Source organism: Setaria viridis, chromosome 9, assembly GCF_005286985.2.
Source record: "Setaria viridis chromosome 9, Setaria_viridis_v4.0, whole genome shotgun sequence".
NCBI classification, from domain to species: Eukaryota; Viridiplantae; Streptophyta; class Magnoliopsida; order Poales; family Poaceae; genus Setaria; species Setaria viridis.
The window spans coordinates 32,261,368-32,333,456 of record NC_048271.2 but is presented as its reverse complement, the minus strand read 5'-3'; the positions used below and the strand labels follow the sequence as shown (position 1 = coordinate 32,333,456).

Sequence of the window (72,089 nt, the reverse complement as noted above, 5' to 3'; positions counted from 1 at the left end):
GTCAGCGGGAGGATATGATGTGGTTCTAGAAAAATCATTCATAGCATGCGAAGGTGCGGCATTGAATTGGTATTGGTTGCTGCTACCTCAGTTAGTGTTCAAGTCAGAGATCCTCAGAATGAAGCTGGTTCAAATATTTCAAGGCTTTCATATTGGGTGTGATCAACATCTGGGGATCTTTTCAATTGTATCCAAGGAGATACAGAGCTTGTGTTTAGCTACTTCCGAAGATTTGTGCAGCTCAAGGCGAAAGCTTCAGATATACCAGTTGGCATTGGAGGGGTTATACTTTGAGTTGGAAAAATACTGCAAGTCTGATGACGACCATCGCTGAAGGAACCGCTATACATCATGAAATAGCAGACACAATTTTCTTTGTGTTTTTCACCTATTTCTAACACTTCTCCACCCCTCCCTGACGTGAACAGTGGTCCAATGCGAGGGGTAGAGGAAATCTATCTAGGTGAGAAACGTTTTCAAAAGAACTCGTTCTTTATAGTATATATAGACATAGATATAAGGATATAGATATGGAGATAGAAAAAAGATAGAAAGCATCCTTAAACACATACAATTCAGGATAAGCAAATTAGCTCATTTAAACGAATAAGTTTGTCCTAAGCGAGGTAGTATATGCCATTAGATACACTGAGTATTAGTTCAGGTTGGAAGGGTGCAAATCTCCCGAAAAACCATCCAGGATAATACCAACCGAGACTAAATGGGCTGCCACGCCAGGCGCGGTATAAGCCCCCTTTTATCTGGTTAGTAATACCAACCGGGATAAATGGTTTTGCAAAAAAAATGCAAAATAAATAAATAAATCCCCGAGGATCCCATGGAGGCCCCCACACTATGTAAAAAATGCAAAAAATGCAAAATAAGTCAGAAGTCAAGCGATTTTCATGAGAAATATGTGCGTGCGCGGTTCGTGGGATTCAAACCCACGACCTCAAGCCTCGTGGCGTAGCTTCCTTGCCATCCCACCTACACACCACATCTAACTATATAGGGGGATCCAATCCTTTTATACTAACTCGTGGAGGACCCATTTATCCTTGTTATTACAAACCGGGATAAAAGGGTCTGAAGGATTTAGTCTTTTCCCAGCCACACGTGGGGGATCTTTTTTATCCCGGTTGGAAACACCAACTGAGAAAAAAGACTCCTTTTTAAAAAGGGTTCGAATGCTTTACTTCTTTTACAGCCACCCGTGAGGGACATTTTTATCCCGATTGAAGTTTCCAACCGGGATAAAAGACCCCATTTTGTCCCAGCTGGTGTCATGAGGTTTAGTCCCGGGTGGTAACACCAATCGGGATTAAAAGGGTGACTTTTAGTCCCGGTTATTCTTACCACCCGGGACAAAAGAGTCCCCCACGGGTAGCTGATTTTTTCACCCACGACTAAAGGGTCCCCGACGGGTGGCTGATTTTTGAACCGGAACAAAATGTGACTTTTAGTTCCAGTTGCAAATACCAACCGGGAGTAAGCTCCGCGCACCCTCTTTTTACCGGGCCTACTTTAAACTGGGATTAAAAGGGAGCGCATCGAAAGTCAGTTCTCTACTGGTGTTTAGTGTCGATCGACCTTATATATCCTGCCTTCCTACTCATTCATATGAAGGTTTCATATCAAAACTAAGGAGCATGGCTTCCAGAAGCTGTGTGGTGCTTGAGAGGAACACCATGGCAGCTATAGCTTGCTTCGTGCTGCTGGCCTCCTTGATTGCCGGTCAGCTACTTCCGATAGCCGTGGCAGACGATAGTCAGAAGAAGCCACGAAAAGGACATCGTCGCCGGTGGGAAGCTGGATACATCTACTTATCTGATTTCTGCTTGTTCTGCTCTCTTTATAGATGCCCCCATAAGGCATGCCAGGATATTTGCGCTTGCACCGGATGAAGGGCAGCGTCAACCCCTCAATGCGATGCTAGGCTGAAAAATAAACAACCCGTAGATCCAGTGCACTAGAGGTCCAGTTTGTATTCTGCCGTGTGGTGCATGCCTAAATACAATTTACCGCCCTAGTATTCCTTTGGAAACTAAAATGCATGGTTGTGTTGCTCAAATTGGGTAAATTATTGTGTGACCTGTGTTTCCATCAGAAGCCAGAGGACGGCGAGCGGATAGCTCCAGCACCGTGTCGCTTCCCGTTGTAAAAGATGTGTGCCGTGGCACTTTGCGGCCGCGGCCCTCCCGGAATTCAAAGTAAAGTGAAGACCTAAGTATCTAACAAGCTAAATAAACGATTAATGAAATAAGTCAATAGCTCATGGATGACGATTCGGCAATCTACTTGATGTTCACGGTTTGAACTTTGACATTGCTTTAGATCTATGATGCTACGCTGCTGCACTGGAGCCACTGGACGGCTGGATACGAGCTGGTCGAGGACGTCGTGCGGCGTTGCCGGTGTGAGTCGAGGATGAGGCTGATCGCTGGAGCCGCGCAGGGAATCCGGATCACAGATTTGCTACTCCCTCCAACCCAAAAGAAACACAACTCTCGCTCCCAAGAAGTCAACTAATTTTACTTGACCAAATTTATACAAAATAGTACTATAGTACAAAATAAATATCCAGAAATTAATCATGTAATATATTTTTATACTAAATCCACTTGGATTTGTGAATATTAGAATTTTTTATAAATTTAGTCAACCTTGAAAGTGTTTGACTCCTCGAGAAGGGAGAGTTGCATTCTTTTTGGGATAGAGAGTATTTCACTATGCGGAGAGTTGTATTCTTTTTGGACAGAGGGAGTATTTCGGTATGCGGAGAATTACATTTTTTTTGGATAGAGGGAGTATTTTGCTATGCGGCAGTAGATGGATCTCCTCGGATTCTCTTTCACTAGTAGAGAATTGGCTTTCCATGCGCCCCCTTTTGTCCCGATTTAAAGTTGGCCCGGGACAAAAGGTTCACCAACCGGGACTAAAACTCGGTCACTGATGGGGGGCTCACCAACCGGGACCTTTTATCCCGGTTGCAAAGGCTAGTGGGAAAAAAAGACTCTGAGAGGCCTTTTATCCCCGTTTGAAACACCAACCGGGATAAATGACCCCCTTTTATCCCGGTTGGTATTACAAACCGGGATAAAAGGCTCTTGACCCACCAACCGGGATAAAAGGGGGTCATTTATCCCGGTTGGTGTTTCAAACCGGGATAAAAGGGTCCCCAACGAAGTGACTGGAAGGTGACTGGAAGAGGATTAAATCCTCGAACCCTTTTATCCCGGTTTGTAATACCAACCGGGATAAAAGGGAGTCTTTTATCCCGGTTGGTGTTTCCAACCGGGATAAAAGGGTCCCCCACGAGTTAATACAAAAGAATAGCATCCCCTACATAGTCAGATGTGGTGTGTAGGTGGGATGGCAAGGAAGCTACGCGCGAGGCTGGAGGTTGTGGGTTCGAATCCCACGAACCGCGCACGCGCATATTTCGCGTGACTTGTGCCTTGCGACGTGCGCGTGTGGGGGGCCTCCTGGGAGCTCGGGATTTTTTTTTTGCAGCGCCGGCTGTGGGTGACCCCATTTATCCCGGTTGGTAATCCCGGTTGGTATTACCAACCGGGATAAAATGGGGGTCTTTTGTCCCGGTTGAGTGACCCGGGATAAAAGACCCCCCCTTTTGTCCCGGTTGGTTTATCCCGGATGGATTTTCGAGATATTTGCACCCTACCATCCGAGACTAAAGCCCAATTCTCTACTAGTGTTTCTTCGAGACATCGACCTACAGCCTTTAGCGTGGAGGCCTGCTTGAGCAGAGGACTTTGCTACACAGCTTACCTCTTGGGCCCCTCTTAGCGTGACCCCCCGGCCGTCGCCTCTGGTGCATAGGGCCAAAGCGAGCCCTGGCCCTCCACGCTCTTTCCACTTGCAATCGTCTCCGGCCGATCATGTGGCGGCATGGTAGGTAGTGGAGGAACTTTATCGATGGATGGTGAGGGGACCGTGAAATTCTAAGAAGGACATGTCCAAACATATTTTAATTTTTATCTAGATTTGCACTAGATTTTCTATGTGTTGCTATCTCTACCATAAAAGAGTTTTGCAACCTAGGTTCCAATCTTATAAACTACACATGGTAATTCTAGGAAAGCTAAACGTGGAACTTAAAGTGTAATAGGAAATGTAGAATGTAATGAGGTAGCGAATGAAAACTACCAATACGATGATTTTTACCAATGTATTAGAAAGCAGAGCTTTCAAATAGTTGTCGTTGTCGGAGCCCCTCACAAGGGAATGACCGCGCTAGGGCATTAGTAACTGTAAGGAATGCCGACAGGCCTTCCCCATGTGCAATTAGGTCTCCACCTAGCCTCTCCCGAATGCTCCTCAACACTCTTCACTTGGTAAAGCGTCGGCAAAATGCCACATGCACCGGCTGCCACTCCGCATATGCGGTTGGAGGGTCTCGCAGGACTTACATGTCCTAGATTTACAACCCTTGGTGTGCGCAAGCCCTAATAACAAAAGGTGTGTAAACATCGTCTAACCACCTTCATCATCTCTTAAGCACTTTTGTGCCTAGAGCAGTTATGTGAATGTGGAAACCAAGTATATAGCTTCTTCATGCTCTAACACGCTTCAAATGGTCGGAGAATGGGGTATAAATAGCCACAAGTCCTATAACTAGTCGTTGTTCCAACAGTCACAAAATTTATGATCACTAACTGATTTGATGCTCCAAAGATGTACATTACCATATGAATCGGTGGTGGCCTTGATGCAGGTAGCCACTGAGCCATGAACACCTGGACCCCACATGCATCACCCTCCACATGCATCACCGACTAATTCAGTGGTACGCATGCATCACCAACTAATTCAGTGGTACGCATGGGCATCACCAAATGAGTAGGTAAGCCCTGAGAAATAGTTCTTTCACTGCCTCCCTTCACCGACTGATCCGACACCCTGGCAGTATTACTATCGTATGAATCAGTGTGTATATAAACTTCCAGAGCTGAATATTAGCTGATCTTGAGAGCCGAGCTGATCACACTGACTGATTCGGTAGTGATCCACTGTTGACACCGAATGAGAGTCAACGGTTATAATGCACGTGCCTTTCTTGCCATAAAATTTTTTGTAAGTCTTTATTTTTCTTCTGATTTTGATGACTGGGACCTATAAAATACCTACAAAGTTACATCGCACACATTAGCTCCAAAGACTATGTTCTTAGGACCATTTTCCTTATAGATGGAATTAGTGGCTGTGAAAAGAGACCAAAACAGCTGATCCAGTTCCAGGCCTATCACATACCTATCCTTCCAGTTGGCCGCCCGCTCGGACCTTTCAAGGAACATATCCTTGTTGACCTAGGGCCGGCGCACGTTAATGGCAGCCTCAATGGCTTCCACAGCAAAACTTAATGTCGCACTCCGCCACCAGGTGCCTACATCAACTTAGGTCAATCGAATAACATATAACTATTCCAGTTGATAACGGAGCACCCAATGCCTTCAGCAACAGCCCCTCCCGCAGGTATATCCTGATCTACTATGTTCTACATTGCTTATGCTTAAAATGATGTTTAACATGAACACTTGCACACATCATGGTACCACTGAATCACTCAAAATGTTCATGATAATATTTTACATGCTTAATTTTGAAATTAAAATATACCAAAAATTGCCTAGATCTCTAGCAGAGCCATGCTCAAGTGGAGGGAAAAGGATCAAAGCTCAATGATACTGAGTCAACAGTAACTAATAAAGGTCGATTTTCTCAAATTAATATTAAGTCATGAAGTATGGGAATCCGGATGGACAGGTCGCACTACAATAAAATTAATAATCAAACGATTATAAACAGACCGACTGTAACAAAGACCAACCATTTTTAAAATGCTGCTAGTGAGAACTGAAACTTCATCAAACATTCATCTTGGAGTAGGTTAAGAATAATGCAGGGCTGGGCGACTTGGTGTCAACTAGTCAAGGTGGTATGTATTTGGAAACATCAGGCCAGTAAAATACAATTTCGGCAGCTTAGGTTAGTTACACGGCAGGTTAGATTAGTTACCCTGCCAGGAAAGAGATGATACGGATCTAGATGAAAACCACCTGTGTGCGTTAGTTCATGACACCTGGTGTTTTACTCACGCAGTCCAAAAAAATCACAACATGATTTTTTCAGTATCCGGCTGGAGATTTTTTTTATTTTTAACTTTTTAAAAATATTTTTTAAAAAACCCCTCCCCAACTTTATTCCTAGTGCTTGACACACCAGCCCACCTAGCGCGGCAGTGCCTGGCATACAGCCGCGCGCCGGCACCCTCCTCTCTCCCTCCTTTCTTCCTTCCTCCAGAAACCCCCGAGCCCGACTGACTCCCTCGCCGCCGGCCGCCGCCACCCCCAAATCCAGCGATTTGGGTTGGTGAAAGTTGTTGGAATCATTCACCGCTTCGTTTGGAAGGTATCCCCAACTTTTTGCCTTGTCTTACCGTTCCATTTGGTAGATCGGAGGATGTTTAGGTGACCTAGGGTTAGGTTGTTGAATTGAAATTTTGATGAAATGCAATATTGTTATGTGTTAGATGATGCTTAGTTCATAGGCACTAGACTCTCTACCCGCGATATTGACATGTAGAACTTGTTGCATGCTTCAATTTAGGGAGATATTCATGCATTTGTGTAGTGGACCTAGCATTGGTAGGTTTATTTGTGCAATATGTTCAATTAATACATCCAATACGTTTATTTCGTAATATACTGGTTATAGTTGGTATGGTAAATTATTTGTATTTTGTAGATGGATCGGTTAGTTCGTATGTTTGATGGTGGGATTGTGAAAGAGAATGGGGAGTTTGAGAATATGAATGAGGCAGTGGAATTGTTCGATGCTCCTGCAACTTTTAAAGATTTAGTTGATCGTGCAATGAGAAAATATGAATTTAGAGTGGATGAGATGACATTGACAGGACGTTTTGATTGTGAGAAAGCTAGACTTCATTATGTTCTTATGAACTTAGCATCCGAGTCAAATTGGAAGCAATATAAGGAGGTAGTTGAGCATGCAAATGTTGTATGTTTGGAGGTGGTAGTTAAAATTTTTCGTATGCCTGACACAAATGTTGCCTTGAGAGATGAAGTGCAGTTAGTGAATCGTAATGGTACCCAAGAGTCAGAAATTTTGCAGCACGATTTAGGTGAAAGATAATATGATTTTGGTTTGGCCATTGAGAATGATGATTTTCCCAATGATACTTTTTAGCGGGAAGAAGCAAATATAGATGATGATGACATATCTCTATGTTTCGAAGATGGTGACTTTGAGGAGAATGGGGTAGAAGATGTCAAGGAAGAGGAGGAGTCACAATCTAAGAGTGATGGGCCTGAATATGAGGACCATGAGTCACAATCTGAGGAGGATGGGCTGCAGGTCAACACTGCAATTGTGCATGATCTAGACGACATTGGTCGTATGGATGAATATTTTTGTTACACCCATAATGAGTTGTGGCTGTTGAAAGAATATGATGTCGAACTGCCATCCGTTCCCAATGATAAGGACATAAGCATGGTCCACAAAGCCATATGTGAATCTACTATGGTGAATTCCGAAGGGATACCCTTTAGTGAGAGTCCAGTGATTAAGAAGGGAATGATATTCAACAGTCTAGAGGAGCTCAAGTTTTTCTTGGCTGACTATGTAGTGAGGTTACATAGGTCTTTCAGCGTAGTTCACTCTTACGAGAACCTAAGGTACGATGTCATGTGTAAGCAAGAATGCATGTGGCATGTATGGTCTCAGCTAATTAGAAGCACCAGACAATGGAGGATTTCAAAGGTTGTGCAACCGCATACGTGTCGTTCTTCACAGCCGAAGGGAGTGCATGCCAAGTGCACAGCAAAGTACCTTGGGCGGCACATCCTAGGCATTGTTCGTGCCGACAGCGAGACATCAGTGCCATCCCTCGTGGAGTCCATATTCGCCTTTACTGGATACCGTGTCAAGTATTCAAAGGCATGGCAGGAAAAGGAACACGCCATTGCCCTGCTTTGGGGAGACTGGAAGGAGTCCTATGGCATGGTTCCTAGGGTACTAGCTATGGCCTACTACAATCTCGGGATTAAATGGTTCACTCACTCTACCGCCATGATGCAGCCTAACAATGATGTTTTGAAACACGTGCTCCAAAAGCTATTTTGGTGCTTCCCAAAATGTCGTGTGTCTTTTCAACATTGTTGTCCTGCGATACTTGTTCACGGTACATTCTTGACCGGGAAGTATAAGGGTACACTAATGATGGTAGTTGTAGTAGACCTAGAACAACAGCTTGTCCCTTTAGCTTTTGCCTTGGCCGAGAGTGAGAACAACAACAGTTTGTCATGGTTCATGAAACTCATTCGGCAACACGTACTTGGACCGTCACGGCAAATATGTATGATCTCAGATAGGCACCATGGCCTCCTAAATTGTGCGAACGACCACATGGAAGGGTATCCACCGCTTGTGCATAGGTGGTGAACGAGGCACTTTGCCACCAACATGTGGCGTCGGCAAAAGAACAAGGAGGTGATTGGAAAGTTGAAGATTTATGCATGGTACATACGGAGAAAGAATTTTATGAGAAGTTAGAAGATCAAGTGAAGGACCTTAACGATGATGCAAAAGAATGGTTGAAGGTTGAAATGGAGGACAAGGACAAATGGGCGGAGGCTTTTGATGAGGGAGGGATGCGTTGGGGTATTATGACCACAAACTACTCGGAATCCCTAAATGCTGTTTTCAAAGGCATCCGAAGTAGGCTCGTATCCAAAATTATTGAGTACTCGTTCGGAAAATGCAACACCTATTTTGTGGATTGATGGCAAAAGGCACATGATCTATTGAATGGAGGTCATAGGACTGGTAAGGTTGCAGATGAACATATATCAGAGGCTGAGCTTAGGTCTGTTAACCAATTACCAAAACCCTACGGGTCAGAAAGAATGGTATATTCTATAAGAGGTTCCATTACTACTAACGTTGGCTGTGAGAGCCATGGAGGCCGACACTATAGAGTGGATCTCAATGAAGTTTCATGCACCTGCAACGTTCCTCAATTGTGGCACCTTCCATGTTCACACTTCATCACAGCTTGCAAGGCAAGAGGTCTTAATTATGAAAGCCCCTTGTATATGTCACCCTTGTCCTCTAGGGGGCACACCATTAAAATTTGGGAATCAAGCTTTCAACCTTAAATTGATCCGTCACAATGGCCACCATATGAAGGGCTTGAGTACGTCCCAAACCCCAATTTGAAGAGAAACAAAATAGGTAGGAGGCAGAAGAAGTATTTGAGAGGCGACATGGACGAGTTGCAAGGGAGGCTTTCAGCAGATGGACTGGTGATTTTGATGTGGATATGTCGGAAAATCGTTGATCCAAGTGCCACAAGTTCATTAAGAATTGTACATGCCACAAGAAGAAATCTAAGGGCAAGAAATCTAGGATGAAAAATAGAAGCAAGCGTTCTTCCAACCTGAGAGCAGTCACGGAGGTCGTATTTTGCGTGGTTATCATTATAACATTTATTGATAGTAAATTTTCATTATTACTCTAATTATCATGCAAAGAACCTTTTTACTAACGAATATTGTTTATTCTTTTTTAGGATGGCGCCGCCAGTCTACCCGCTCCTTGATGCCACGTATGATGTGCAGCACCGCGACCACCTCCTCGCCGACCTCCATGAGGTGCTACATATTATATGAATGAGATTATGTGTAATTTTTATGTATATTGACCCTCAAATAAAGTTTGTTAATTATTTGTTTACTGATGTATGAGTATGCTTGAGTTTTGTAACTTATAATACCAAATGGCACATAATAGAAATTGTATTGATTAAAAACCAAAACACCTGGAAGTCGGGTATTTATATAGTCTTACTGCACATATTGGAAACCACCTGCAACTTAATATTTTGGCCCATAGTAACATTGACCGTACATATACTTGGCACTTGCATGTATCTTCTATCTCAGTGCACATATGTAGAAAATATGCCATCAGCATTCTTAAAGCCGAATAATAATTTGAAATGTAGTTCAATAATTTCTAGAATCTAGAGTGACCTTCTTAAAAGCTGACAACAACCTCTAAATACCTTTTGTTTAAAAACGACTTCAAACCTTCTTGACATGATATCTGAATCACATGGGCCATTCTTAAATTTTTTTTACAAACTTTTTTACATTCATGATTTTTAGTTGTTCTCCATGAAATATGCTATGGCCGTGAATATGCTTCATGCTGGACTCATGCTTTTTTAAAAACTGACACATGTTTGCACAAAGATACTCATTCAGTTGGGGGTTGCATTGTGGTCCATGGTTGCTTGTTTAGAACCGTCTGCATGATTGCGTAAATCTTATCACTGCCTATTGTTATTTGTAGTTGAATGATAATATATCATTTGATATGATACCATCTATTTCCATTTATTTGCAAAGAAACTTTTTCCATTTATTTTTATTTCCTTGTATGGTAAGAAATAATCTTATTTCCAACTATTAGGTTGTTTCGTAGGAATTGAAGCCATTACGACCGCGAATGCACTCCCCACTTAGGTGTGATGAGTGCTACGTGCTGTTGTTCAGGTTGTTGCGGGCCTCCCTTCGATGGATGGACCCTTGTTGACCACCATGGTCGACCGCTGGCATCCGGAGACTCACACCTTCCACCTTTCACCTTCCGTGCGGCGACATGACCATCAGCATGCAGGACGTAACCATGATCCTTGGTCTTCCACTGGAGGGGCTTCTAGTGATGGGGATCATTCAGAGTGAGAATTGGCATCACATGGTAGAGCTGCACATTGGGATTAGGCCTCCAGAGCCCGAGAAGGGAGACAACTCGAAGAAGACCTCCAGTGTGAGCTCCGCATGTTTGAGGGAGGTGTTCAGGTTGTGCCCACCGGGAGCAGCTGACGAGGTTGTGGAGAGGCATGCTCGTGTTTGGCTCTAGCACTTTGTTAGCACCTTCCTGCTAACTGATGCAGCTGGGAACCACGTGTCCTAGATGTTTCTTCCAATTTTGAGTCAGGATTGGGACAACATCTGTGGCTACAGTTGGGGTTCAACGATGCTTGCCTGGTTGTACAGGCAGCTGTGTGATGCTTGCAGACGCACTACAAGGGATGCAAATCTTGGAAGGTGTGTGTATCTGCTGCAGATTTAGGTTTGGGAGCGAATGTCGGTGGGTCGACCTTGCCATCTTCGCGTCGATGCATAACGCTATGACAACTTTCCCTTTCCACTTTGTAGTTCTCACATCTTTTGTACCTTGCTAACAATCGGATTCCTTTGAATTTTCAGCCTTGGCAACGATAGGATTCGTTTCCCACATTCGCACATGTGTGGAAGCATGCGCAGCCAATTCGTAGCTGTAACGGCCTCGGATGAAAATCCTTCGCGTCAATCTTAATCCGAGCCCTTATCACCTGTCTCAGTTTTCACACCCGAAGTGTTCAACCTCCAGATCTCCCGACCCCTTCGAACCGACCCCTCGCCGTGTTTTCCCCAGTTCCAACCCCGCCGACCCCCAACCCACCGTCGGATCTCTCTAAGTCCTCCCACAACACCTCCCTTCGATCTGAGCCGTGGACCACCAAGACTGATCGGTGGACCCACGAGATCTTTCTCCCAGATCTCCCGCAACATGCGCACTCGACTTGCATGCCCGCTTCAGAGTTCCCCTGACGCGTGGCTCGACTTCTCTGACGCCCGCCGCTCCGCCTCGTCGCCAGCCACGACCGGATGGATTCTCGCGCCCCCTTCCCCAATCGCGGCGGAAGCTCCCCTGCTACCCTATCTGCAGCACCTCGCCGCCCGCGCCCATCATCACATCGCCAGATCCCGACTGCAGAGCCCGATGCCGCCCGTCTTTTCCATCACCTCTCCACAGTCGCGCCGTCCTGGTCCTCACTACGCGACGATTCCTCCTCCGCTAACCCAGACCGCGGCAGCGACAGCTCCTTTTCCGCCTTGTCAGAAGCTCCGCCCCGACAATCTGTTGCTCCGCGCTCGCCCGCGCGACTGCAGCCGCCTGTCCTCTCACCTGTGCGCCCTCGTTTCTAGCCCCGTTTTCCCGGTCACTTCCATCAGATCCACCGGACGACGACGCCCACCTCCGCCAAATCTCAACCACCGGCAAACCCGCGCCTGCGCCGCCCTGACGTCAGTGCCCAATGATCGTCGGTGTCATCCCCGAAGTCCTGCGCCACCGCCCTCGTCGCTCAATCGACGCGGCAGATCACTCCATCCCTTCTTCCCCGGCCTTCGCGCCGCTCCCCCCTTCCCTCCTCCGCGCAGCTATAAAATGGAATGTCGGAGCCCCGCCGGAGTTCCCCTTGCCATCGCTGCCCTCTTGCTTGCTCCCTGTTCATGCTCACAGCGCCACCACCTAAGTCTGAGGAACTCTCCTCTCCGTGCAAACACCACCTTCCTCAATCCACCAGTCACTGCTTTCAGTGCTGCACAAGCACTCGCTTTTGATCCACAAGAAGCACCGCCGCCGCCGGAATACCAACGAACATCCTCGCCGCTGTCCCAAGCCCCTTAGTCCTTCCGCCCAAGCCTCCTCTGTAAAACTAAGGTAAGCTGCCGACCCTCGTTCGCCTCGTACGACCCCTCCTATCCACCCGACCCCGGTTCCATCTCGCCCGACCCTGTCTGTTCCGCCGACCCTTCTCTGCCTCGCCCGAGGGCTCGGCTGTATCTTTTTCCTTGAACCGAGGGTATATATGTAAAACTTGGGGACTTTTCAGCGTTAAGTCTGAGGACCCCTAGCACATCTATTTCTCTAGATTAAGGGTCTAATCATAAGTTCCTCCCCATCCGACCCTTATACCTTGATCTCCATCGACCCCATTGAACCTCCCCACCCTCCTGTAACTTGCCGCAAGTTTCTGGGCTCAAACTTGCAAGTGTTATCACCGTCTAAATGCTAACCAATGCATTGCATTCGTGTAGAGCTGCGTCTCGCCGATGACTTCTACGAGCTGCACCCGGCGCCAGAAGGTGTAGCTGAGCTCCTGCCTCCAGAAGCCGAAGCCGCCCAAGCAGACGAGCAGTTTCCCTCCTCCTTGCTTGAAGGCAAGCCCCGGATGCATGAATCCCCCTATGTTTTACCAAACTTGCGCATGCCTTCTTTAACATGCTTGTGCATTTACGTATAGGAGTTGTTTGGAACCATAGATGCATAACTTAGCTTCCTTGATCTGAACACTAGCTGTTGGACCGGGTAGATGCCTTGCTTAAATAGGAAACGGTAAAAGCCAAGTGATTTCCTGTCACTCGCGAGTTGTAGGAGTTGGTTGTTTCTCCTTCTGCTACAACTATAAGGACGATGGACGGGGCAGGGTTTTGGGTAACTCTTTGGTGGTCGGTTGATCGCCCTGTCTGTCTATGAAACTTGCTAAGGCCCGACAGTGGTGGTGTTCGTGATCAAGTGTTTGAAAGTACTAATCTCATACCTAGTATGGGATGGGGAAGCCTAGTTCCTGATTGAACTAGGGCATGGCCTATACCCCTGCTGTCCCTGGAACGAGGTTCCCATGGTGCATCATGTGGATACAAGTGCGGTCACAGTACAGTAGAGGCTGGGACTATGGAGCATTGCATGCCAAGGGAAGTTTGGACCTGACATGCGCCTGGGAATTGATGGGGACGGCCGACACAGGAAGCGACCCTTGTGGTGCGCTGATGTCATAAGATTAGGTTCACCATGCATGGTTAAGAAACTCGAATCGATTCATCTGCCTCTCACAGTTTGAGACTGCTTGATCGCTATGTCACCCTGAGTAACAAAGGAATCTGGTGATGACATGGTTTTGATGAAGATATTTATACCTTTTGGTTGGTTCCTTGGTTGCTTAGAATAAGTTGCTAACTTAGACTGGATAATGAACTTAGAACCTGAGCTAAAACTTGAAAGTAGGGATACACCTAGTGCTTTTGGCAAGCAAACCCCTCAGCCAAAAAGCTTTGCATGTCTAGAAGGAGTGGAGTAGCGTACTCCATGTCGGTTAGGTCTTGTTGAGCTTAGTAGCTCAGCCTTGTTGTGGCTCTTCTTTTTTCAGGTGAAGTTGCTGCCTCTGAGCCTCCCTCTGCTGGCACTTGGCCGCCCCAACTCCCTCCAGGTTGGACGGTTGAGTGGGATCCCTCCTCGGACAGTGAGGAGCGGGATCACTGATGTCCCGGTTGGCCTCACTAGGGATGTCCGACCCCGACGAGTTAGCTTCCGCTAGTTGTTACCTTCTGTTGTTTTTCTTCTGCACCTTGTAAACTCTGATGTTGTTTTATGGCCAAACTAAATGGTTAATTTGATAACTCGGTGGACTTGTTGTATTCTCTAGAACCGCTCACCTTCGCGTGGGTTTGCTATTCGGTCCTATTCAAGTGGTTAAATCGGATGAAATCCGACGGCACTTCGTGTTTACTCGGTTTAGGCGTGAGCGTCGCGTATCATGCGGTTTAATCATGTTTAACCAAGTAAATCTGAAGTGGATCCGCCACAGCTGGTACCAGAGCCGGTTTAGCAAGACAGAGAACACAACAGGCCCTAACACACTTCTTTAAAAGATAAAAGTTGCAAGAAACTCTTTGAAAAATATCTCGTACGATCGTTAAGGATGACTTTAATACGAGAGGCCCTAGGGGATTTTGGGGTTGTTTTAGGTGGCTAATATTTATTTGGTTATCTTGCTAACCCTTCGAGCACTTCACCACATTTATCATACGTGTGCCGAGTTCCGCATCACGAGTATGCGAGGGTTGATAGGGAGTTCTATTCAAAGGACCCTATCATCGCGGTTGTTTCTCCCACGTGTATCATACGTGCGCAGGTTCCATATGTAATCCATACGAAGGTTGGTATGGTTCGATTCCAACGAGTCTATCACCATGGTTGTTCGCCACGTCTATTATACGTGCGCTGATTCCGCATCACGAGTATGCGAAGGGTTATACGGTTCCATTCAAAGGGGACCTATTTCCACGGTTGAGTGCTGTCCATGCAGCCTTGAACGCATGGGTGCCGTTCCTATAGTGAACGGTAATGTTTGGGAACGCTTTTGTGGGTGCTGGCACAAAAGGTTCATGTGGTTGTGTTTTCTGCAGGTACACTAACCACGATCGCTTAGGAAACGTTGCTAGAACCGACTAGTTATTATAGGGAGAGACGTACGGGTTGCCTTGCCACCGGCACTAACTGCGTAAGACCAAGTTTTGGCAGTTGTTTTGGTTAAGAATGAGGTAGGCCGTGCATGCGACATAAGCCAAAAATCTGTAAAGTCACCCTCCTCAAAAGCAACCTTATTCGGAAAAGCTCTTCTTCGGTTCTAAGGATTTCTAGTTTCTTCCAGCTTGTTTTCGGTTAAAATCCGGATGCTTTTTTCTGTCCGACCCCTGACCTTTAGAGTTCATCTCACGTTGTTTTGGTTCTTGATTCCAGATGGCCGCCCTCGGACATGTCCTGTATGGCGCAGATGGCACCTTCCATTCGACGTGTTTGCACTTTGAGGGTTTTCCCACTATTTTGTGGGACACCTTGAAGTGGTTCGGGTACCAGTCTCCACCTTTGTATGCGGGACGGTTGTACCTGGAGCGAGGCATCCAAATATGCAACGTGCAGGCAGTAGTACCTCCCCCTCCTGTGCGGCCCGACTGGCCCTCGTTCGGAATCTCAGCATACGGCCTTACCCTGGAAGACACCTGGGAGTCAGCTGCTCTCCAACTCCTCACTCAATTCTGTCAGCTGCACCCGCTGGAGGTCACTCTAGACCCCATCGGCCTGTTCCCTGCCAGGAACCGGTTGGACCCAGCATGGCTCGACTGCGTCAGCAATATCGAGGTGTTGGCCACCTCCTACTCAATGGTCACCATCTCCACCAAAATCCGGTGCATGTCAGCCCTATATCGGCTGATTGAGCTCCAAGGACGAGCCATGACTATCCTTGCTCAGATCGCCACGGATACCCAAGGACACCTCCAGGCTGCCAGAAGAGACATGGTGGACCAAACATATCAGGTCATCCAATGAGACGTTCAAGTCCACGACATGCAGGACCGAATCTCTGAGCTTGAGGGAGAAGTAGCCGACTTGGTGGACGGCATGATCGAGCTGTCAGAGGAAAAGATGGAGGTGGAAATGGAGCTGGCAGTTGCCAATGCTCATCTAGACGAGCATCACACCAAGCTCGATGACATGCATGCCCTCCAGATGCAACTGGAAGCTCAAGAAGATCCTGAGGAGGTTGAGGAAGCGTCCAGCATGGACATTGAAGAGGATGACGCCCCTTCTCCCACTCACAGTGTTCCCTCATAGATGGAGAGTTGCAGGGAACCCATTCTTTTGTTGTACTCCTCGGCAGCCTAAATTTTGGATAGCCTTGTAATAGGTTAGCCTTGAGTTGAGTACTCCTCGTGTTTAGAACACCTTTGTTAAAAGATCCCAATGAAATCAGATCCTGAGTTGACCTTTGACTCTTTGCAAAACGTTGGAATGTTAGATCATGTGAGTTTGTGCTGTGACCACACACGCCATTTTCTGTGGGTCTGTTCAAGTTTGGCCGACCCCGAGTAGCGAGATCGGATGCGCCCGACCCTTCAAGGCAGTTCTCTGCCTCGCCCGACCCCTTTTTGTGTGGATCGTTTTGCCGACCCCTTTTCTCGGGATGCTCGCCTAGCCCGACCCCTTGGCTTAAGTTCAGATATAAGGGAATTCCTGGAGTCTGGGTATGGTTCGCCCGAAGACGTGTGCAGGGCTAAGATAAATGCTAACTAGGATGGCAATGGGAAGAATGTATCTCCCTTATGGGGACGTGTGTTGCATTATCGGCAAGAGTTGCATTGGAGAATTTAACTTGTGCGTCCTATCTGTTGGGAGTACTTCTAAGATTGTGAATTTAATGGAACGTTAACTCTTGCAGATGGCGCATCGCACCAGATCTGGCTCTGTGCCCAGCAGCAGCGAGCAAAGACAGGATCTTCCCCCACCCCCACCCCCGTCTCCACTAGAGGCAATCTTAGCGGCTCAGACCGAGCTGCTGAGACATCTGGTACAAGGGCAATAACAACAGCAGCCCCATGGTGGAAGGGCTCAGCAGCAACCTCATGTTGCTCGTTGTGAAGACTTCTTCGGGACGCAGCCTCCATTGTTCCAGAAGACCCAAGATCCGCTTGATGCAGACGCCTGGGTTCACACCATCGAATCCAAGTTCGAGCTTCTCACCGCCCAGTGCCCCGACCACAATAAGGCCCAGTTTGCAGCCCAGCAGTTACGTGGTTCAGCTCGACTATGGTGGGATCACTACCACGCCATGTTGCCAGCAGACCATGTCATCAGCTGGAACGAGTTCAAGACCACGTTCAGAGCGCACCACATTCCGGAGGGTCTCCTGGAGCGCAAGCTCAATGAATTCCTGGCTCTTCACCAGGGAAATAGAGATGTGTTACACTACACTCAAGCCTTCAACGATCTGTGTCGTTATGCTGGATATCACGCGGACACCGACGAGAAAAAGCGGGACAGATTCCGCAGAGGGCTGAGCTTGGAGCTCAGAGAAAGGTTAAACCCGATAAGGGTGGATACGTACAATGAGTTGGTCAACCTGGCCATCTCACAAGAGGACTGCATGAAGGCTCTGGCAGCCGAGAGGAAGAGGAAAGCCCCATTGCCAACGCCCAGCCCACCTGCGCAGCATTTCAGAATGGTTCCACCCCAGGTGCCCAGCCGACCCCAGCAGCCGGGAAGGTGGATTGCCCGACCCCCGCCCGCAGTAGCGCCCCGTTTTCCTGGGTTCCAACCACAAGAGCCCCGGCCGACCCTGCTGCCACCCCCACGCCCTGCAACGAGTAACCGCTGCTTTTCCTGCGGCGATGGGGGGCATTTCGCCAAGGACTGCCCCAGAAATCAGAGCCCGCGCCCAGGGCAGAACAGTGCAACGCTCAACAAAGGGAAGAGGCCCAAGGTGCAAGTTCGCCAGGGTCGACTGAACTTTACCCATGCAGCAGAGCTTCCTGAAGGTGCGCCGATAATGACGGGTACCTTTCTGATTCACAGTTTTTCAACTTTGGTTTTGTTTGACTCACGAGCTTCACATAGTTTTATCGGGAGAAAGACCCGTGACAAGTGTGAGTTACAAGAATGTCAAAGCAGAGGGTCTTTTAGAATATCCACCCCGGGTGGAATGATCACATCTGATAGGATGAGTGTCAATGTGCCTATTCAGCTAGGTCAAAACCTTTTTAAGGAAAATCTTATCATCCTTGACCTGGAAGGAATAGATATCATCCTTGGAATGGATTGGATGACCAGACACCAAGTGGTTCTACACCCAGCTGCCCGAACCCTCCACATCAACTCACCCTTTCATGGCAGTTCTACCCTGTTCTTGAACCCTCCTAAGTCCGCACTCCCCTGTGCGTACCCTCTATCGCAAGCCCGGCTAGAAAGCCTCCCTGTTGTCTCTGAGTACCCTGATGTGTTCCCAGAGGACTTGCCCGGCATGCCACCTGATAGAGACGTGGAGTTTGCCATAGAGTTGATCCCCGGTACCGCCCCCATCTCCAAAAGACCCTATCGGATGCCACCAGCTGAGCTGGTCGAGTTGAAGACCCAGTTGCATGATCTGTTGGAAAAAGGTTTCATCCGACCCAGTGCATCGCCCTGGGGTTACCCGGCCCTGTTTGTGAAGAAGAAGGATGGCAGTCTACGCATGTGTGTAGACTACCGACCTCTCAATGCGGTGACTATCAAGAACAAGTACCCACTCCCCCGCATTGATGTCTTGTTTGATTAGTTAGTTGGAGCTAGAGTGTTCTCCAAAATCGATCTTCATTCAGGTTATCACCAAATCAAGATCCGACCATGTGACATCCCTAAGACTGCCTTCTCCACAAGATATGGACTTTACGAGTACCTGGTCATGTCTTTTGGACTCATCAATGCACCCGCATACTTCATGTACCTCATGAACTCAGTGTTCATACCCGAGTTGGACAAGTTTGTAGTGGTGTTCATTGATGATATCCTGGTGTACTCGAAGAGCGAAGAAGAACACGCCAACCATTTTCGCGTAGTTCTCCAACGGCTGAGAGACCATCAGCTCTATGCCAAGTTCTCCAAGTGTGAATTATGGTTAGATAGTGTCAAGTTTTTGTGACACACTATCTCTAAGAATGGCATAGCCGTCGACCCCAGCAAGGTACAGGAAGTCATGGATTGGAAGCCTCCTGCCTCGGTGCACCAGATCCGAAGTTTCCTTGGACTGGCAGGCTACTATCGGCATTTCATACCGGACTTCTCCAAGATAGCTAAGCCGATGACAGAGTTGTTGAAGAAAGAGGTCAGATTTGTGTGGAACGACAATTGTGAAGAAGCCTTCAAAACCTTAAAGCGCTTGCTGACCACAGCCCCAGTTTTGGCCCAACCCGACCCCTCTAGGTCGTTTGACGTGTACTGTGACGCCTCTGGCACTGGACTTGGGTGTGTTCTTATGCAAGACAACCAAGTCATTGCCTATGCCTCACGGGCATTACGACCACATGAGCTGAACTACCCGACCCACGATCTTGAGTTGGCAGCAGTGATCCATGCCTTAAAGATATGGAGACATTATCTGATGGACACCCGCTGCAACATCTACACCGACCACAAGAGCCTCAAGTATATCTTCACCCAAGCCGACCTCAACATGCGCCAAAGAAGATGGTTAGAGTTGATAAAAGATTATGATTTGGAAGTGCACTATCACCCCGGCAAGGCCAACATGGTGGCCGATGCTCTTAGCCGCAAGCCCTGTTGCAACTGCTTGTTGGCAACAACCTTCACCGAAACCTTGTGTCATGAGATGGGAAAATTCAGTTTGGAAATTGTTTCCCATGGAACCCTCGGCCACATCACCCTTGAGTCTGTTTTAGAAGACCAAATAAGGTCAACACAAGTGGAGGATGAGGAAGTTATGCGGATCACCAGGAAGATTTCCTTGAAAGATGAAGGATATAAGCAGTTTCGGCAGGATGAAACTGGAAAAGTATATTATGGAAACCGACTGGTTGTACCGGCCGACCCCAACTTGAGGAAGCAGATCCTAGATGAAGCTCACCTCTCCAAGTTCTCAATCCACCCAGGCAGTAATAAGATGTACCATGATCTACGCCAAACTTTCTTGTGGAGCGGAATGAAACAGGAAATTGCCCGGTACGTTTCAGAGTGTGACACCTGCCAACGTGTCAAGGCCAGTCATCTAAAGGTAGCAGGTACTTTACAGCCCCTACCTATTCCCTCTTGGAAATGGGAAGACATCAGCATGGATTTCATTGTTGGACTGCCTCTTTCATCGCAGCGACATGATTCCATTTGGGTTATAGTGGACCGTCTGACCAAGACCGCCCACTTCCTTCCTGTCCACACCACCCACACAATCAAGCAGTATGCAGAGCTGTACCTCGACTGCATAGTTTCCCTACACGGTGTGCCTAAGACCATCATCTCTGATCGAGGAATTCAGTTTGTAGCACGCTTTTGGGAACAACTACAAGCATCCATGGGCACCAAACTCATCCGTAGCTCAACCTATCATCCTCAAATCGACGGTCAAACTGAAAGAGTCAATCAGATCCTTGAAGACATGTTAAGAGCTTGTGTCATCCACTATGACAGAAACTGGGACAAGTGCCTGCCATTGGCGGAGTTCTCCTACAACAATAGCTACCAAGCCAGTTTGAAGATGACACCGTTTGAAGCATTGTACAGACGGAGATGCCGGACACCATTGAACTGGTCCCAAGCGGGAGAGAGACAAGTTTATGGCCCTGACTTAGTGGTAGAAGCCGAAGAACAAGTGAAGGTAATTCAAGCAAATCTAAAGGCTGCCCAATCCCGACAGAAGAGTTACTCCGATAGAAGGAGAAGGCCCCTACAGTTTGACATTGGTGATCATGTGTATCTTCGAGTTTCCCCAACCAAAGGAGTGCAACGGTTTGGAGTGAAAGGGAAACTGGCTCCCCGTTACATTGGCCCATATGAAGTGTGGAAATTTGTGGACCCGTTGCCTATCGGATCCAACTACCAGAACAGTTATCGGCCATACACGATGTTTTCTATGTGTCTCAGCTGAAGAAATGTGTCCAAGTCCCACTGAGATCTTAGAACAGGAGTAGCTTCAAATCGAGCCTGACCTAACCTATGCAGAGTATCCGGCCGAGGTCCTTGACCAGAAAGAGAGGCATACCCGACGCCAAGTGATAAAAATGTACGAGATCCTCTTGAGGAACCACACGGAGGATGAAGCAACGTGGGAAACAGAAGAGTACTTGAACAAGCACTTCCCCGGTTTTCTTTCCAGCCAAGGAGGTAAAGGCTACACACCCCCACCGATTACTTCTACATCCGAATCTCGGGACGAGATTTTTCTTAAGAGGGGTAGGTTGTAACGGCCTCGGATGAAAATCCTTCGCGTCAATCTTAATCCGAGCCCTTATCACTTGTCTCAATTTTCCAAGCCTAAGTATTCAACCTCCAGATCTCCCGACCCCTTCGAATCGACCCCTCGCCGTGTTTTCCCCAGTTCCGACCCCGCCAACCCCCAACCCACCGTCGGATCTCTCTAAGTCCTCCCACAACACCTCCCTTCGATCTGTGCCGTGGACCACCAAGACTGATCGGTGGACCCACGAGATCTTTCTCCTAGATCTCCCGCGACAGGCGCACTCGAGTTGCATGCCGGCTTCAGAGTTCCCCTGCCGCGTGGCTCGACTTCTCCGACGCCCGCCGCTCCGCCTCGTCGCCAGCCACGACCGGATGGATTCTCGCGCCCCCTTCCCCAATCGCGGCGGAAGCTCCCCTGCTACCCTTTCTGCAGCACCTTGTCACCCGCGCCCATCATCACATCACCAGATCCCGACTGCAGAGCCCGATGCCGCCCGTCTTTTCCGTCACCTCTCCACAGTCGCGCCGTCCCGGCCCTCGCTACGCGATGATTCCTCCTCCGCCAACCCAGACCGCGGCAGCGACAGCTCCTTTTCTGCCTTGTTAGAAGCTCCACCCCGACAATCTGTTGCTCCGCGCTCGCCCGCGCGACCGCAGCCGCCTGTCCTCTCACCTGTGCGCCCTCGTTTCTAGCGCCGTTTTCCCGGTCACTTCCATCAGATCCACCGAACGACGACGCCCACCTCCGCCAAATCTCAACCATCGACAAACCCGCGCCTGCGCCGCCCTGACGTCAGTTCCCAATGACCGCCGGTGTCATCCCCGAAGTTCTGCGCCACTGCCCTCGTCGCTCAATCGACGCCCCGGCAGAGCACTCCATCGCTTCTTCCCCGGCCTTCGCGCCGCTCCCCCCTTCCCTCCTCCGCGCAGCTATAAAATGGAATGCCGGAGCCTCGCCGGAGTTCCCCTTACCATCGCTGCCCTCTTGCTTGCTCCCTGTTCGTGCTCATAGTGCCACCACCTAAGTTTGAGGAACTCTCCTCTCCGTGCAAACACCACCTTCCTTAATCCACCAGTCACTGCTTTCAGTGCTGCACAAGCACTCGCTTGTGATCCACAAGCAGCACCGCCGCCGCCAGAATACCACCGGACATCCTCGCCGCTGTCCCAAGCCCCTTAGTCCTTCCGCCCAAGCCTCCTCTGTAAAATGAAGGTAAGCTGCCGACCCTCTTCGCCTCGTCCGACCCCTCCTATCCGCCCGACCCCGGTTCCGTCTCGCCCGACCCTGTCTGTTCCGTCGACCCTTCTCCGCCTCGCCCAAGGGCTCAGCTGTATCTTTTTCCTTGAACTGAGGGTATATATGTAAAACTTGGGGACTTTTCAGCGTTAAGTCTGAGGACCCCTAGCACATCTATTTCTCTAGATTAAGGGTCTGATCATAAGTTCCTCCCCATCCGACCCTTATACCTTGATCTCCATCGACCCCATTGAACCTTCCCACCCTCCTGTAACTTGCCGCAAGTTTCTGGGCTCAAACTTGCAAGTGTTATCACCATCTAAATGCTAACCAATGCATTGCATTCGTGTAGAGCTGCGTCTTGCCGACGGCTTCTATGAGCTGCACCCGGCGCCAGAAGGTGTAGCTGAGCTCCTGCCTCCAGAAGCCGAAGCCGCCCAAGCAGACGAGCAGTTTCCCTCCTCCTTGCTTGAAGGCAAGCCCCGGATGCATGAATCCCGCTATGTTTTACCAAACTTGCACATGCCTTCTTTAACATGCTTGTGCATTTACGTATAGGAGTTGTTTGGAACCATAGATGCATAACTTAGCTTCTTTGATCTGAACACTAGCTGTTAGACCGGGTAGATGCCTTGCTTAAATAGGAAACAGTAAAAGCCGAGTGATTTCCTGTCACTCGCGAGTTGTAGGAGTTGGTTGTTTCTCCTTCTGCTACAACTATAAGGACGATAGACGGGGCAGGGTTTTGGGTAACTCTTTAGTGGTCGGTTGATCGCCCCGTCTGTCTATGAAACTTGCTAAGGCCCGACAGTGGTGGTGTTCGTGATCAAGTGTTTGAAAGTACTAATCTCATACCTAGTATGGGATGGGGAAGCCTAGTACCTGATTGAACTAAGGCGTGGCTTATACCCCTGCTGTCCCTGGAACGAGGTTCCCATGGTGCATCATGTGGATGCAAGTGCAGTCACAGTAGGGTAGAGGCCGGGACTGTGGAGCATTGCATGCCAAGGGAAGTTTGGACCTGACACGCGCCTGGGAATTGATGGGGACGGCCGACACAGGAAGTGACCCTTGTGGTGCGCTGATGTCGTGAGATTAGGTTCGCCATGCATGGTTAAGAAAACTCGAATCGATTCGTCTGCCTCTCACAGTTTGAGACTGCTTGATCGCTATGTCACCCTGAGTAACAAAGGAATCTGATGATGACATGGTTTTTATGAAGATATTTATACCTTTTGGTTGGTTCCTTGGTTGCTTAGAATAAGTTGCTAACTTAGACTGGATAATGAACTTAGAACCTGAGCTAAAACTTGAAAGTAGGGATACACCTAGTGCTTTTGGCAAGCAAACCCCTCAGCCAAAAAGCTTTGCATGTCTAGAAGGAGTGGAGTAGCGTACTCCATGTCGGTTAAGTCTTGTTGAGCTTAGTAGCTCAGCCTTGTTGTGACTCTTCTTTTTCAGGTGAAGTTGCTGCCTCTGAGCCTCCCTCTGTTGGCACTTGGCTGCCCCAACTCCCTCCGGGTTGGACGGTTGAGTGGGATCCCTCCTCAGACGGTGAGGAGCGGGATCACTAATGTCCCGGTTGGCCTCACCAGGGATGTCCGACGCCGACGAGTTAGCTTCCGGTAGTTGTTACCTTCTGTTGTTTTCCTTCTGAACCTTGTAAACTTTGATGTTGTTTTATGGCCAAACTAAATGGTTAATTTGAAAACTCGGTGGACTTGTTGTATTCTCTGGAACCGCTCACCTTCGTGTGGGTTTTCTATTCGGTCTTGTTCAAGTGGTTAAATTGGATGAAATCTGACGGCACTTCGTGTTTACTCGGTTTAGGCATGAGCGTCGCGTATCATGCGGCTTAATCATGTTTAACCAAGTAAATCCGAAGTGGATCCGCCACAGTAGCCCTCTGAAAAGGCGCTACAAGTTCCACACCAAAGAGATTGATTGTGTCATGTAGAACTAGGTAATTAGGTCACCATAGTCTTTTTAAGCTCTAGTGCATATAATCACCTATAAAGTAACTATTGTTTTTACCAAATTTTGAAGGTTGAATGGCAACCAGTACACCCGTCAGCAGCTGAGCCAGATCATATTTTCACCTATGTGCTATAGAGACAGGCAGTTGTGGAGGTCCACGACTCCACTGATCTTGTACTATGTCATTGAGATGCACTTGCCGCATAGGGTGATGCAGTAGTTTAATAGGATGAAACAGTGCCCTCCCATGGAGTACTCGACCTCACAGGCATTGCACAAGTATGCAGGAATCATTACCCACTTTGTAATGTAGGATCGACTGCAAGAAGAGGTACAAGGAGAAGTACTGGAGGGTCAAGCATGCTGACTACCTGCATTGGTGGGATAACATGACAAGATGTGATCCCGATGATGAACCGTATTGGTGTGCAGGACCACACAAGGAGTACCTTTGATGGTACTATGCAGCCACCAGAACTAGGATCAAGCCATCTTGGACCATTGAGCCATAGAGAATCCATCATCCGACTCCTCCGATGACATAGTTGATGACTACGACACAATGACATGCTTAGGAACACAGCCTGCGCGTGCACCTCTGCATGACTACATGGTAAGATTCCATTCCGTCTATTTCCCTTGTGAAGGTATGTAATCCCAATACCATAACATTGATAAATCATGAAATCAAAACTATGCGTATAGGGACAGCAGCTTGCAAGGCTTGCCAAAGAGGCGGGTGTGGTCATGGAGCATGCAGTCGGATCTGGTGATGGTGTGCATTGTCAGTTTGCAGAGGTACAAGCACATCCTAGTTCCCATTGATCCCTGTACTATGTTTATAACCCTCTCAATATCATAATGGTGACTCTTTGCTGCTTACATGTTGAAGAGGGTTCAAAGAAGCTGCAGAGGAATGGCCATGAAGATGAATTGCATATCAGCCTCAGATGTGCAGCACGGCGACAATGGCTAGGGCACTTCTTCAGGATCACGGTGTACTCCTATCCACCATGGTAGAGGTGGAATCTCTAGGACTCCCTCCGTGACCACCTCAAGGACTGCATCAGCATCCACTGCTCTAGGTCCTAGCAGTAGGTCACGAGGCAAGGCACCCGTGACCCCTGAGGCATGTGAGGAGTCTGAAGGTAACAAGTCCGAGGATGACGACCCTACCTATGGTGAGCATCTAAAGATGACTGACATTTTTGATGCTCCACCTGTGACTCAGATGTAGGGAGTGTCTAGGTAGATTCACCACTTTCCCATAGTTGTATTCTCAATTGCTAAGTTCAATTCCCAAAGAGTCATACACCTTGATGATTTCCTTTCATTTTTTCGTAGGTACTTGCAGCTCCAGCCTGAAGGCTCCGCTGGCGTCATTCCCGGGACCACACCGACGTTGGCAGCACCAATGTGTTGCCCACGCATCCAAGGAGGGAGCGTCGCCCGAGGGATCCTTTCAGCCCTCCGGATGAGCGGCGTCCACGCCAATGAAATTTGCATGTCTCAAGTGTGGTGCACTAGGTGTTGGAATGTAAGACTATATTGCAATTTGTGCTGCCTGTGTGTGGCTGTTGCAATTTATCGAACCTATGTGTAAAAGTCTGTGTCAAGTGGTGGACTTGTCAAGTGGTGGATTTGTGCACCTGAGATGCTCATTTTCTTTGTCATTTAACCACATGCGTTTTAAACTTGATATGTACCAATGTTTATGTAAAACTCATGTTAACAACTATTCATTCCTAGCATTTGCACTGTCAGCATCTAGATGGAAGGAAGGAGTGGGCAACATGTTGAATATCATCAGAAGCCAGATATTTTCAGGTTTGTTTCTCTGCCATATAATCTGCTTTTCATTTCCTTTAAGTACACTGACCTTATTTTGCCCCTTTCTCAACAGAGGTACAATAAGATATGCTAGTGTCCTTGCCGATTTAGGGCCCCGAGAAGTCCAAATGGTTCCAGGAAAATCTCAGTAGTGAGTTATTGTGTCTTCAGCTCATCTTTTACCAAAGAGCAATCTTCCTCTTCATATATAGTTGTGCTGGCCATTCAGAATTGGATACTTTTCATTTCTTATTATTTTACTAATTCTGCAATATGATCATCAGTGAAGATTCATGTAGTTCTCTTAAGCTGCTATGTAATTAGCACAATACAATGCACTCAGTATAACTTCAGTACTAACCTGAGACAAATCACAAGTACAATGCTAAATTTTAAGGCTGAAGTATGTCCCGTGGACCATGCAAACTTCTTTCTTTTCAAGATCTTTGTTTGTAGTCTCATTTCTCTTCTGAACCAATATGCTAATGTTACTGATTCGCTGTCCAATCCCCTCTTTTCTTGGTGTGGCTTCAGTATTGGAGGGAGGCCTTCCAACTCTGCCTCTTTCCTCCATCGTAGGTGCTGGTGCAAAGCCAGCAGCAGGTCTCTGAGCTGAAGTAGTGAAGTTTTCAGAATGCCGCATCGATGTCCCATTCTTTTGTTGATTGATGTTGATGTTTTCGTGTCCCAACCCCTCAATTTTCCTTGAAGCATTACTAATTTTGGCATGTGCCTAAGGGTACACATCATACATCTGCCACATTACTTTTCGTCCTACTTGTGCTAGAAACTCTGGTTTCTACATGAACACAAAAGGGCTTCGTACTACATCACAGCACAAAGCATACTGTGGCAAACACAGTGCACAGCAGAAAGAGGTAAATCTGAGTATTTTTTAGTAATATATCTCTTGATCTGTATGATGCTTGTTTTTTGCTCCTGGCATGGACCAGAAGGTGCATCGTAATGAAAATGCTAGTCTTATGTTGGTATAAATGTGTAGTGACTTATCTATCTCTTACCATCTTTCTTGATGTTTTCACGCAGGAGGATGCACACCGATACGGACCTGAGGAGCTCAGGAGCATGAAACAAATGAGGGTTAGTGTTTCTGATTTACTTTATATTGTTTTCCTGTGTTTAGTAACTATGCATTTACTCAATTACTAAAAAATATAAGGCCCCGTTTGGGTCCAAGGAATTGGAATCTATTTAATGGAGTAGGCTAATTTATATTGGAATGTGGCATTCCACAACTTTCCAAAGTTTAGATATAAGCCTATCTTAAATTCATGGGGTGGGAGATGGAAATTGATTCTATAGATTATGGTTATTAGATGGAATTCAATTCTTATAGCACGCTCTTAGACTCGCTTCTCTATAGTAGAAGTGCAGCATACAAGTATCTCTCCCATATCACCAACTATAATATACAACTATATTCCACATACAATTATATTAGCTTAATTAATTTGTGTCTAAATTATGATTATTAGGATGGAATTCAATTCTAATGATCCAAACGGGGCCTAATGGAAATGTTACTGTGGAATGTTTTGGATACTCCAAGTCCAAGTGTTTGCACCTATATTTTGCTGATTTCTGCTTTACTTAAATTACTAAACAACATGGTCATTCCTCTCCTCCAACTGTTGGTTGGTGAATATTAAATTTATTTTAACTGTTATATTTGCTCTGAATTGCAGATTAGGCTTGTTGGACGCATGCTTGGTAAGGTTGAGCGGGTCACAGATGTTGCGTTCATTCTTGATGATAGTACCGGCAAGATAGATGTGAATCGCTGGTAGGATGCTTCATACTGCCTTTGATGATCAGCTTCTAAGGGAAAATGAGTCTTCTGACACTAAGGAAATGGCTGATGTCAAGTAAGAATTGCTACTTACTTGTGATGTGTCAATAAATTCAGTTTGCTATGCAGCAAAGCTGATAGCTTTGCTTTGGTTTTGTTTTACAAGCGATGGAAACTATGTCATTGTCAATGATGGCTTGAAAGGTTTTCAAGGAAAGCGTCATGTGGTTGCTTACTCTGTTCGGTGATCTCTCTATACTAATCTCCCTTGCACAATGACTTGGTGATGCTTACTTCCAATGTCTGCTGTTGGTAGCTTGATGTAGGATATTTGATCTCTTCCATTATGCTACTGTACTAAATCCCATTTTGCTTCAGCTACTGACTTGACAATAAATAAAAACCTGATCCTGTGGCAAATTACATCTTTTGTGGGTGCTAAGTTTGCGTCCAGCCATCTAGGTTATTGACTGCAAGGAAATAATCAGAATATACTGTAAGGAAATAATCAAAATATACAAATTTCAGGCGGCGTGGCGCGGCAGAGCACTGCCGCGCCATGCACACCAGAGTTTCAGTACGCTTTCAAAATCTTTTGGGCATACTGAAACTGTGATGTCGATGGCGCGGGAGCTAACCACTGCCGCGCCAGGCCATCTAGCGTGGCAGCGCTTAACCGCCACGCCCTCGACACCACAGTTTCAGTACACCCAAAAGATTTTGAAAGCGTATTGAAACGCGGTTCTTCCAGGCGCGGGAGCTGACCACTGCCGTGCCAAGCCACCTGGCGTGGTACCTACTGCCACGCAAGATGGCCCGACGCGGTAGTGCTTTGCCCAAAATCTGTTCCATTTCCACATATCTGTTGTACTTTTTTTTGGCATGTTTCTTCCATATTAGAAATTTTGTATTACAAATTTCTTTTACATTAGAAATTTAGTTGGACAATGCAAATTTTGTTGGAAGAAATTATATTAGGAAGAGAAACATCACATATTTCTTTTATCAAAGACTCTAATATCTTTTGGTTAGCATAGAAAATGACATAGTTTTGCCATATGCTTCTATTCATACCAAACTATGTGCTGCATTAATATTGATCTTTGTTTGGCATTAATAAGTTTTTAAAATAGTCTTCGGTGCCCAGTTAGGTTCAGATTCATATATTTCATTCCGATCCTAGTATGAAAGGAGTGACTTATTTATCCTTATTCCTTTTTTAAAGAAAAACAACAACCATGTGACAATATGAGTAGGTATACTCCAAGAACGTTTGTCTCAGCTAAGTTGGTTATGAAAGTTAAGGCTGAGCTTGATCAACTTGGTGATCAACTTAACCTTCCGTCCATTAGATACATAGCTGTTTCCAGCGAGATTAAAACGGATACAAACGAAATTCGAGCGGAACATACGAAACAAATCTACAGTAAACAACTAATTATACATTGCAGCGTCATGTGCGGCACGGATGCTATACTAAACTGGTGCCGTTGCTAAACCTAACATGCCTTAGGTAATCAAAATAGCCGGGTAAAGAGCAATGTCTATTCCCTAGTAGAACTAGCTCTGCGAGGACTGGGACAGCCCAGCTTCATAGTAGCCAGCACCCCTAGAGGATGGCGGAGATGGGGGGTGATCCTGTTGTGGTGGTAGGAGCACTTGCACATGGATCTTTGCAAATCAAGTTACATGCAATGTCAACTGCCCAAGGATTCGCGTCAATTTCGAACTAAAGATCCTCGACCTTACGCTCCATGTCAAAGATCTTTCTCTCACTACACATCCTACGGCTTTATCTTTGAGGGGTCTGTACATGATTATTTGGGTTCTTCACAATGCATGGAGAAGCAGATATGCTGCAGCGTTTTTAGGGCACATCCGGAGCCCTGGCAAACGAGTCCTATCCAGTCTTCCCCCTCCTTCCCAACAAAATTTGCCAAGCAAAGAGAGAAACCATAGCCACTTCTCAATCCTCCCGGCGCCTCGACGCTTTTGCCCCTCCCTATGTGAGAAAGGTGTCCATCGTCGCGCCACCGGCCACGCTCGAGCTCTACATGGCCCCCCCGTGTCGGCCCTGCCGCCGGTGGGCTTCTACTACCTGGCGCTGGTCTCTGGCTCTATCTTTGGGGGTGTGTACATGATTATTTGGTTCCTTCCCAATGCATCAAGAAGAAGATATGCCACATCATTTTTAGGCACGTCCGGAGCCCTGGCAAACGAGTCCTATCCGGTCTCCTCCCCGAGAAATTTCGCCAAGTAAAGAGAGAACACGATTATCTGGAATCGAGCGTGCTGGATTTGTTCGCAATGATTCCTACAAAAGAGCTCATTGCTACCACGACCACGGCCTCGCACTCAATGCAAATAACATAATACATGGTTCTCAACAAATAAATATAGTTCTCACAATAAGTTCTCGACAATAAACATAGTTCTCTCACAAATGAACATAGTTTTCACAACTAAAAAGAAACATGTACCAACTCAGTGACCATGTTCATCTAGTCGGAGTATTTTACGTTCGGATCAACCACAAAATATATGCGATCTCTATTCTCCCACAACCTTTGTTTGTCCAACTTCCTCTCCTCGTGCAACTTCCTCCTATTTTCTCTCTTCCCATCTTTAGTTAGAGGCTATGGATACTTGATTCTGTTCTGCCTCCAATACTTAATAATAGTTTCCTTCGCATATGGTTCTTCAGGCTTCACTCTAGTCTTCCGAACCATGTCTTTGTATATTTTCCCCCATAGCAAGTCCCTGTTAGGTATCAGTTCTTGTGTTTCTCTTCACTTCCATGGGAGGATCCCTCACACACCTACAAGCAACTTCCTGCTTCTCCTCTTTGGTCATTCTAGGTGGGTTTGGTGGAGGAAACTGTTGTCGCCGGAATTTGACACGTGTTTGGAATCAGCGTCAAAGGAGAAGAAAGGCGGCCGGTGTGGCGGCTAAAAGCTACAGTTGGGAATCGGCCGATTAAAGCTACAGTGTTTCGGCCGATTGGGAGTCGAGATGGCTTGGCCGGTATGGGCTTGAGGTGGGCCAAGATGAAGATTAGCTAAAAAAAGGAGATTGGCCCGTGGGGAGATAGTAACCAACTTCGATACGAGTTGTGTTTGTAAATATTTATTATCGTTTAAAATTAGAGATAGATCCTAGTTGGTTAAGAAATTGGTTGTAACAGGGTATAAATAGCTGCCTCTGGAGGCTTGTAAACAACACATCAATCAATACAACAAATCTACTTTTCTTCATAATTTACTTTTGAGTCGGTGATTTCACTAGAATCTTTTCTTTTTCACGAGTTCGTATGAGTTGGCGGGGCTGCATTGACATGATCTCTGGCCGATTGGTAAGTTCCGCTTATCGAGGAATATCTAAGCTTTAACTTCGGGCGCGTCGCTGTTGTTTCGTTTAGATTTATTCACCAGTTATCAATATTAACTAGAATTATAGGTTTTACCTGTTATTTTAGATTTATCATCAGTTATCCAGCTTGAGACACGAACTGTCGACTTTTCGTTATTATTTTTGTTTATCATCACAATAGCCGATTAGATCTATTCCAAGTGTTGCCTTTATTGTGTTGTCTAGGTTACTCTAGTAGTTTTCCTCACAATTGTTACATGGATATCGACTGTTCATAGCTGGTCATATCTTCAATAAATCGACCGATTCGCTAATACGCTTTTCAAGATAGATCAGAACTTTAGCCGATCGAAGCCCCTAGAATTTAATACTTTTCTTTCCTTGTCAATCAATTTGTCAGATTGATTGGCACACCGCGCGAACCGCACCAGGGCAATAACCCGAACAGGAATTAAGCAGATTCTCCCAGGTTGTGTGTTCGACGCTGAGGGTCATCAGTTGATTTTCAGCGCCAACACACTTTTGGCACGCCCAGTGGGACTGAAGAAAGATCCAACATGTCAAAGGTTGCTGAGATCTTTGAAGATAACATCATTGAAGTCATTGAAGCAGATCTCAAGGACGACTAGAAGGAGGAAGTGGTAAGAGCTTTAGAAGAATACACGAAGACATGCCTATAATCCTTTAGTCGTACCAGAAGCGGGGAGACTGTCAAGAAAGCTCCTCTTCCAACTCCCCTCCATATCACCATCGCCGAGGACTCAGGAAAGATGTCTGAGATGATCCAGCCGTCTGTTTATCAGGCTATGATCGACCAGTCCAAGGTGATGACCAACACTGTGTACAACACCGTCGTTAGTTCCATGGTCAATGGCGCAACTCAGGGTTATCAGGGACTAGCTTATGCCCCTCCTATCGTGGCACGAATCAGGAGCTTCTCAATGGTGCTAAATACGTCTTACTCGGCTCCTCAGCCGATGCAGATGCAAAGTGGAGGGTACAATACTTCAATGCCCCTGTGATATAATTGTGCAACGCTCTATCAATCACAAGCGTCGTTTTATCCGGCACCAATTCCCCTGGTACAATCGCTGTTTTCAAGCTCGGTGTCGTGGGGAGCAACGGCTACACCCGCCGATCTGGACCCATCCACTAGTTACGGGAGATCTCCAGTTCAGGCATCATTCCCATCGGCCTCTCGGCCGACAGCCCTGCAATACCAGCAGACTACTTCAGAAATCGGTAGGAGGGCAGGTGCTCCGGAACCTCTAAGAACTGCGGCGCCGATAATATTGTACGATGAGGTAGCAGACACACTACGTCATGTTGACCCTATGCGACAGTAGCCATCGGCTTCTCAGTCGACAGCCCAGCCGCAAGATATGCAGCATGCGCTTGCTTATCATCCAATTGTGGTACCGCAAATCCAGCAGCACATGCCGATTCCACAGTCGGTTGTGCATTAGCAACAGGAACATCAGCAGCAGGTGGACTGGACCGCAAGGATAGCGGAGGTAATTCAAGATCAGTTCGGTTTAAAACCAAAAGTACATACTTACACGTACAAGATGCCGTACCCACCTGCCTACGACCTGTTGCCGTTCCCTCATCGGTACAAAGTCCCCAACTTCACCAAGTTCTCGGGCTTAGACGACATGTCGACGGTGGAGGCTGCTACACAAGATGCTCTGAGGGTGCGCCTATTCTCATCATCCCTATCCGGATCAGCCTTCTAGTGGTTCACTACACTACCACCCAACTCCATTATTACCTGGGCCGATTTGGAAAAGCAATTCCATAAGTACTTCTATGTGGGGGTCCACGAGATGAAACTTTCAGACCTAACCAGCCTCAAGTAGAGAAGCGACGAGTCAGTGGCCAGCTACATACAAAGGTTCAGGAAAGTTAGGAACAAGTGCTACACCCTAGTCTTGACTGATGCCCGCTGGCCGATATCACTTTCCAAGTACTCCTGCCACACATCAAAGAGAAGTACGCCTCCCGGGAGTTCGAAAGCTTGAGCCAAATCGTTCACCGGCTGTCCGGCTAGGAAATATGCCCCTTCGACCAACGAAGGAGCTTTCAGAAAAAGGTGGCATATGTGCAAGGGTCTGAATCAGAAGAAGAGGCAGAAGTCGGCCTGGCAGAGTGGGTAAAAGGGAAAAAGCCAATATCATACCCGTTCGGCAAAAAGAAACCGGAGACATTTGGCTTCGACACGACCAAGCCCGACAAAATCTTTGACTTGCTGCTTCAGGAGGGACAGATCAAACTCTTACCTTAGCATACGATTTCGTCGGTCGAGCAGCTCAAAAAGATGAAATATTGCATTTGGCACAATGCCACATCTCATGACACCAATGAGTGCAAGATCTTACGTCAACAAATATAGTCAGCCATTGAGCAAGGAAGACTCAAGTTCGAAGTCCCGGTGAAGCCAACAAAGCTGATGAAGATCGATTAGCACCCCTTCCCTGCTAACATGGTTGATGTGGGCAAATATGCGCTCCAAACCAAGGTGCTGACATTAGAATTGGCTAGAAGGAGCGGCGTCGTGGACCCCAGAAATCAGGTCTCGACTGAGGATGTCAAAAGAAAAGGACAGATGGAAACCGAAGGTGAAGGATCAGAAAGACCACGTCGACCAGTCACCTCCCAAGACTTACTCAGCAAGTACCAGCGGCAGCAGGATTCAAGACGTCGCGCGGAGATGATACGCCGACACGAGGATCACTGGAGGTGCCTGTTTTTCATTCATCGTTGGGAAAGTAACCTTAGATTACCATTGGCCGATAACTGCCCTGAGTGCAATGGCTAGTATCGCAGCAGCCGTCCGTTCAAGAGATCATGCTCTAGGGATCGAGGACTAGAGCCGATCAGCAGAAATAGGCACGAGCAAGGAGATTGGTGCGTTTCAGTGCGTGATCGGCTGGGGGGTAGAGTTGACCAGCGTAATCGGCTGGGGGGCAGGATCAGCGCACATGATCGGCTGGGAGATATGTCTGATGCTAGAGTCTCAGATGAGAACCTCCTGGGGCGAGAGTCAGACTGGGATCATGCAAAACCACCTAACAAACCAGTAAACCCCAGATGGTGCCCAAACGGCTTGACTAAGTCCCAGAAATGGAGAATCCAACGTTTACGCCAATGGGAGCAACAAGAAGAAGAACAAAGGCAAGCGGTGGATAAGAAAGGGGACATGTCTCGAGTTTGGCACCCCAGAAGAAAAACCGACATAGGAGACAACGATCACGATTCGGCAGCTGACGTCAGCATGGTGTTCATCTTGCCGATGGAGTTCATGGCTCCCTCCGACTGAGTCAACGCGGTGGAGATAGAGGAACAGATGGCACAGTTGGCTTTGGAGCCAATGACCGCCACTTTTGAGAAACCCGAAGATGAAAAATGCCAGCATCTCAAGGCCCTATTCCTTAAAGGACACATCAACGGACGACCAGTCGCTAAGATTCTAGTGGATGGAGGCGCTATTGTGAACATCATGCCGTATGCCATGTTTTGCAAGCTAGGCAAAGGAGAAGAAGATTTAACCAAGACGGACATGATGCTCAAGCATTTCGAAGGCAACATATCTCCGACCCTGGGGGCACTCTGCGTCGACCTAACCATTGGAAGTAAGACCCTACCCACCACTTTCTTTGTTATTAATGGCAAAGGGTCCTACAATATGTTGCTCGGGTAGGATTGGATCCATGCGAACTGCTGCATCCTATCTACAATGCACCAATGCCTCGTCCAGCGGGTCGGCGATACCATCAAAGTAGTCACCGCCGATTCCTCCTACAGCGTTGCCACGGCCAACGTGCAACAGTGGAGTTGCGAACACGTCAGATGCATATCTGGCAGAACTTGGGACACTGATTTCCTGAAGGTGTTTGATTTCGGTCTACAACCAATCCAAGCAGTCGGCTCTAAAGAATCAAATTAAATGGATCAGTTTGTCCGAGAAGATGGGAAGCTTAGGCATGGGTTTATGTCGGCCGATTCATTGGAGATGGTGGACCTCTGAGACGGCGGCAAGCCAAGGCCGACATATATTAGTGCCAAATTAGACCCCGAGTACAAGTGTGAATTAACGAGTTTGTTAAAAGAATTTAAAGATTATTTTGCTTGGGAGTACCATGAGATGCCTGGTCTAGACCGGTCCATTGTTGAATACCGGTTACCTATAAAACCAATGTATCAGCCATATCAGCAGCCTGCACGACGGTGTAACCCTAAAATTCTACCTGATATAAAGGATGAGATTACAAGATTGATTGAAGCAGGGTTTATTCGGCAGTGTCGCTATGCCGAGTGGATTTCCAATATTGTGCCTGTATACAAGAAAAATGGAAAGTTATGCATGTGCATTGACTTCAGAAATCTTAATCAAGCTACTCCGATGGATGGATATCCGATGCCAACAGCTGATGTTTTAATAGACGCGTCCGTGGGACACAAAGTCATCATCTTTATGGATGGTAATGCTGGATATAATCAAATATTAATGGCCAAAGAAGATATTTCAAAAATGGCCTTCGGATGTCCAGGCCATCTTGGCTTATTTGAGTGGGTGGTGATGACTTTCAGTTTGAAAAATGCTGGAGCTACATATCAACGGGCCATGAACTATATATTACATAAGCTTATTGGTGTCCTAGTGGAGATCTACATTGATGATGTCGTGGTCAAGTCAAAGGGGTTGAAAATGAATCCTAACAAATGTGCCTTCGACGTTTCGGCTGGCCAATTTCTAGGTTTCATGGTCCACGAGCGTGGGATCGAGATCGATCAGAAGATAATAGCCGCCATCAACAAAGTTGTGGCCCCACAAGACAAGACCGAGCTACAGTCCTTAATCGGCAAGGTCAACTTCATCTGGCGGTTCATATCTAACTTGTCTAGGCGTATTCAAGCTTTCACCCCTTTGTTGAAATTGAAGCCCGACCAAGAATTTGTTTGGGGTGAAGAACAGCAGAAAGCGTTGGACAACATCAAACAAGACGTGGTCTCACCCACGGTATTGGTTCCCCCGCAGGCTGATAAGCCATTCAGACTGTACCTATCGACCGATGAACGGGCTATTGGATCGGCGCTGGTCTAGGAGTTTGAGGGAAAAGAAAGAGTAATCTATTACATCAGCAGAAGACTTCTAGACGCCAAAATCATATATCCTCCGGTGGAGCGGCTGTGCCTTTGTTTATATTTTTCTTGTACCAAACTCGAGCACTACCTGTTATCGGCAGAGTGTGTAGTTGTGTGCAAGGATGATGTGGTCAAGTATATGTTATCACTACCTAAGGTACGAATCAGCCAAAGCCATCAAGGGTCAAGTGATGGCCGATTTCGTGGCTCAGCACTGTGGACCAGAGGTTTCCATTGTCGAGCCAGCTCCGTGGACACTATACTTCGATGGGTCTTCGTGTGGGGCCGGATCAGGAATCGGCATCATCCTCATATTGCCTCGGGGGGCAAGTTATGATTTCTCTCTACCAATTGAATCGTCCGCTACTAATAATCAAGCGGAATACCGAGCTGTTCTAAAAGGGATTCAATTATTGAGGAAGGTCAAAGCCGGTGTGGTAGAAATTTTTGGGGATTCCATGCTCATTGTGGATCAATTAACTGGGAAGTCTGAATGCAAGGATGATATCTTGAGGATCTACTACGAAGATTGCTTCCAGTTACTAAAGGAGTTCAAGTCTGCAATTATTGAGCATATTCCTTGGGGTTACAACGAAGAAGCTAATAGGGTTGCCCAACATGCTTCTAGGTATCGGCCGATTCAAGGAACCATGACGCTGGAGCTTGCGGCCGATGATTGGAGGAAGAAGATCGCCGATTACTTAAAAGATCCGTCCAAGAAAGTGACCGGCATATATGTTTTCAGGCTACAAAATATGTACTACTTGAAGATGACTTGTTTTATAGGACAATTGATGGAGTGCTACTCAAATGCCTTGGGTTAGAAGAAGCAAAGATTCTGATGTGAGAAATTCACGAAGGCGTATGCGGGGCCCATCAATCGGCCTACAAGATGAAGTGGATGATTCGAAACAATGGTTATTATTGGCCGACGATTCTTGAGGATTGCTTTAAATATTATAAAGGATGTCAGGATTGTCAGAGATTCGGCAACATGCAACGAGCACCAGCTTCGGCTATGAACCCAATAATTAAGCCGTGGCCTTTTAGAGGTTGGGGAATTGATCTCATCGGACAGATTTATCCTCCATCAAGCAAGGGGCACAAGTTTATATTGGTGGTTACTGATTAATTCACCAAATGGGTGGAAGCAATCCCTCTAAAAACTGTGATATCGGCCGTTATGATTGAATTCGTAAAGGAGCACATCATCTACCGGTTTGGTATTCCTCAGACCATTACAACTGATCAGGGAATAATGTTTACTTTAGGAGAGTTTGAGGAGTTCACTGCTAATATGGGAATTAAGTTGTTAAATTCTTCTCCATATTATGCTCAAGCTAATGGTCAGGCTGAATCGTCCAACAAAGGGATAATCAAGTTGATCAAAAGGAAGATAGAGGAGTAGCCAAGGAGATGGCACACGACTTTGAGAGAATCTTTGTGGGCCTACAAGATGGCCTGCCATGGCGCTACCAAAATATCTCCTTATCAATTAGTGTACGGACATGAGGCGGTGCTACCTTGGAAATTGAGAACTGGGTCTAGATGCATGTCACTTCAAGATTAGTTGACAGTCGATGATTATTCTCTTCTCATGAAAGGGGAGCTGGACGATTTAGTGGGTCAGCGATTGAGGGCCTTGAATAGTATTGAGGAGAATAAGAAAAGAGTCGTCAGGTGGTATGACAAGAAGGTCAAGGTCAAGCAGTTCTCCCAACGGGATTTGGTACAGAAATTAGTCTTGCCGATAGGGTCTAAGGATCCTAAATACAGCAAATGGTCGCCTACTTGGGAAGGGTCGTATAGGATCAGTCAGTGCGCACTAGGAAACGCGTACATATTGGAGACTATTGAAGGAGAAGAATTTACATGGGCTTTCAATGGAAGATATTTAAAGAGATACCATCCTAGCATATGGGTAGACGCCTGGCGTAACGAGCCCTTGCGGCCGATTCCTATTGACTCGTGTTGGCATAGCCGATGCAAGGGGACATCGCCTTGAGGATGAAAAAGCAAGAAAAATCTCTGCTCAAACAGGCCGATTATTATTCGGTGCATTGTTTGGATACATGGCCAACATGGTACAAGTCGCCCTTAGAATAAAAGTACCAACATACTATAATGAGGTTAATGGCATTTGAACTGGGCTTTGCTTGCATCAATTCCTCTTTGAATCCAGCCTAGTTGGATCAGGAGACGGGTGCTCTTCTCCTCCACGTCCGCCATGGCATCTTTGAGAGTGACCTGGTGAGGTAGGTGGTGGTTCCTCTCAATTGGCGGCTGAGGTGGTTTCCTGGAGCTGTTGGCTTCGATGTGATCCACAATCTTCTTGATGTGGGTTGGAAGATGGTCTTGAAGTTCCTCACGGTAGGGTTCGATCAGGTCTCTATCCACCTGCGTTAGTGGTTCCTCGGAGTGCATAATCTCGATAGCCTGCTCAAGATCAGGGCTGAGCCGGGTTAGCTGGAAAAATAGTGGGCAATCAGTCGTCAGAAAGAATTGGTCAAGGAGTGCAAGGGTGACTTCGTACCTGATTGACAGAGGAAGAGGAACACATCTCGACGCCTGGTTAGGGATCTGAAAATGGTCAAGGAGGGGGTAGAAGGATGGATGAGATGTGAGTGCCTCTAGGAGAGACGCGGAGATCCCATATTTGTAGGAGGAAAAGATGAGGGGCAACAGTTAGTAAAGGCATCCATTCAAAGCAAATGACCATTGGGTTAAAAAGCTACAAAGGGGAAACGTTCAAGTTCGTATTCGCACAGCAACGGCAAAAGAGCATTAAATGTTCGTACAAAAGCATTCAAAGGACAATTCAATGTTTGATACATTCACCCAAGGAGAGTATTAATGGCTGCAATCGCCTGCTGGCGGATCTAGCTGCTGAGTCTAGTACCCGTTGGTCATCTCCTGCCAATCCAAGACCTCTGACATGTTGCGATGAAGTCAAATGGCCTCGTGGGCAAGAGTTTGCCACTCCTGCTTCAAATCAGCGATGACGGCTGGAAGATCATGGAGCTTCTTCTCTTCAGCGGCGATGGCCTTCACGACCTGCTCCATCTCCTTGGCGAGCTCTGCCCTATGCCGTTTGAGATGGTCTATGGTGCCAACGATGGCCGGGCAAGAATTCTCAAGTGCGCCGATTCGATGATGTACCTCTTGAGCTTAGTGCTTGTAGGATTCTTCCTCTTCGCGCGCCTTTGCCAGCTTGGCACGATCGGCCATATGCCGCAGGGCTTTGAACACCGGGATCTGCATTGATTCGATATATGCCGTGGATGCAAGAGCTTCTTCTGCGTCCTCTGGGACTTGGCGTTTTATTTCGTTGAAGATCTACTGAATTGGCGAGGCATCTTCTACCAATCAGCTGATGTCATCCTGAAGGAGGGTTCGGATGCTCTAGAGCTTGGCGCATATTTCTTCGGGAATTAAACCCAGAGCCACCTGACGAGAGCCAACCTCGTCATCATCAGAGACAGCAACCGCGAATGAAAAGTGGCTGTTGTTGGGCGTGTCTTGCTCCTGAGAAAGTAAAAAGGAAGATATGGATTAGCCAACAGTAGTAGGAAATCGGCTGGTTTAAATACTAAAGGTCTTTACCTCTTTAAAGCGGATATCTTCTGCCTGTGTTGGTGGGAATGTTATCCTTGGCTCGAGAATCGACGCGGCCGGCTCGTCACAGGAAGAGGATTCAATGATGATTGGTGCGGTGCTTGGACCAGCCTCCTAAAGTATGATAGGACAAGTCTCTATGAGTACGAGGGGGTAAATGGATCTGGAAATGGGTGTCAGTTGTCTTACCTCTACAAATTGCACGGCCGGTGGCTGTTGGAAAGGTATGATTGATGTACCCAGAGTGGTCTACGCCAAGGAGTCAGTCAGTTTTAATTGAAGATTGAAAAAAATAAATAAAAGGTATATTCCTAACCACGATTTGAAGGACCGCTGGTGACTCGGTCTCTGCTTGAGGTGCAGCCGTTCGAAGAGAAGTTTGCTTCGGAAGGATTTGCGCAACCTGATAAGGAGTCAAGTTAAAGTGACGATAGTATACTTAGAAGGATTGCAACATGTAAGATTAACTGGACAGCTTCTACTAATAAGGATGCAGCTGCCAATCCAGCTTCTAAGGCTGTTGGGCGTCAACCTCCTGAATGACTGGAAGAGTCGGCGCAGTTGAGGGCTCGGCTGGTAGCGTCACCGATTGAGCGGCCAATTCCGTGCGGGTGCGCACCCGACGGCTTGTTTTCTTCGAATAAGATATTTTCAGCTTTTGCTTCAATCGGCCAGTGACTATGTCTTCCATTGACGGAGCGTGAAAGCTGATGATTGGAAATGAAGTATACGGGTGGTGACTTTCTATCGGCCTACCGCTTCGGCTGCGCGTTGGAGGACACTGGCTTTCGAACTGCACAAAGAAGGGAGGTCAACGATGACCCTAAGGAAAAACAGTGAGAAATCGGCTGAGAAAGGGTATTACCTCGGCATTTGGATCAATATTAGCGGGATCCAGCTCGTTGCAATATGATGCAGGAGATGCACAGAAAAGGTGTTGTTTCCATTCGCCCCACCATAACTTGAATTGCTGAACGGAGAAGGGTGCTACTAGCCAATTGGTCAAGTCGATGGTGCTGGAATCTGGCATCAAGTTGCACAGCCGATTGTATTCAAATCCTCTTGAAAGCCATTCTTGAAACTTCACATGGCCGACAAAGTAAATTTTAATCGGCGTCTGCCCCAGGCCAAATTGCCGAGCTGCCACAGATGGGTTGTAAAACTCATAAGTTGGGGAGTCCTTTCCCGAGAAGAAGTTTGCTGGCAGAATCCCGGGCTTGATCAAAATGTCCATGAGCTCGTTCTCAAAAGAGATGCTGGTTGAGTCAAAGCAGTCAGGATTTTCAAAGAGTGGTTCATCTCTCTGATATGGATACCAGCTTGTGGTTTCTTCACTAAAGCCGATGTAGAAACATCTGCAGTACTCGGCTGTCTTTGTCGGGGTGAATCTGCTGCCAGGAAAAGCTAACACTGCCTGACCAAAGGAGGTGCAACGCCATCTTGATGTTGGGTCATCCTCCGATTCATTATTGGGGAACATCTTGGTCTCGACTCGTTCCCTAGAGACCTTGCTCATGTATAAGTTAAGCCAGAGGGTGATAAACCACTAGGGACCACTAGGGTTCCCAGTCGGCTCTCCGGATGATAGCTTGACAGTGATCTGGTGCATCATATAATAAGCCAATCCGAGCAGGTGTTTTCCCAAAGGGACAGTAGAACCTCTTGCTAAGGCCTCGGCCAAAGCCTCTGTGCTGGAAGAAGGGCCAACTACTCTGCCGCAGAAGAAGTGTTTCTCTAGCCACATCATCAGAAAAGTTGTGTACTCTCTATCGCCGATAGGTCCGATCTCCCTATTTTTCTCAATATAGCCCTTCCACCTGCTGATTCCTTTTATTTCTAGATGATGAGTGGGCTTGATCAGGAAATCGAAGGGTGAATCACGAGAGGAGACGTTAAGGCCGGTCAGCATCAGGACATCTGCCAAAGTGGGGTCATGGGCCCGTGGCCAAAGAGGAACGCATTGAGGGTGTCAGACCAGAAATAGATGCCACGATGACCAAGGAATCATTCCTCTCAAGTTGAGATAGGGACAAGTTTATGCAGTGGCTGATTTTCATTTCGTCCCAAAGAACTCTCTTGGAGTTGGACATTCTCTGAAACCATTCCCTCCAGTTAGGGGTTTCATTCGGCCAGGATCTAAATGCGCCCGTCCAATGATTCAGATCCATAGGCGATTGATTGAAGGGAATCCTGTGGGTTTCCAAGTTGATCAATTCAGTGGGATCTGGATTCCCCATGGGGCCAAGACCGATGAGTCCAGGTGCGTCAGAAATAGGGATGGTGATCCTCTGCCTAAGCTCCTAACAAGGATATAAAAGGAAAGCTAAGAACGGATCTAAAAAAATGTGTGAAACGGTAAAAAGTGAAGAGGGAAAAATTTTGGGGTATTTACATCTGGGATGAGGGCCATAGCCGCCGATGGGATTGCCATTGGAATGAACAAGAGTGAGAAGATCAGAAGATGAAGGAGGAATCGCTGGAGGGATGCAACTGGAAGCTGAAAGGGCGCTGGAATGCGACGGGAGGTGATTCGCCGGAAAGGGAAGGCTTCTGAGTTTGTGGAGAAGAAGCGGCGGAGGATGCGAGTATTTAAGGACAGTTCGAGAAAAGGGTAAAGGCGGTATTTTTACCGCACTGTCTACATGAATTTCGGGGATAGTGGTTGCCTGCAAGCGCTTCGTTCAAAAACTCACAATCATCAGAGAGAAGACTGTGGAGCGAAAAGGAGCTTTCGCCGCACTTACTGTTCGGGGGAGGAGTTAGAGTTGAAAAAGTTTCGGAGCAAAAGTTCTGTTTTACTCCGAAACTGGGGGGCATGTGTTGACGCTGGATTTTGACACGTGTTTGGAATCAGCGTCAAAGGAGAAGAAAGGCGGCTCGTGTGGCGGCTAGAATCTATAGTTGGGAATCGACCGATTAAAGCTACAGTGTTTCGACCGACTGGCAGAGGGAGTTGATAGAGGCCAATTGGGAGTCAGGATGGCTTGGCCGGTATGGGCCTGAGGTGGGCCAAGATGAAGATTAGCTGAAAAAAGGAGATTTGCCCGTGGGGAGATAGTAACCAACTCCGATACGAGTTGTGTTTGTAAATATTTGTTATCATTTAAAATTAGAGATAGATCCTAGTCGGTTAAGAAATTGGTTGTAACAGGGTATAAATAGCTGCCTCGTGAGGCTTGTAAACAACACATCAATCAATACAACAAATCTAATTTTTCTTCATACTTTACTTTCGAGTCGGCGATTTTTCCAGAATCTTTTCTTTTTCATGAGTTCGTACGAGTTGACGGGGCTGCATCGACACGATCTCCGGCCGATTGGTAAGTTCCACTTATTGAGTAATATCTAAGCTTTAACTTCAGGCGCATCGCTGTTGCTTCGTTTAGATTTATTCAGCAGTTATCGATATTAACTAGAATTATAAGTTTTACCTGTTATTTTAGTTTTATCATCAGTTATCCAGCTTGAGACACGAACTGTCGGCTTTTTGTTATTATTTTTGTTTATCATCACAATAGCCAATTAGATATGTTCCAAGTGTTTCCTTTGTTGTGTTGTCTAGGTTACTCTAGTAGTTTTCCTCACAATTGTTACACGGATATCGGTTGTTCATAGCTGGTCATCTCTTCAGTAAATCGGCCGATTCACTGATACGCTTTTCAAGACAGATCGGAACTTTAGCTGATCGAAGCCCCTAGAATTTAATACTTTTCTTTCCTTGTCAATCAACAGGTTAGATTGACTGGCACGCCGCATGAACCGCACCAAGGCAATAACCCGAACAGGAGTTAAGCAGATTCTCCCGGGACGTGTGTCCGACACTGAGGGTCATCGGCCAATTTTCAGCGCCAACAAAAACCAACACCTAAACTGATGGTCGTATGGTTTAAGCTCTGTGCTATTATATGGGAATAGGCGGATCCAAGGATCATATTTGTCAGGTCCATCTATCCACCAAAAGAAATTACATGGCATGGCAGGCATAGGATCAAACTTCCACTTGCATACATAGAAGGCTCTTCCGGCGATGTTTGGGTATCATGATTGTTTCACCTTGGCTGGCACGCCACAGCTACAATCCGGTACTTGAAGGGTAGGAGGTACGGGAGCATCCGCATCGGACTCGCCCACGTAATGCATGTACCACCTACGCCACTTGTATTCACACCCGGAAGCCATCATCTCACCTACACATCAAGTGACCAAAAATTAGCTAAACAATCCATCTACTTTACCATACGAACTATAGACATCAATTGGACATATTGCACGAATAAACTTACCAATGCCATGTACGATACACAAATGGATCAATAACTACCTAAATCTAAGCATGCAACAAGTTCTACACGTAAAAATTGCGGGCAGAGAGTCTATTGCGTATGAACTAAGTATCCAATACTATGTAACAACATTCAATTTCATAAAAAATTCGAGACAACATCCATAACCCTAGGTCATCTAAACATCCACCTATCTAGCAAATGGTATGGTAAAATAAAAAAATAGGGGAATACCTTCCCAAGCATGCAGGGATCGATTCCTCCCAATTTCCCCACTAAAAATCGCCGGATTTTGGGGGGCTTTTGGGGAGCCGGGGGGTGGTGGCGAGTTCTTGGTGGAGCTCGGGTGTTTCTAGAGGAAGGAAGATAGGAAGGAGAGAGGAGGAGGGAGCTGGTGCGTGGCAAGGCTAACGCGCCAGGCGGGCTAGTGCGGCCAGCGCTAGGCCACGTCACCGCCGCGCCAGCGTGACCCCTCTACTGCGCCAGTACATATGACGTGTCAGAGGCTTCCTACCGCGGTACGAGCAGCAGCGCGGCCAAAAGGGTCACGCCGCACAAATAAAGTTGGGGAGGGGTTTATTTTTAAAATATTTTTAAAAAAGGTTAAAAATAAAAAATTTCCTGGCTGCAATACTAAATTAAAGATAGTCCTCCAATGCAACAATATGATGAATAATATCTATAAAATATATTTTCACATATAAGATTTTTTATATTTCCAAGTATTTTTCGTAACAAATCTAATGGTACTCTTATGTTGTCAATGTGTGCGTATAATGATTCGGTAATGCTTCTGTTAGCTGACGCTCCAAGATTCCATTGGACACCACAAGTACAACAAATCATCAGGCGATCTGATGGACGAGAACGCCCAGTATCTCTTCACAGCATCCAGCCTCCTTCCGCCACAAGCACAGCTTCATCCCGGTTGCGGCTCCGTGACGTCCCTAGGTTTTTTTCCAGATACTTGGCCTTGAAGGAACCCCAATCGATGCCGCCAACTATAAATACCCAAGAAATTCAACAAGGAGGGGGATTCCAATGAGTTTAGATCTAGCCACTTCAGCCACAAGACGAAAAATAGGGATTAGGTCACATCACCTTGACGAACAATGCTAGCGGAGGGCAGGATGTGCGAGGAAGCCCTCAGGCCAATCGGCTTGAGGATCCCTAGGCCGATCGGCCCAAGGTGTTCTTGCACCCCCCCTCGCCACCATCTTCTGTGACGACGTTCTCCAGAGTCTCCTTCACCCCTTTTTGCGTTAATCTTTGTAAGGTGATGGCGTAAAGTCTATGTTCATCCCTAGGATTGTTTGGATCCTTGATATGTAACTATTACATGTACATCATGCCTATCAATGCTTCATGGTCTATGTCATTGCAATGCTTTATTTACATATGTGAGGGCTTCATATGTCCTTAGTAGAGTTTGTGGTAATTATGGTGATTAGCTTAACTCTGCAGATGCTTTGATATAGATGTCTGTGCGGAATTATTGAGTATCCCTGTGTAGTGATAGTATGAATGAGGGAAAGAGTCGATCTAGCACATAATCTGTGTGATAGCAAGTGAAGGCAGCACCAATTTGTGTACTAGATGCATATTCATGTGAACCTAGATCCTAGGGAGGGAGTGCATATCTATCTCTATTATCTATCTTGTATCAACCTTTGCTTCTTGTGTGGTATAGATTAGTTTATCTTTCTACACAACTCATATTGCTTGGTTTCATTGGTATGATTAGTATAAAGTGAGAGCCAGCATCCCACTTGTTCCATGAATTGATAAACCTTGAGGGGGAATACTCTAATGGAAAAGCTACAATTAATCCGTACGCTTCCGGTTCATGAATTGACCCGTACACTTGCAGTTCATGAATTGACCCGTGCACTTGCGGTTCACGAATTGACATGCTAACTGCCGTCAACACTGATGCCCATGGTGGAGGAGGATGGTCATTGGAAGCAGACGGTGGCACCTAAAATGTCAATGCCGGGGGGACTTCCTCGGTGACTGCAACTCTGCAATGTACTGTGCACTGGTGCAGTGGCCCTTAATGTTGGCACCATCCCTTAATAATGTAGGTTGAAGGGTGACATGATATCAGCTATATATAGGTTGTGTATGACGGTAAAAAATTGGTGGATCTAGATGGATTAGTCTCCAAACCATTCAGACAGGTTTGTTTAAAAGTCCTTAAAATGCGAATTGGACATCAACATTGCATAACTCTCGTCGAGGTGATCAAAATGCATATGTAGAACATCTTATTTGGAGTTTGGATGAAAGTGTTATGACCTCGGAAAGATCTGCACCCAAGAAAACAGGTCAGAACGGTTTGATCCGTGTCGTCCGAGTTAGAATTTGTATATTGACATGGAATTCATAATGGCACTACAAGAATACCTCCCTTGCAGGCATGCTATATTTAGAGTTAGACACGCTTTATTTCATCTCTATATCAATGTAGGCACCCTTTCATATGGATAGTGTTAGACTCTGTAGAGATGAATTTTTTAAGTGTTTCTATGAAACAAAGAGATATTGTGTAGACACATTACATGCATGTTTATACATATTAATACAATTTTGTAGACACCATAAAAACGTGTTAAGAAATGTGTAAACAATCTCATAGATACATATATAAAACATCCTAGTTTTATAGTGATGCCTTGTTGCGCAGTACTCCCTCTGTCCCATGAAGAGTGCAATTCTATTTTTTTCAGATAGACTAGTGGTAGCGTAAAAAGACTAATACCCTCATTTATTGGCCACATGTAGTAAGTTTTGGTATGCAAATCAGATCTGACAACTTAATTAGGTAGGTAGTTAGATCCAATTCCTGGGATTGTACTCTTTTATACGAATTTTTTTCAAATACTAGAATTACACTTTTCATGGGATGGAGGGAGTAAGTATTACAGAGACGATCATGTAGGTACATTTATATTACGTGCATATTTTCTTCAGCATGTGTTCATATTTTCTCCAGCATGCAATATGGTATTAGTTAGAAACCTTAGGTGATGTAAAAGTATGAAGGTTGTGATACGCTTTACATGTCTATATGGAAGGTTATTTCATATGCTTTATGATGTGTCTACATGCTATTCACGTTTGAAAGCATGTCTAAGTCTGTATCATTTTGATACTCTTTTAAAATCATGTCAAAAAGCATATATACGTTACTATAGATGATTGTCTAGATACGTTGTACAATGTGTCAGTGATTTAAAGCCGTCAACCTACCGAGGGGTATCATGAGGTAGTGGATTTGTTGGTGAGGAATCGCCGGACCTGGAACTCGAAGGTAAAAGCGAGGACACAAGATACGGATTTATATAGGGTCAAGTCGCAAGAGTAGCGTAATATCCTATGTCCTGTTTGGGTTGTTGTATATTGTGCCCTACGCTTGGGTGTTGTGTAACCTGGTTGTTGGCTATTGATGATGGTTCCGAGCTTGCTGATCTAGGTACCCCTGCCCTCCTTTATATACTCAAGGGAGGGGATTACTAGTCGGTTACAATGAGGAGTCCTATTAGGATTACAGGGTATGAGTCCTAGTAGGATTACAGAGAAATCCTAGTAGGATTCTGTCTTCTTCCTTCCTTGCAGATATTGGGGATCCTTCCCCGACAAGCCCCCGAGCACTTCATAGTCGAATGCAGCAACCTTGAGTGCTTTTTAGATCCTTGCCGAGTAGTTTTGGTGCTCTTCGAGTACTTTGTCTAGCTGAATCTTCAAAGTTCCTCAAAGCTGCCATGAGGCTATGATGTGCTCAAGTCCTTGATCGTCTTGATTTGGTAATCTTCATCTTTGGAATGTGATATGGAGGGCGGCAGAAGTTGCACTCCATATAGAGTAGGCCCCGAGCCTTAGGTTGAATCGAAGAATCAGGCTGAGGGTCAATAAAATCTTGAATCTTCTTCTTTCATCTTGAAAGAATCTTGGGTGTAGCTTATCAGCCCCTGATCCTTGGAATAATTGAATAATCAATCCGAGGGTCTTTAGTCTTCACACAACTCATCATCCGAGTAGTTTTGTGACATCCAGCGTCTGAGCTTATGCGCCAAGTGAACCATAAGAGCCACATCGAGTAGTTATTGGCGCTTAGCCCCCAAGTTTGAGAGCTAGTGGAGCCATTGTTGGTACACTGAGCGTCCATGAGAGTCGTCGTTGAAGATTGACCTATAAAAAAGAGATGCATACATTATGTAGCATATTTGGAGAATTTGGAACTAGTGAATTTTATTCGGTAATGAATGTAAATTTTGTGTGCCATGCTCTTATTTTGGTCATATTTCTTCCGAGCAGTTAGCCTGTCATGTTTAGACTCTCAGTCCCTATTTAGCCATTGCCATTGCATGTGTGAGATCTTTGTGTCTCGTGTATGCGTATCGGCACTGCTGTTTGCACGTTTGAGACCTTTGTTTCTTGTGTATGCGTGCTAGCATTTAGACGTGAAAGAAAATTTGAGGTTATCGCGAATTGAGGTGTATTCTGCTCAAGGATATTGGTGACCATTAAGAGAAGACATAAGTAGTCGGCATTGTGACAAAAGAGACCACGATTGCACTTAAAGTAGTCGTTGAGACTTGTCTGCCTTTTGGCGAGGAGAGCGCGTGTCATGTGTATAGGATTTGTGCCTTCTTAGGGTGCAGTCGTTGTGAGCCTCCAGTATTCAATGCATCAAATCTGTGGCTATTGCCTCCAAAATTCAATGTACCAAACCCGTAGCAGTGCCTCCAAAACTCAGTGCACCAAACCCTTGGCCGTAACCTCCATAATTCGGTGTACCAATAAGCCCGTGGCTGTTGGTCAACATGCCCAAGGAATAGTTAGCGTAGTGTAGCTCCGAAGCTAATTACCATCGAGAGGTGTACACAAATAGGTAGTCGGCGTATTGTCCTCCATGCGGAAAACAAGCCGAAAAATAAAAATAAAAAAGTGACTTATCTTGATTCATGGACAATTGTCGACAAAGCCGTGTTGATTGTTGATGTAGCCAACTAGTCAGAGTCGATGCCGAGTAGTTGTCGACGGTGTGAAGTCTACCCCGACAAATTTTCTAGTCGAGACGAGTAGTTGAAGTAGTGGTCCTCGACTAGTTTCCTAGTCGAGACGAGTAGTCGACTATCCTTGACTAGTTTTGCAGTCGAGAACGTGTAGTCGAAGTAGTCGTCGGTGACTTGATGTGGCTGGACCTCGGGGTAGCAGTGCTCGCATACATCTTCTCAATCCGCACGTGACTCGATTGGAACGCGGAGCACATCAATTTTGTTTCGACGTAGATTTATTTTGATCGAAACTCCAACTCAATGACTAGCTTCTCGTTGAGTAGATTGATCTTGATGATGAGGTCCTTCAAGCTCACCCGATGATCTCAACAATCACCCCTACCTGACGCGCCAGCTATCGGTGTTTTATACTCTGCAACCTACCGAGGGGTACCTTAGGTAGTAGATTGGTTGGTGGGGAATCGTCAGACCTGGAACTCAAAGGTAAAAGCGAGGACACAAAACACAGATTTATACAGGTTTGGGCTGCCAGAATAGTGTAATAGCCTACATCCTATTTGGGGTGCTGTATATTGTGCTCTGCGCTTGGGTGTTGTGTAGCCTGATTGTTGGCTATTGATGATGGTTCTGAGCTTGCCGATCTATGTACCCCTACCCTCCTTTATATACTCAGGGGACGAGATTACTAGTCGGTTACGAGGAGTCCTATTATGATTGTAGGGTATGTTTCCTGGTAGGATTACAGAGGAATCCTAGTTGGAGTCAGTTTTCTTCCTTCCTTGCAGGTACGGAGGATTTATCCCCAACACAATGTGTCTATAGGTTATTGACGCTTTCAAGCATGTCTAAATATGTTCCATTTTGAGATGATTTCAATAGCATGTTAAAAAATACCTTTCTAAGGCTACTAACCATATAAGCTGTCTAATATTGTGACACATTGACACGTTCTCTAAATCATGTAAAAAGACATCTTTACATGCCGATGTAGAGATGCTTTTACCATGCATTACTACTACAGCGTAGCTAAGGGGTCCGAGTAGTGTGGTTTTGACTGCTAAGTAGGCAAGACTGTCCCTACCAATAAATGTAAAGGGTCATAGTCGATTGAGGGTATCCAATCAATCGATAACCAATCTTTTACTTTACCCTTCTTTTCTCTTTGCTCTACTTTTTTCAATACCATGTGCTATTCTTCTCCTATCCATATGGCATGAGGAGGCGCCCTAGATGGCCTGCCGAGCCTAGGACTATCCAAGGTGCATGTGTACCGATGTTGTAGGGCTACCCAAGGTGCACGTGTACCAATGTTGTCCATCCTGAGCAGGCGCTCGTTGGAGCCATGTTGAGCTCTCTGGTAAGATTGGTCTAACCGGCCTACCAAACCAGTCTGACCGGTTTGTGCATAGGTGGTACAAGGAGCTCCTCTGGCACTGCTTGAATATTTGGCGCGACGTATTTTCGCATCAACAGGTTGCTTCATGCTGCTTTGTTCCTTGATTGCCGGTCAGCTGCTTCCCATGGCCGTAGCAGCGGATTGTGAGAGGTAGTTCGCAGTGGCGCACACACCATAGTCGCTGGTGGGACTCCGAACGATATTATATTAATTCATTTCTGCTTTTGCAGCCATGTTCGTAAGTGCCCCACAAGGGTATGCAGGGAGTATTGCTTTTGTCCCTGATGAACCCTTGATGCGATACTGGGCTAGAAAGTAAGTGAGAATTCCTTATGTAGCACTGCAAAAAAAAAAATAGCTCTCTATATACTAGAAAAATTTGCCATCCCTTATATTGACACTAGAATTTTTCTTTGATTTCTTTATTGACACTTCCGTTACATCCGCTAGCATCTTCCGTTGGAAGTCACTGTTGGTCATGTCAGATATTTGATTTGTGGACCAAACTACCCCTAAGAAAATGAACACGCAAGTTTGGTTGGATGACTGTGTTACTGTTACCATCGCCAGACCGCTGCCACTGCTGCCGCCGCCACATCTATCCCTGCCACCGCCGTCCTTGCCGCCGCTAGCCCCTTCACCCAGTCCTACGGCTCCTGTCCATCCCCACCTCCTTTGCTTCTTCCCTCACGTCGGCGCTCGCCTTTTGTACCTCCCATCTGATGTCGTCCTCGCGCCAAGCGTCCGTTGCTACACCATGCACATGGTCACTCTGGAGGTCCCATTCTATCTCGGGTCTGCTATGCTTGGTGCCTCTCCCTACAGGCGTGCACGATCCAGGCGACCCATGGTTGCCTTCATGGTGCTCGATGTTTTGCCCAAACAGCTTTGTTCCTTCTCTGTGGACGAAATAGTGGTACTGGACTCTGCTTTTACCTAGTGGATGAGTGCATCGCCAAAGACAGTGAGAACCCAGCTCCTCTCAGGTTTGTGTTCTCCTGTGCAGCTTCCTTTGGATCATGCAGGCGATGCACAAGATCTTTGTTTTTGAATCAAGGCCAACAAGAGAAAAGTGTTGGTGATGTGCCCAAAAGGCAATCATAACTATTCGACCCATGGGATAATTGATCCGTGATGGATTAGGGTAACTAATGGGCCTTTAGCCTCGAAGTCCATTAGTGTGCTCTATAAATATGAGGGGTGTGGCTACGGGCGCACCATCCCACCACGCCGCAACCCTAGCCGCTGCTTCCCCTCGGCCTGAGCCCGAGACCCTTGCCGCGCACGCGGTGCTAGCACACCAGCGCACGGTGTTCCTTCCCCATTCGGACTCCATGGAGGCACTGCTGCTATGCTGATCGGCTACGGCGGCGCGAGGCGGCTGCTGAGGCAAGGACGAGAAGGAGACGATCCGATTGACTAGTTCCTCTACACTGACGCGCATCTATATTAGACCAGCTGCTCCAACTCTTGTTCCGCTGCGCTGTGCGTCTAGTGGTAACGATCCATGACTCCTCTACTCGCAAGTTCCCTGGGTTAAGTGGTAGATGTAATTGTTATTGCAAGAGCAGCCTACTCGCGTATTCCTACAGTGTCATCAGAGCCATCTTGCATAGTCTTTAGTATGGATCTTGCACATATAGGTGATATGTGATGGTAGTAGATGTGATCTATTACGGTTAGGTTCATATGATGAATCTTATGTTGCACGGTTTGATTAGATCATTTGATCATAAGGGGATGGAACGGGTTCGAGTAGATTGCATCATGTGACAAAAAGATTAGTACGTGCTCCTTCTCTGTTGTTCATGTGACTTGTCCCCACCAGTTGGAATCACCATCGGGGCTAGTCGTGTGCATAGTCTGTAGATTGAGCCAACAGATCGAGGTCATGTGTTGCGGTCTTCTGATACACACTTTTCACACTGATCAATATGATTGATCTAGTGGAATTGAGACATTCTGAATGGCTCAGAAATTGGGTTGATGTGATCAATGCGATGACATTTCCATAGTGATTCGGTAGTGATATCTACTATCTGCTACAGTGATATCCTAGCATCATTTCGGTAGAAGACGTTCTACGCTTAACTTATTTTTGTAGGGTATGATGTGAATGGTATGGCCTCAATGTCATGTGATGATCTGCGTGTAATATTTGTGCAACCTGCGATGTTGCAAGTTAACACAACCGGGTTGAGGTTGTCCCATTATTGTATAATGACCTACTTGTCGACTTGTGATGCTTGATCCCTCATGTAATTCATATATCAGCTATTAGGTGTAGTAGCTTTGCATATGTTCATGGAGGCCTTATCAAGCATGGTGGTGATGGTGATCACCACAAGAAGCATGGTGATAGAGATCAAGGTGGAACCATGGTGATGGGGACCACTATGATTCCAAAGGCCATACTATTCACAATATATGCCTATGATGTTTACTTAATATTCTGTTCATGCTTTACATGTGGTGGATGTTTTTGTCATGATAGAATAGCTTCCTTTAGAAAAGTTGAGTTTTTTTATGCCTTTTACCAATAGCTGCACCTACAAATTTTGATCGTTGTGTGGTAGGTTTACCAAAGTAAAGTACCATCAGCTATCATTATGAATAGGGGCGTGGATGTCGGACATTCACAAGTGTAGTATTGGTTTACTCAACAAAACTATCAAAATGGGTTTGAGCTTTATGGCATAGAGTTGGGAGCCGAGGCATTGGATGCCGTCCAACAGACAAGAGTCATATAGGGATATGATTAACAAACTATTGTTCACCTATGTCACTGAATTTTCTAGCAGTGAAGCTAAAGCTCACTAGGATTTTAGTGAATATGGATCTTAGACCACTATATGTCGTTAGAGGGAAGACGATGTTGATATAGTGGAAGTGGCTTTTATTAATATGGTTAATAGAAGATTGGTACATAACCTAGTGCTAAAACTTTGCATTTTTTATCCTATGTTTTAGATCATGTCTGCTAGTAACAACTCCGGTTTCAATTTGCGATCTGTGCTTAACAAGGAAAAGCTTAATGGAGCTAACTTTATTGATTGGTACCGCAACCTGAGAATTGTTCTCAGGCAAGAGAAAACTGAGTATGTTCTTGAGCAACCATACCCAGATGATCCCCCTGCTCATGCTAATGTTGCAGCCTGTAGAGCTTATTAGAAGCATTGTGATGATACACTCAACGTCAGCTGTCTCATGCTTGCCACCATGTCCCCTGATCTGCAGAAGCAGTATGAGCATGTGGATGCTCACACTCTTATTGAGGGGCTACGTGGAATGTTTGAGAACCAAGCTAAGGCTGAGAGGTACAACATCTCAAAATTCTTGTTTGCATGCAAGCTGACAGAGGGCAGCCCAGTTAGTCCCCATGTGATCAAGATGATTGGTTACATTGAGACTTTGGACAAACTTGGTTCTGAACTCGAGGATGACCAGGCTATAGACGTCATTCTCCAGTTGCTCCCAGCGAGCTATGCACTGTTCATTCTAAACTATCAGATGAATGGCATGGAGAAAATATTGGTTGAGTTGCATGGCATGCTGAAGACAACTGAGTAAAGCATTAAGAAAAACCGCACTCATGAGATGGTGGTTCAAAAGAAGAACAAAAAGAGGAAGTCTTGGATGCCTCCCAAAGGCAAAGGCAAGGGAAAGGTCCTTCCCAATGAGCCCCCAAGCTCTAAGCCTAAGCCAAAGGGCAAATCTGGCCCTTTTCCTGATGACGAATGCTTCCACTTTCATTTCAAGGGACATTGGTCTAGGAAATACAAGAAGTATTTGGAGGATAAGAAGAAGAATGGAAGTGAGATGAAGAATGGAAGTGAGACTTCCACTTCACGTATAAATGTTATAGAAATTAATATTGCTACATCTTCTAGTGAATCTTTAGTATTTGATTCTAGATCAATGATTTACACTTGCCAATTGTTGCAGGGACTAAGTAAGACTAGAAGGTTAACAAGAGGCGAGTTGGACATTCGTGTCAGCAATGGAGCCAAGGTTGCGGTCATAGAGGTCAGCACTTACTACTTGTCAATACCCTCAGGATTAGTTTTGGAATTGAATAATGGTTATTGCATTCGTTCTTTGAGTAAGAACATTATCTCTTCTTCATGTTTGGAAGAAATTGATGATTTATTATAATAATATTTTCTATGCTCATTGTCCATTGGTGAATGGATTATATGTTCTTGATCTTGAGGATAAATCTGTCTATAAAATTAATGAAAATGAGCTCGACCGAATGATTTGAATCCTACTTTTATTTTGCATTGTCTCTTAGGTTATATAAATGAGAAGTGCATTGAAAACTCCTTAAAGATGGTTTGTTGCGCTCATTTGATTTTGAATCACTTGACATGTGTGAGTCTTGTTTGCTTGGAAAGATGACTAAACCTCCTTTCACTGGTCAAAGTGAAAGGGCAAGTGACTTGTTGGGACTTGTACATACTAATGTATGTGGACCAATGAGTTCTGTAGCCAGAGGTGGTTTTCGTACTTCATTACTTTCACTGATGACTTTAGTAGATATAGGTATACCTACCTAATGAGGCACAAGTCTAAATTGTTTGAAAAGTTCAAAGAATTTCACAATGAAGTACAGAATCAAATAGGCAAAACAATTAAATTTCAGCGATCTGATTGATGAGGTGAATATTTGAGCCATGAATTCGGTGATCATCTAAAACAATGTGGAATTATTCCACAATTGACTCCACTTGGAATGCCTCAGTGGAATGGGGTCTCCGAGTGGAGGAATTGAACCTTGTTAGACATGGTTAGGTCGATGATGAGCCCGACTGATCTTCCACTATCTTTTTGGGGTTATACTCTAGAAACTGCTACGTTTACACTGAAAGGATTCCAATTAAGTCTGTTGAGAAGACACCATATGAGATGTGGACCAGGAAGCATCCTGGATTGTCTTTCCTCAAAGTTTGGGGATGTGAGGCTTATGTCAAACATTTTATGTTAAACAAACTCACTCCAAAATCAGACAAATGCTTCTTTGTGCGGTATCCTAGGAAAACTAAAGGACATTATTTTTATAATAGAGTGGAAGATAATGTGTTTTCTTGCAGAAAGAGTTTCTCTCAAAAGGAGTTAGTGGGAGCAAGGTGCAACTTGAAGAAATTTAAGAACACCTAAAAACGTTTCAACACCCACTGAATCTACACAAGATGTTGTGCAACTTGAACCTGTTTTTGAAGCACCAGCCCCACGAAGGTCTACAAGGGCACGTCACGCAACTCCAAAGTTGACACTCCTAACTACAGAGCAGCATGACATATTATTTGTTGGACAATGATGAGCCCATGACCTAGACGTAAGCAATGATGGGACCCGACTCTGAGAAATGGCTTGGAGCCATGGAATCTGAGATAGAATCCATGCATGACAATCAAGTTTGGAACTTGGTTGATCGGATTGATGATGTGAGACCTATCAATTGCAAATGTGTTTTTAAAAAAAATACAGACATGGATGGAAATATTCATGACTATAGACGCAATTGGTGTCGAAAGGTTTCAAGCAAATTTAAGATGTTGACTATGATGAAACTTTTTTGCCCATCGCAATGTTAAAGTCTATTCGCATTCTCCTAGCAATTGTTGCATATTCAATTATGAGATGTGGCAAATGGATGTCAAAACATCTTTCCTTAATGGAAACCTAAGTGAAGTTGTGTACATGACACAGCCTGAGGATTTTGTCAATCCTAAAAATGATGGGAAGATATGCAAACTTCAAATGTTTATTTATGGATTGAAGCAAGCATCTCGGAGTTGAAATCTTCATTTTGATGAAGTGGTCAAAGGGTTTGGTTTCATCAAAAACGTAGAAGAGCCTTGTATTTACAAGAAGGTCAGTGGGAGCCCACTTATTTTTCTGGTCCAATATGTGGATGACATATTGCTGATTGGAAATGATATTCCAATGCTTGTGGCCGTTAAATCTTCATTAAGAAAGAGTTTCTCAATGAAAGATTAAGGAGAGGCGGCATATATTTTGGGCATAAAGATCTATAGGGATTGATCGAAAAGGCTAATTGGATTAAACTAAGACACGTACATTGACAAGATATTGAATCGGTTCAATATGCAAGGTTCTAAGAAGGTTTCTTGCCAATGCCCATGGCATTACTCTTAGAAAGGATCAGAGTCCATCGACACCTGATGAGCAAAAGAGGTTGAGAGTCATTCCAATTGCTTCGGCTATTGGAGACGTCATGTATGCCATGCTATGAACGCGCCTAGATGTCTCCTATGCTCTAAGTTTTATGAGCAGGTATCAATCAGATTATGGTGAGGCTCATTGGAAAATTGTGAAGTGCATTCTTAAATACTTAAGAAGAACTAAAGATGTGTTCCTAGTGTTAAGAGGTAAAGAAGAGCTCGTTGTAAAAGGTTACACCCGATGCTAGCTTCAAAATAGACAAGGATGATTCCAAATCGCAGTCTGGTTTGTGTTCAGCCTCAATGGAGGGGTAGTGAGCTGAAAAAGTTCCAAGGAAGAGACGGTAGCAGATTCGACGATAGAGGTTGGGTATATTGCAGCTTCTGAAGCTGCGAAGGAAGCTATTTGGATCAGAAAATTTGTTTCTGAGTTAGGTGTTGTCCCTAGTGCGTCTAGTCTAGTGGATCTCTATTGTGATAATAGTGGAGCCATTGCACAAGCAAATGAGCCTAGATCACACCAAACATCATAAAAGTAAAGCATGAGGTGCACACTAGATCTATGGGTATTATACACTTACATCAGTGATGGATCCTAGTGTGTGTGCGAGACTTGTGTCATGAGTATGTTTATGTACTATTGAATAAAGTGTTATTTGTTCCTTGAGTAGCTATCATTTACATTGATTGACAATTATGTGACTTGTTTTGTGGAACTCTTTGTTGATTGTGATGTTATTCTAAATGATCCCTAGTCTATATGATTATGTGGGATAATAATGACAGAGACTGGCACATGTATTAATTGATGATTACGTTTCACGGACCATAGATATGGAGATATCAGATTAATAATGTGAACACATGTTAGTAAACATGGTGTTTGATTGATCCACCCTGAGACATTGCTGGGATTGTTATATTGTATGTGCCATCAGTTTCTCTCAAGTGGTACACCTGCTAGATCCTTAGACTTGAGATCGCCATTATTTCTCACTATGTGTAGTGATGCACTTTGGGACTTCCAAATGCTACTCCGTAACTGGGTAGTCATAAAAGTAGTTTTCGGATGTATCATGAAATATAGAATGGGATGTGAGCAGATCAAGATGGAATTTGCCTCTCCTAAATAACACGAGAGATATCTCTGGGGCCCTTGAGATAGTTGGATTGGGAAGTACATGACCATGCCAAACAATGACTAAATGTTAGTCATGAATTGAATTCACTATTTGATCGAGTGAATGGTCGAGCTATCATAATGGTGGCACGCATCTCACCTTGAGCTTGACTGGTATTGTGAGGCAAAGGGATTAGTATGTTAATGAATGTACCTAGGTTCAGCCGATAAGTTTTTTATGTACATCCAGGAGTCAGTATGTCCTGCTAGGTACCGCTGCTGACTTGTGGTTCGAAAATGGTTTCCATTCCGTTTGCACATGAACCTAACACGACACACACTTAAGGGGTTTGAATATTGGAAAAGCTTGCCTATATGATTGTCTCTGGTGCAAGTAGGAGATTGTTGGTGATGTGCCCAAGAGGCAATCATAACAATTTGGACTAAAGGCCCACGAGATAGTTGATCCATGATGGATTAGGGTAACTAATGGGCCTTCAGCCTGGAAGCCCATTAATGTGCTCTATAAATATGAGGGGTGGGGCTAGGGGCGCACCATCCCACCACGCCGCAACCCTAGCCGCTGCTTCCCCTCGAACTGAGCCCGAGACCCCTGCCTCGTACATGATGCTAGCACACCGGCGCATGGCATTTCTTCCCCATACGTGTGGACTATGTGGAGGCGCTGTTGCTGTGCTGATCAGCTATGGCGGCGCAAGGCAGCTGCTGAGGCAAGGATGAGGAGGAGAAGATCCGATCGACTACTTCCTCTACACTGACGTGCATCTACGTTGGACCGGCTACTCAAACTCTTGTTCTGCTGCGTCGACATGCAAGCAACCAGAACCGAAGGAGGTAGCAATTTTCATTTTGCCCTGACCCCCTAATTAACCCCACGGGTTACTCAAAACACTGAGACCGGATTTATTTCCTTAATCTAAAAAAACCCACGGGTTCAAGATAACTAGCTGAATTAATATTTCATTTTTAATTTCTGGTGGCGATCAACATTGGATGTTCATTGCAGTGGGCAACTGATAGTGTATTGATTGGACATTAGTAAGGATCAAAATTCTTTTTTCATTGAATATCATGGATTTTTCATATTCAAACCTAAGAAAGGAATAAATTAGGAAGACATTATGTGCAGCTGCTTGGGACACACAATATTTTACTAGAACTTGAATGACAAGATCAGGTGCAAAAATATCTTTTCATGTCAGACTTAACATCCAGTCAAAGGAAGTGCTAAGAAAGGAGCCAAGAAAATATTCCGTTGTCAATTAGGGAAGACAGATTTTTCTAGTGTCATACAGAGAATCATGTTTTTTTTTCTAATGCTATATAGGGAATTCTCTCAAAAAAATAAACAACCCATGGAACGAGTGCACAGAAGGTCTAGTTTGTATTTCTGCCGCATCGTGCGTGCCTACATATAATCTACGCACTAGTACTCCCAACTGATTAGGGTGAGGTGGTGATTGCATATAATCTACGCACTAGTACTCCCAACTGATTAGGGTGAGGTGGTGATTGGAGTCGTGAAAGTAATCTTTGCTCATATTATCTAAGAAGGGGACCGGGCGAATTATGCGAACTTAATTGCATTAAACTATGCAATATACTGTCTAGTTGTGCATTTATAATTTATTTAATGTGAAACTTATCATATAAAGAGTTTTGCAATTTATATCCAATTCTAATATTTTAGAGTAGTGGTGAGTTCTTACACCGAGGGCAATAAGCAGCCTCCGCAGCGATGGAAAAAGGCAAGCTCGTGTAGTGCACTGGATGGAAGGCCAGTATGAAAGAAGAATGACGAGGATGGATGAAGACGGATCTCATGCTGGTTCAAAATCAAATGGAAGCGGTGGATTGGTGAATTGATTGATTGCCTGATGATGCGCAGCTTCCAAACTGTATTGATTGATTGGCTGATTTGCTGAGTGATTGGTACTGTCAAGGAGGGATGGGATATGAGGTCGGGAAGGTACCGTGTGCGGGTGCCATGTCATGCACAGTGAGGAAAAATGTCAAGAAAAGGTAGACTAATTTTCTTCATGCCTTTTCTCCTTTTTCTAACACTTCCCTTATTGTACATAGAATGGGTCTAACATAAGGAGTACAGAGAATATACCTATCGGTAATGCTAGGAACAGATGTAAGGAATCTTAAAAAAAATTGGACACTCCGACATATGTTGTAATAGTTAAACATCGATGTTGCAACTATTGTTTTTGCATGTTCCACAATAAATTTTGCTAATATAGTGTTCATGTTGCGACAGGAATTTTCTATCCCAGAGTTGAACGACTTAGTCATTTTTACACATTATTTTCATGTTGCAAGTAGTGACCACTGATGTTGCACTAGGTAATTTTAATGTATCATCGGATCGTCTAATGGAAAATTTTCCATTGGAGGTCTAGGCACTAGCAGCGCCGTATAGATAGAAACATTTTTTAAAAACTTATTCTTTATTGTATTTGTATAGATAGAAGACATAGATATAGATAGATAGCTATTGATATGGATAGATATTATAGATATAGAAGAAAATATATATAGAGTATAGATTATACTATAGAGATACATTAGCAACGCATAGAATATTTTATACTACCTCCATCCTTAAATATTTAAAATTAAGGTAGTCATTTAAGATAAGTAAAATTAATTCATTTATATAAATAAGTTTGTCCTAAACGTTATATAGCTTGAGGATAGAGGTAGTATACACCATTACATAGTATCTCACTATCTTCTCCAATCTATTGGATATTGCTCCTACTGATCTCTAAAAATATATTGGGTCCCAAGCTTCGTTATTCTTCTGGCAAGCTAGCAGCAGGCCATATGTGCAGCCGTCGCTAAGAGTACTATAAATAATTACGCATTCGCAGGTATCATATCAAAATTAAGAAGCATGCCTTCCAGAAGCAGAGTGGTGCTGAAGAGGAAGATGGCAGCCATGGCTTGCTTGGTACTGCTGCCTTCCTTGATTGCCGGTCAGCTCCTTCCGACAGCCGTGGCAGAGGATGGTCAGAAGAAGCTGGCGGTGGAGCAAACATCATCGTCGCCGGTTAGAGTAGGACACCAGAAAGACACGAAAATGCTAGCTCCTTTCTGCTTTTCTTGCCATCTTGAAAACTGCCCCACTAGGAAATGCAAGGAATTTTGCGACTGCTCCCGATGAAGAGCAGCATCAACCCAATAAACAATAAAACAACCCATGTGGATCGAGTGCGTCGGATGTCCAGTTTGTATTTCTGCCGCGTCGTGCATGCCTAAATATAAATATAGGTCCCGTTTAGCATGGCTCCAACTCCGAGCAGAGCTGCTCCACTCCAGAACTCTAGGTGGAGCCAGCTCCACTCTATAACTCCAGAATAAAAATGGGATGTTTGGCTAGATGGGTACTCTCAACTCCAAAAAAGATCGATTTCAGTATGGATTGCCATTGTTGCCCCCAATTCAGGCCCCACTTGTCATCCTCTCTATCCCATCTTCTTCTCCCATCTTCTTCTCCTGCCACGTTCTGCTCGGTGTTGTCCACGTCAAGCTCCGCGGCGGGGCATGGGCAGCAGGTCTGGGCGGCGGCGGGGCTTGGGCAGCAAGTTTGGGCGGCGACGAGGCCGGCCGGCGGCGGGCTAGGCGGCCACGGGGCCAGGACGGCGACGAGGCCGGCCGGTGGCGGGCTGGGCGGCCACGGGCAGCGGGGAGGCGACGGGCGGCGGGGCGACGGGCGATGGGGGCGGGGCGGCCACGGGCGGCGGGGAGGCGACGAGCGGCACGGCGACGGGCAACGGGGGCGGGGCGGCCACGGGCGACGGGCGGCACGGTGACGGGCGACGGGGGCGGGGCGGCGACGAGCGGCGGGGCGGCCACGGGCAACGGGGGCGGGGCGGCGACGGGCAGCGGGGAGGTGGAAGGCGGGGCTCGGCGACGACGGCGACGGGCGGCGGGGAGGCGACGGGCGACAGGTGACGGGGGTGGGGAAATACTCACGGGTGGGAGCTCGGGAGGAACAGAACGAAACATTTTTTTGTGTAACAAGTGGCATTGCAACTCCACGAGGAGGGTCAAAAGAGGTTGTTTTGGAGCAGCAAAAGAGGTGCTCCAAAACTCCAGTTCCATTTGCACTACAGCTCCATAGGCTGCGTCATGGAGTTTTGGAGTTGAGGTGTTTGGTTGGATTTCTTGGTGGAGTTGTTGGAGTTCTGGAGTGGAGCCATGCCAAACACCCCCATAATTTACTCCCTCCCTTCTAGGTCATTTTGGATTTTCTAGCTTAATAGATGTTTGTATGACCAAAATTAGTAGAATATGGGCGGATCGGTCACCAAACCGGTCAGACCGGTTTGACCAAAGTTCTCAAAATGCAAATTGAACTTCACTATTATGTAGCTCTCGTCGAGGCCGATTTGGACTTCGGATGAAAGAGTTATGACTTCGGGAAGATATCCACAAAGGAAAATCGGTCTGACCGATTTTCTAGGGCAGCCACACCGGTTTGGTCTGTGTAGTCCAAGTTAGGAGTTGTATTTTGATACGAGATTTGTTAGGATTTCGACTCCTAATGGGGTAAGACCTCCCCTCCCTATAAATATAAAGGGCCACAGCCAATAAGGGTATCCAATCGATCAAAAACATTATCAATCTACTATTTTACCTTTTTACATTTTCTCTTGGCCCTAGCTATTCCAATCCCCATCTATTGTTCTTCCTTCATCTCTACGACGTCTGAGGACATCTTAGGTGGCCTGACGATCCTGGAACAACTAAAGGTGCACCTGCCCTAAAGGGGTCTCTTCCGGGCGAATGTTCGTTGTTTTTTTTACCAGGCTCCACGGTGAAACCGATATGACCCTACCATACCGGTCTGACCAGCCTGCACAGAGGAACTACAAGGAGCCCCTCCGCATGCCACATGTTCGATTGCGTTCGTGTGTTGGCCCAATTTTACCGCCAACACATTTTGACGACTCCGCTAGGGAAGAAGAAGAAAGACATATCGGTTGTAATGGCCGGTGAAGATGATCTTTGCAATGTCACCCCAAGAACGTCATCAACCCGACGTCCGACCAACTTCCTAAAGAGATCCGCAAGATGCTGGAGGAGCGCAAGAAGAAGCACGATGAAGAGTACTTGCAAGCAGCAATTGCAAGTTTTAAAGTTGATCGAAGAGGCACGGTCAAGAAGATTATGGAGATCAACTTTGCTTCTACCTGCAACAACACTTTTGATACTCCACCACTCGAGGTGAAAACCAATGTGGGCACATCATCATCGCCATCTCCTTTTATTACCATGAATGATCTTACTACTGTGATAGATAATTTGCACTTATCATTAGCTAAAAATATGCAAGATATGCTAGATAAGAGCAATGGTAAACGAGTTGAGGAGGTAATGATGTTGCATCTATTTCTAATACTGTACTACCTGAAATCCATCTTGTAGTGCATTGGCAGCACTCGTAATGAAGCCTCAGTATGGCATGCCGTTGAACTATTTCATGGGACAAACACCCCCACCTCAATATGGTCAGACTACATCGGTCAGACCGCATGGTCCAACAGGTCAGACCAGTTTCGGTGTCATGGTTCCATATGCATCATCTCCAGAGCCTATAGGTACTATACCTCTCGTTCAGGCTGGCTCTGGCTAATCTAGTGAGGTTCCTAGTTTTGTAGCTCCATATACTACAGTAGCTCGTGGCGCTCTGCCCGTGGTTCCTGTTGGAGTGGGTGTTTCATATGGTTCCATGCCTAATGCACATATTAATAGCCGTTTGCAACATAATGTTTCTAATCCACTTGTACAACAGAATGTGTTGCAATCGAATGCTTCTACATCACAATCATCTAGGCCAACCACTATTCAAGAAATTATTGATAGGTTTAATACCAATCTTGCTAAACCAATGAAGGAGAATTATGGAATAGAGGTGAAACATAAAACCCGTACATATCAAAGGCCATATCCCTTGAGCTTTGATTCGGTTTTTTATCCTTGTGGTTGGTGTTGTCCTGATTTTGTGAAATTTAGCGGGCATGATAGAAAAACTACTTGGAAGCACATTAGCCAATATGTTGCTCAATTACGAGAAGCTAGCTCCATAGAAGTGAAAGTGCTGTTATTCTATTTATTTTCAATTGGAACTGCTTTTTCATGGATTGCTTCATTACCTGTCAATTCTATTCAAACTTGGAAGCAATTAGAGCAAAAATTTCATGATCACTTTTATAGTGGAGATAATGAGTTAAGATTGAGTCATTTAACATTGGTTAGGCAAAAGCATGATGAACCTATTGCTAATTATATTAGAAGATTTAGAGATACAAAAAAAATTGTTATAGTCTTGTTACTTCCGAGAGGGATCTTGCTGAATTAGATTTTAATGGATTGTGGTCCCATATTAGAGAAAGATTGGAAGGTCATGAATTAGAGCAAAAATTTCATGATCACTTTTATAGTGGAGATAATGAGTTAAGATTGAGTCACTTAACATCGGTTAGGCAAAAGCATGATGAACCTATTGCTGATTATATTAGAAGATTTAGAGATACAAAAAATAATTATTATAATCTTGTTACTTCTGGGAGGGATCTTGCTAAATTAGATTTTAATGGATTGCGGTCCCATATTAGAGAAAGATTGAAAGGCCATGAATATGCTAATATTACCCAAGTTTTGCAAAGATCTTTGGCTCAAGAAACCTAAAGTAAAGAAACTTGGTTCAAATCTGATCGTTCTAATATGCATATGTTAAATTATGAATCGTCGGATGATGAGAGTAAAGATGTGTATGCTGCTGAGTTTGTATGGTCACCAAAAGTACACCAAGCATTGTGTTTCTTTCAAGACAGTCCATAAAAATCGGCAAGATGAGGTGAAATTCACTTTTGATGTGTCTAAATATGATAGAATCTTTGATGAACTAATGAAGATTGGAAGGATTAAGCGTTCTCATACTATAGCTCGAGTTGATGATTTAAAGTGGCATGCTTATTGCAAGTGGCATAATTCTTTTTCTCATACTACTAATGACTGCAATATTTTCCATAGACAAATACAATCGGCCATCAATGAAGGAAGATTGAAGTTTCATGGAATGCAGTTTGATCAAAATCCCTTTCCTACAAACACTCTTGAGTTAACAAATCCTAAAGTACTCATTCGGCCGGATCAGGCTAATAAGGCTAAAGGCAAGAATGTGCTCATTGGTGAGGAGAGGCCTGAGAAGAAGGTGCCATTGAAGCAGACCCCTCAAGTTGCAACAAAGGCTTCGACGCCTGGGGGGGGGGGGGGCAAGACAAAAATAAGAAGGCTGTCAGCACATCAACCGGTCTGACCGGTCCTCAGGCCGGTCTCATCGGTGCCTCTAGCAAGCTTGGAGATACCTCCAAATCCAAGAATAAAGTAAGGCCAAGCTTTGAAGAACTCCTGGCCAAATATAAGAAGAAAGGAGCTGCTCAGAAGCGAAGGAGTCGGCCAAATAATGCTAGAGATGCAAAATCACCACCAAGACATGAAAGACAACAAGGTATGCACTAACAAAAAGATAATTTTGCTATTGCACCGTATTCTTTTGTTGGATCAGTTATGCCTTGGTCTTAATATTATCCTTGCTGCTACTCACCTGCTGATTATATTAGTATGTACATGCAACCATATATGATTCAATATCCTATTCCATTTCCGAGCTATGGTGCATTACAAAGATAGGTCGCTTGCAATAGTAATCTGATAAAAAATAATGTATTAACCGTTGTTGGACATTGTGAGAGTAGCAACAAGCAAAATTCTAAGTGTATACAGCTGAGGTGGTGTCCCTCATGCTTACCCCACACTCAAAAAAAGAGATTATAAAGGATGTGCAAGCAAGGAGCAATGGAACAACAAACACGGATCAGAGAGGAGTGGAGGCCCAAGCAGGTAAATGCAGCGTTAACTTGAGCAAATCAAGTATTATGGTTGATAGAATGTTATCGCTCTTAGAAAAAATATATATGGTCGATGCTTTGTACATCATCATCCTTAGGCAATTTTGATCCAAGAGAGTATTTTTTAGCACATATCCTTAGCCAAAAAATAGGGGCATGTGTTTGTCACCAAGATTAGCGGAATCCGAGTAGACTGCTCACTAAACCGGTTAGACTGGTCTGACCAAAGCTCTCATCAAGTAGATCAAAATGCATATGTAGAACGTCCGATTTGGACTTCGGATGAGAGAGTTATGACCTCAGGAAAATCTGTACTTAGGAAAACCGGTCAGATCGGTTTGCCAAGGTAGTCAGACCGGTTTGGTCTGTGTCGTCCGAGTTAGGAGTTGTATTTTGACACAGGATTTGTTAGGATTTCGACTCCTAATGGGGCAAGACCTCCCTTCCCCATTAGGACATTATCAATCGATCAAAAACATTATCAATCTACTATTTTGCCTTTTTACCTTTTCGCTTTGCCCTAGATTTTCCAATCCCCATCTGTTGTTCTTCCTTCATCTCTACAACATCTGAGGACGTTCTAGGTAGCCTGCCGATCCTAGAACAACCCAAGGTGTGCCTACCCTGATGGAGTCCCTCCCGGGTGAGCGTTCGTTGGTTTCTTTGCCAGGCTCGCCGGCGAAACCGGTCTGACCGGCCTACCATACCGGTCTGGCCACCCGTGTAGAGGAGCTACAAGGAGCCCTTTCGCACGCTGCATGTTCGAGTGTGTTTGTGTGTTAGCCCGATTTTAGCACCAACACAAACATCTATTAACCTAGAAAAAAGCCAAAACGACCTATACTTTCAAATGGAGGGAGTACAATATTAGTATTCCGTTCGAGTTTCTCAAATTGCACTCTGTATAGTAACAGAGTCCAGTAATTATTAACTTGGGTGTTTAGGGATTCTTAGAACTCGATTTTTTTCTCTGTTGGATTTGAAGTGAATGTCTGAGATAATATCCCACCCTCCCTTAAACCTTCTCCTGCATGCAACACCCTTATCTGTTCACGGCGCACGCGAGGAAAGACCCGGCCCCCACTGCCTCCAGCTCCCTCCCTGACTCCGGTGCCGCCACCGTCGCCGGAGCTCCAGCCCCTCACTCCCCTCCCCCCAAAACTAACCCCTTTTAACGTTGCTCCTCCCCCGGTGTCTTGTTCACCAAGTCCGACCAAGCTCCCCCATGGCCACCGGTTGCTCGCTCGGCTGACGCTAACCAGCTGGTCTTCTACGCCTGACCGCCTCCACTGCCCACCAGGGGTCTTCTACCACCCAACTCTGGAGGCGCCCTCGCCGCCTCCGCTTCCTGCCATCTATCCCGCCTCCACCGCCGGCTGACAAGCCACCCTGAATCTCTCTCTAGGTCCACAGGGTACAGGTCATCCCTCACCAACAACCTCGAAACACTAAAGCTTGCCGAAGGAGTCACTCACCATTGCTGGAGGAGGAGAAGAAGTAATGCATGCATGGCATTCGCCGATTGGTTGAAAAATCGAGTGTTGAAGCTCTCCAAAATACTCGAGTGTAGTCTAGCATTCTCCAAATGAAAACATGTGGTACTAACTTCTTAGTAACAATAATCCACAAGTTAGTTCGTTCGGTAATGATAGGGATCAAATGTCCAAAATCTTAAAAAATCGAACGCTCCGACATATGTTGCCATAGTTAAGCATCGATGTTGCAACTATTGTTTCTATATGTTTCATAGTGAATGTTGCATGAAATATAGTGTTCATGTTGCAGAGAGAATTTTCTATCTCAGAGTCGAAAGACGTTGATATTTTTATGCATTATTTTTTATGTTGCAAGCAGGGACCGCTGATGTTGCAATAGGTAGTTTTGAAATTCAGGAAGTAAAAGAACAACTGCATGGTTATGCTGTTCAAATTGGGTAGTTGATTGCAGTCACCGCTGCCTCCACCTGTAGCGAGAGGACGGCTAGTGGATCGCTCCGGAACCATGTCTCTTCCCCTTGTAAAAGCTGTGCCCCGGCACCTTGCGGCAGCGGCACTCCGCGCTCTTCCTCCTTGCAATCCTCACCCGTGGATCATCAGGCAGCGGCGTGGCAGGCGGTGGAGGAACCTTATCAATGGACAGAAACCATGGTGGCACAAAGGGATCAAAGATATGTATCCAGGTAAGACGCTGCCAGTCCTAAGCCACCACGAACCTCACGTTCCAATTGACCGCCCACCCGGAGAAGTGTGGGACGTGAGGAGGATCGGCCGCGGCGGCACAGGGGAGCAGGGTAGGGGCGATGAGGTCGAGCCAGGGCGGCCAGGGCCAGCCGTGGTGGCGCAGTCGGCCGAGCGCAGGGATGAGGGGGGTGATGGGATTTTTTAGGGATGAGGGGGTGATGGGATTTTTTCTTTTCTCAATCGAACCGGTATCTTGTAATGAGTGGCAATGGTGGCTATCAATTTTATGAGGAGGTTTGAAACTGGAGGTTTTGGAGCACCCTTTGAGATACTCCACAAAAAACGTAGATCTGACCGCTAGCTCCACCTTTTTTCCGAAGTTAGAGTTGGTGGAGCTAGATGTGTTTGCCTGCATGTTTTTTATAGGTAGTGGAGTGAAGCTAATAATGTCCTATACTCCCGACAATTTTACGGGTCGTCACTTGAAATTCTGCACGCAAAAGAAGTTCAAGTTTGAGCTGTTGAGACTCCGTAGTTGCTTGCATCACCGGTGATTCCATCGGTAGCGAGACGACGGCGAGTGGATTGCTCCAGCAACGTGTCGCCGCTTCCTATTCCAGTCGTACCGTGGCACCTTGTGGCGGTGGCCCTCGGCGCTCTTTTCCGTCGCAATTCTCTCTGGCGACTGGACGTCTCCGGAATCCTGTCGCTTCGTACCGTAGTCGTCGTGCAATGGCACGTTGGGATGGCGGCAGCGGCGCTCCCCTCTCTTTCCCCTCGCATTCCTTGGGTTGGATTGAATCGGTGGTGTTGTAGCAATAGGACGAGAGAAAAACTGCTTCAGTTGCAACACTTTCGCGCACCTCCACTTCCAACTGATGAACCCCTCGGAGAGCTTAGGGAAGAAAAATATCATGTACAACTCCTCCCCAACGCCAACGGCGGCCTCGTACAGTGGCTTCCACAGCTCGACGTCGTACGCCGCCACTAGGCGCCTCAGCAACCTGCTCGCGCACGCCGCCCTCGCCAGGGCCTCGCCGTCGCCGACCCGCTTCAGGATCTCCACCACCACGTCTTCCGGCAAGGACGTGAAGACGGTCAGTGGCAGCCCGTTCCTGCGGCACAGCTCCACGAGGAGGCCCCAGCAAGCGCCGTCGGCGAGCCAGCGGCAGAACCGCGAGCCCCAGGGATCCGTGTCGTCCAGGCTGCGGGAGAGCAGGGGCGCCATGGCGGCTCCGTCCAGCACTGCCGATACGTGCGTCGCATGTCGCGGTCCGTCGTCAGGTACATGAAGAGGGCGAAATCGCCACCCTCGCCCTTGCATAGCATCAGCACGGCGGTCTCCGCGCTGTCGTGGTGCGCCAGCTCCGGCGCCGTGTACCGACGGGACAGGAAGGACGACGAGCCCGTATCCCCGGCTTGCTTCCTCAGTTGCCCGGACCGTGGCTTTGCGCCGTAGGGCAGGAAGCCGGCATGGAGGAAGGCGGCGTGCGCGACCAGGCCAAGCCGCCCGACGTCGTCCTCGGCTTCCCATTGCTCGGCGTCAACGAACTTGTGGAGGAAGGTCGCCATGGTAGATTTGCAATCAGCTGATGGAATAGATGCGATCTACTAGTATAAAGACTTGCATTGAATTTGTTTGGGTAAATGCACGCGGATTCGTTTCCTAGTTCTCGTCAAAATTGGAGATAATAAAGTCTATTCGCTTCCACGGAACTTTGGTCTCATTTTTTCCTGTTCTATTAAAACCGAATTTGGGATGTTAAAACAAGCAAATATTTTTTCTACGTGATATTTTGTTGACTTAGAGCAACTCCGAGAGTCTGCTAAAAAATTCTTCCTCAAAAGTATCTATTGGGAATTCTACTATAAAAAGTTTTTCTCAAAATTATGTAACCCACAGCAGGTTCCAACAATAAACTTCCCAATGCTTCAAAACCAGCTATGTCAGCTGTGTGGACCCTCAGTTGGGCTGCCATCACCATGCTCTCACTATTTGTTCTAATCTCTTATCTCTCCTACTCCCATTATGCTTGGCTTTTCTCTCACAGATCCTGGCTGGAGTTTGGAGTTTGGTAGGGGCGGCCGCTAGGCGCAAGCATCAAGCGATTAGCTGCGGCGGCGCTGAGGTAGGCGGGTGCTGGTGGCGACCCATGGCGTAGGCGGGTGGCGACGGGGCGCGTGCGGTCTGCAGCTCCGTGCGGCACTAAGGGCGGTGAGCTCCGGGAGGCGAGTGTGCCGTGCCAACGCGCTGGCTCTATGGGGTATGGGCGCAGCTTGGCAGCATTGCGGTGCTTGGCAGACAGCGAGCGCGTGGTGCATTGCAGGGAAGAAGCTCTACCATGGATGATACTTCCTCCGTACCAAATTATTATAAATTAATATTCATTTTAGGTTTTCTAGATACATAGTTTTTGCTATGTATATATCTAGATACATAGATACATAGCAAAAGCTACATGTGAAGAAAAGTTAAAAATGAATAGTAATTGGGGTTGGAAGGGGTAGTATTTTCTTGGAGCTCGATCGATTATCCCCTTTCGCGTGATTTTTCCTCCAATCTCAATAGTTGGTGCGCTAAATCTAGCAGGCTAGCAGGTAGCAGCCAAGCACGGCAGCAGTTCATCGCCATTCCCCTGCTACTTTTTGTTTCCATCGAGAAAACAAGCGAGAAGCATTTGTCCGTTTCAACTTTGTGTTCGTCTCTCTGAATACACACAAAACTGGCAGCTCAAGATCCTAATGTGGTCAGCGGCGAGCTCCGCAGAGCGAGACCCTGTGAGCGGCAGCGGTGAGCTTGGCGCAGGGGCTGCATCGAGGCCGTGCGAGGGGGCGACCTCCTTGCCGGTGGTGAGGTCACGGCATCGTGGCTAGGCCGGAGGTTGGGGACATGGTGGGACCCAGAAAATGCAAGCCCGTGGCAGCCTCCCCATCCCCATGTCTAGCAGGGCCACCGCCGACCTGGAGGAGATCAGGGCGCGTGTCGTCATCCTCGGCGCCCTGACGAGTGAGCGCGCCCGGAGCTCGAGGCCTTCCACCTCCCATCCCCCGCCGGCTTCCACTTGTGTCCTCCAACATAAAGGCACGCGCGGGCCAAAATAGTCACGGGAATGGCTCGTTGCGCTGGAAAGGAGCCGGTGGAGGGGGATCGGGGAAAAGCAGCCGCACACAAATATGCAGGGTGCTGGAGGTCGGGTACGGGGTGACGGAGTTTTGTGGAAGAGTTGGGGGAACTGTTGGAGGTAATTTTTTTTCTTAAATTAGGTTTTGGGACAATTTTAATCGAGCTTTTGGAGTTGCTGTTAGTTTTCACTTTATGTTTCATCAAATATTTTGGCATGTCAAAATGAGAGTTTTGATGGGTTGTAATCGCAGTTTTTCGATCTTTGTGTGGCCAATGTGGTGATTTAGGGGAGCCAAGCTTGAGTTTGTATGATTTGGAACTATTTCATGCTACTCGTGAAATATAAGGCATCCTAAAGATTTTAGAACATATTAGCAGGAGTAGCAAGTGACGCATGTACCACTAAATTA

The 72,089-nt window shown here is 46.1% G+C and overlaps 1 protein-coding gene across 1 annotated transcript; it reads left to right on the top strand.

Moving 5' to 3' along the window:
- Positions 1–54,337: 54,337 nt before the first annotated feature.
- On the top strand, positions 54,338–54,688 carry LOC140221178 (uncharacterized). Its single transcript, XM_072290494.1, has one exon. It carries the CDS (start codon positions 54,338–54,340, stop codon positions 54,686–54,688), a length of 351 nt encoding a protein of 116 aa, XP_072146595.1.
- The last annotated feature ends 17,401 nt before the right edge of the window (positions 54,689–72,089 follow it).

What these genes read in the sequence shown, in the direction of transcription:
- LOC140221178 (XM_072290494.1), top strand. Translation starts at nt 54,338, where the DNA reads ATGTCCCCTGATCTGCAGAAGCAGTATGAGCATGTGGATGCTCACACT.